The sequence below is a fragment of the Pyrus communis genome, chromosome 4 (genome assembly GCF_963583255.1).
Source record: "Pyrus communis chromosome 4, drPyrComm1.1, whole genome shotgun sequence".
Lineage (NCBI taxonomy): Eukaryota > Viridiplantae > Streptophyta > Magnoliopsida > Rosales > Rosaceae > Pyrus > Pyrus communis.
In genome coordinates, this window is record NC_084806.1 from 19692356 (window position 1) to 19764444 (window position 72089).

At 37.7% G+C, this 72089-nt stretch overlaps 2 protein-coding genes and 2 long non-coding RNA genes across 5 annotated transcripts in view; 1 reads left to right on the plus strand and 3 right to left on the minus strand.

Moving 5' to 3' along the window:
- The window catches only part of LOC137732983 (uncharacterized), a 4933-nt gene extending 1944 nt beyond the window's left edge, over positions 1-2989 (minus strand). Inside the window, exons 1-3 of the long non-coding RNA XR_011068358.1 lie at positions 2790-2989; positions 2429-2660; positions 2213-2328 (exon numbers count right to left, since the gene is read on the minus strand). This is a non-coding gene — a long non-coding RNA (uncharacterized lncRNA). The remainder of the gene's footprint in view (positions 1-2212; positions 2329-2428; positions 2661-2789) is intronic.
- A 32996-nt stretch (positions 2990-35985) lies between these two features.
- On the minus strand, positions 35986-38986 carry LOC137730922 (cadmium/zinc-transporting ATPase HMA2-like). The gene is made up of 5 exons (XM_068469931.1): positions 38880-38986; positions 38450-38777; positions 38012-38214; positions 37692-37891; positions 35986-37523 (listed from the first exon to the last, which is right to left on the minus strand). Exons 1-5 carry the CDS (start codon positions 38962-38964, stop codon positions 36090-36092), a joined length of 2250 nt encoding a protein of 749 aa, XP_068326032.1. The 5' UTR covers positions 38965-38986; the 3' UTR covers positions 35986-36089.
- Positions 38987-45480: 6494 nt separating this feature from the next.
- Positions 45481-53608, minus strand: LOC137730921 (putative inactive cadmium/zinc-transporting ATPase HMA3). Of its 2 annotated transcripts, XM_068469929.1 has the most exons (10): positions 53406-53608; positions 52881-53114; positions 51285-51548; positions 49094-49191; positions 48553-48808; positions 48325-48462; positions 47895-48222; positions 47457-47659; positions 47137-47336; positions 45481-46968 (listed from the first exon to the last, which is right to left on the minus strand). In XM_068469929.1, exons 2-10 carry the CDS (start codon positions 53089-53091, stop codon positions 45535-45537), a joined length of 3132 nt encoding a protein of 1043 aa, XP_068326030.1. In that variant the 5' UTR covers positions 53092-53114; positions 53406-53608; the 3' UTR covers positions 45481-45534. The 2 variants fall into 2 exon arrangements, with proteins under 2 accessions (XP_068326030.1, XP_068326031.1); XM_068469930.1 differs by lacking the exon at positions 53406-53608 and having other exon boundaries at positions 51285-51960; positions 52881-53021.
- Positions 53609-57860: 4252 nt separating this feature from the next.
- Positions 57861-59323, plus strand: LOC137730860 (uncharacterized). Its single transcript, XR_011068226.1, has 3 exons — positions 57861-57942; positions 58744-58815; positions 59116-59323. It is a non-coding gene; the product is annotated as an uncharacterized lncRNA (long non-coding RNA).
- Positions 59324-72089: the final 12766 nt, after the last annotated feature.

A 72089-nucleotide genomic window follows, 5' to 3' on the forward strand; every position in this document is an offset into this window, starting at 1 on the left:
TATATTTGATATGAATGCCACAGACGAATTGCATGTTTGATATACGTTCTAGCTTAAATGCCACAGGTAGAATATGCATTAAGAAAACCTAACCTTCCAAGTTGCATGGGTAATTCATAAGTAATCGGTAAATCTATATAGAATTGTTAAGGGGACGGCGAAACCCTAGATTTTTACAATTTGGCTTTCAAAAAGTTTTCTTTTGTTTTCTTTACTTTGCTAATTTCTTTAATCATTTTAATTAAATTCGTTTTTATTATTTTTAAATTCAAAATTAACCTTTTTCAATCTTTGTTTTCAAATAATGAATTAAGATTTGGTATTTACATAAATTATTCATTCAATCCCTATGGAAAACGACCTTGCTTGAGTCATTTATACTACAACTACCTTATTCTCTTGCAAGTATTTTTAAATGTTTTTATCCCTAGTTTTGCAGGCCAGTGCATCAAAATCCCATGTGGGTGGGTGTTCAACAACCTTTTGAGCAGCCTCATGCACCAGCAAAAGCTGATTGGGAGATTGCAGTTGACAAGTTGCTGCAGCCTTTTGAGCAACCTGCTGCACGAGCAAAGACCTCTCTGGAAATTTCCCTTGAAAATTTAGAAGACAATTTCCAAATAGGGTTTGATCAAATCAGTCAAGGAATTCAAAATATGCAAGATACCCCATCAGATGATACAAGATACCCAGGCTTCATTAAATAATTTGGTGCAGCAAGTTGAGCAGATTTTGGATCAATGGAAAGAACACGAAGAAGACGAGTTTCCTAGTCAACAAATTGTTGTCCCACAAGATTCAAAGGAATGCTGTGTAATTCAAACACTCCAAGGTGCAGCGAATTATGACTACATGCAGGAAGACACCAGAATTGAAGAGCCCCCAGGTGAGGACTATAGCCCTATGGAGGAACTTGCTAATCTTGAAATTCCACTAGAATCTGCTCCTAGCTATGTCTATACGCCACACATATTGTATATCCTGAGGCTGCAAGGCAACCAACAAAGCTGCATAAAGACATTGAAACTGACATGTTCGAAGTGGTTATTCATACAAATTCAAAATCTGATCCAACACATGACCAGCACTTGACAAGTCTACCAGATTTCGATACAAGGCAAATAGCTAAAGATAAAATAATTTTTGCTGCTGTAACAAACAGTGAACCTGCACAGCCAATCAAACTCAAAGAAATTCAAGATGAGTCCTACCAACAGGATAAGTTCTAAGTGGGAATGAAGAAAAAGTTTAATGGCAGCCCTATTCTTCTTCAAGAAATTCAGCCAGTGCAAAAATTGTGGGCGTTAAATACAAGGTTTAAGTCAGTTCAACGGAAACATAAGCCTCGCTTGAAGGGACTCTCTTTGATTACAAGAATTCATTCACATAGAAGAGCAGACATTAAGGACTCAACCACAACATTTAAATACTCAGTCAATAAACATCAGGTCACTCATTACTTAATATTGCCCGATGATGCTGTTAAAGATTGGTTGACTCTACAAGAACAAGTGACGTGATCACCAATTTCTTTCAAATCCGTCTAGCTATAGACGTTAACTAAAGCGCTAATTGGGAGGCAACCCAATTTTTCTAACTCTTTTCTTTTTATTTCATTTATTTTATTTTCCTGTTTTTATTCCTAATTACAAAAATCACAAAAATAAAAAAAATCTGAAATTTGAAAAGAAAAAAAAAAATTGCAATTTTTAATTCTTGTTATTTTTCTTTACTTATCTGATTAGGTTTTTTATTTGTGATTGCAGGCTGCATTTGGAACTGATCTGGTCTAATCTCAACTACTTCTGGATTCATACATTCATCCATTCATCTCAGATACAGAAGGAGCACAGGATGAGGTCCAGGGATACTCACAGTGGTGATGCTGAGAAGACCTCTATGCTAATGGACCCCTTTCACTCCTTCACTCTCTCACTCTCTCACACTTTATTCCAAATATAATTACATCTAAGTTTGGGGGTGGGGATCCAAGCAGCAGAGAGAAGAACAGTCATCAGGACCATCCATATGCATATATTTTTGCTCAACATACATCATCAGGAGACATGCAAGCACACACAAGTACAGATCCATGGATGCATGCACGGACAAAATTCACAGAGGCAAACTATAGACAATTATCAAAGTTTCATGTGAGCCATCATCCTAATGCTATGAAGAAATTCAAGCCAGATGGGAGCATGTTTTATACCTTTTTAGTTCCGAAATTGAGGATCTCGTGTAATCCACCGGTTTCTTGTCCGCCAGATTTCCAGTTTGTTGTGCCTCGTATTCTTCATCTGTGCTATCACCGTTACTTGCAAGATTCTGGCACAGAGAGCAAGCATGCATGAGAAATCTTGGCATACATTTTTACCTAATCTATGATCTCGGGACAAAATCGTAGGACGATGGAGTGGAGTTTTACCTTGTGGGTTTTGGCTCTGAGTACTGGATTTCTGATTTGGGAGCCAACCTGAGACTATGACGAATTTGCAGCAAGGATGGCTTGAATGTGGGCAGTGATTGATCGCAGCGAGCTATATCTTGTTTTGGCTGAAGACAGAGGGCTTAGATGCAGATCGATGGATATGGTTCGAGACTAAGTTTGGGGGTGGATCTATGAATTTTTGGGCTTCTGCATGACTTCTGGGTTGAACCTGCAAACACAGCATACACAAGTATCAAATCAGAGAATTTCGGCATATCAATAAGCCCATGCATCCAGTTCTAAATGGAGTTCATACAACTTTTGGTCATGAAATCCTTAAGAAATAGGAGATATTTACATTGGTGTGCACTGGGACATTGATTCGACGGATTGAAGCTTCAATTTCCAGAGACATGGAGATTTGGGAAGAAATGACAGAAATCCAGCTATGGAGGCACGGCTGGGTATTTGCTTTGGGTTGGACAAATCCAGAACCATTGGAAGAATTTGAATGACTAGAGAGCTAGGTAGAGGTTGTTTTGTTTTTAGAAAACTAATGAAAAATTCCTTGAAAATTTTGAGTTAACGATAGTGATAAAATAAAATGTAAAGTAAATAGTACCATAATTAATTTTTTTAATCTAAAATTGTAGTTTTTTGTTAAAATAAATATAACCGGAAGCTTTTCGTTAAACTTCTCTTTGTTTTTTTTGTTACAGAGAATGGAGAGACATGAGAGCTGCCGCTCTATATTCTCTGAGAGAAGCGGCCGAGAGTTTCCAAGCTTAAAATGAGAAATGGGAAATGAAAGAGGTGTGTTCTAGGTTTATTATGGTGCGCGTGTGCACTTGCATGCCGAAGCCCGTTGGGTTGATCTATCTTTTGCTTGATCTATCTTGCAAGGTCCCATGATTTCCAATCACCAGGGCACATTTCGAACCCAGGTGTGTCCATTCCCTTTTCTTTTCTCTTATTTTCTGTTTTATTTGTTTTATTTTATATTTTCTTTTATTGTTTTCTATTTCTATTTTCTTTTCTTTTTTTCTTAGGTTATTTTCTTTATCTTTGATTGTCGTTTTATGTTTTCTAGGACTTAGTAGTTTTGTTATATGTCTTTTATTTGTTTTCCACACCTTGAGGACAATGTGTGATTTAAGTGTGGGGGCGGGAAATAAGAATTTTTAAATTTTTAATTTTTGAATCCAATAAAAATTTTCATTCTTTTAAGTTAATATCTATAGGTTATTTTAAACATTAGAACAAATGGAATTGGTGAAGGTTAATCCCATAATAGAGTCTTTTCTATTTAGCTTTGCTTAGACACTAATTCATGAGTTATACTATGAAAATTTGCACATTCACACCAACGTGGTTTGTGGGGGAGTGAGATTGAAACACTTACTTTTAGTCTAAGTTCACTTTTAATTTTTGCTTAACATAAAGTAATGTTTAGTTCTTGTTACCAATAAAGTAATAATTGTTCCACCCAAGGCTTTGCCTAGTAACCGGGCCAATCCTACCTAATCAGCAGTGATTCTCGCGTCAAACGGTAGAGTTTTGGCATGGGGCAGGGTGGTTAGTTGGTTTCTTAGTCTTTTTCAGCTCGAGTTAATAAGTCCTTAGGGGTGTTCCACACCTAGTGCTCTAAAGCCTTGTGATTAGGGAGTCATTGACCTAAAGCTCGCTACATGGGTTGGATTGAAAGCTTAAGTGAACTGGCATTGCACGACCACTATTGTTACTAAAAAAAAAAAAAAAAAGAAATTATAAAATAGCTATCTTTAAAGTCAATGTGTGTGGAATAAAAAGGACGAGGGGTAAATGACACACCCTGACCGAAATCAGGGCATGCTGGCCGTCACGTGGAATTGACGTAACCATGTGCACAGTGCGGAAGCTAATAAAATAATAATAAAAGTACGAATAAATAAAAACCAGCTATACACAACGTAAGAACATACACGTGCAAGCGCAAGTGTGAAAAACAAAGTTCAGAGCTCGAAGACCTAATGCAGTCCGGGAGAAACGACACTACAAAAAACACACCCAAAGGTGGTCCTACACTGGTAATAATCTGTCAGATATGCCGGGAAAATCCTCTGGGGAGCCACCAAAAGAGCTAGCCAACTAGAACCTGGAGGGGCGCAAAACAAAAAGTGTGAGTGGGCAAAAACAAAGCTTTTCGAAAACCATTTCATAAACAAAGTTCTAACCCCTCGCCGTAAAACTTGTATACTTCCCAGAAAATAGAGTATACACATATACATATATAAGTCATGTTCAGAAATATGCCATGCCAAATGCCTCGAAGTAAAATGCAAGTGCTCAGGTAATGTCAAAATCAATGCCATGTAATTTGTTAGCCGGAGTCACCTAACGTGACCTGTACGGCTGAATCTAGAGCTCAAATCTCCACCTCACTAACTGTACCTGCACACGAGTCGGAACCACCTAAAGTGGTCTGTACGACAGGACTGGGTGTATAAATAGTACGCTCAAGTGCTACGATCACGTGAAGGCTGGGCGAATAATCGCGGGTCACCTACGAGTCGGAACCACCTAAAGTGGTCTTTCCGACAGGACTGTGCACCTAACTTGGATCCAAGATGAACGTGTGGTGAGGGAGGTGAACTTCACGTAAAGGACTGTGCCCAACTCTGGGTGGGAGCACTAACAAGGGGGGTGCAGGTTATGAGCTCTCTATGCATCTGATAGGAGCATATTTATGCGACTTAAATGGCTTGTTCTCGTACATTTACGTTATGTTTCTTTAGTTATTTTGGTACTTTAAGCTATTTTCGTGTGTTTGTAGGTCCAAAGGGCTAAAGGAGCAAAAAGATGCATTTTGGAGACTTTTGGAGCACTTTTGGGCTAAGGACGGATAGCTTATGCTTGAAGCCAAAGTGTTGGACGAAATTGAAGACCTAATTGGAGCCAAAGTGTTGGAACCTTGTTCTCTTTAGTTTTAGGACATTTAAACCTTTCCTAATCCCAATCATGCCATGCATAACACACATCCATTCTAACACATTGTCATTGCACATGCATTTCCTTCATTAGTTAACCCACATGCACTTATCACTTATCATCACCACATATCATATCACTTAACCACTTATCATATCATAACCACATATCATATCACTTATCACTTATCACTTAACATATCATCCACCTACTTCACCTACAACATCCACCTACTTCACCTACAACATCCACTTCACCTACAACATCCACTTCACCTACAACATCCACCTACTTCACCTACAACATCCACTTCACCTACAACATCCACCTACTTCACCTACAACATCCACCTACTTCACCTACAAATGACATAGCCATATGTTCCCTCCACTACTCCTATAAATACCCTTGCATTCATTCATTCATGAAGCATCTCATTCCATTTTCATACACAACAAACCATTTCTCCATTCCTTTCTCCTCCATTTCTTCCATTTCCATAATCCCCCAATCCATTCAACACACCAACAACATCCCTTAGTCCTTGTGCTACAACGAAGACGAAGAGAAGAAGGCCTAAACGTTCATACAATTCACGTTTGAGTTGTTGGAATGTTTACGCGTTTCTTTGATTTCAATGTTTAAATTCAATTCTCTTTGTTTTGTAATATGAGGAATGGAAGAGAAGAGTGCCTAAACGTTCATACAATTCAAGTTTGAGTTGTTGGAATGTTTAGGTGTTTCTTTGATTTCAAAGTTATGAGGAACTAAACCCTTTTTGGCTAGGGGTGATTTCAATACCATGATTATTTATGTGATATGAATTGATGAATTCCGGTTATGAACTCTTGATTCGTGAATGCAATTGGCTTAACTATTTGATGATTAACTTATTTGTGTTTGTTGATTGAGGGTCGATACTTAATTAGCATGCATGAATATGTGGCTAAAGTTTAAGAAGGTTTCACATAATCGTTACTAACTTATACTTGAAAGTAGTGAAGGTCGCTTGTCACGATCGCGTTAAGTTTAATTCTTAGCATGAGTAACATGATGTCATAGTTGCAAATGCTTTGTCAATGCTTATGGTTTTCATTATTCTTAATGATCTTCGATTGTATCTCTATTATGATGACATGTAGGGAACTTTTGAGAATGTTTTGGGTTGTCGAATGATGCCATCCAATCCAATAATATAAGGAAAATCTGAGGGTTAACTAGTGATGTCACGGTTAATTTGGGGCATTGTCGTTCATAATTCAATGAAGGAATAACTGGAAATTGATTCATATGCATAAATATCATGTGTAGAGAAAGAACCCTTAGCTAGCTTCCCATCCATTCATTTCCGTCAAATCCATATTTACAATTTGTTTTGTTTCCAAGTATTCATTTTAGTTTAAATTCGTCCAAATCCAATCCCCCCCTATTTCGTTGAAGTCTTAGTCTTAATCTTTCTTATTTTTAGTTTTGCTTTCTTCGAGCATTAAATAGTGTTTTATATTGTGTTTTTATGTTTTTAAGTCAATTTAGAAGGTTTTAGCAAGCCCTCCTAATCCCCGGTCTAGAACGATCCCTCACTTATCCATTCTACTACAATTGTCAAACGAGGGTTTAATTTGTGCGCGTATAAATCTCGCATCAAATTTTGGCGCCGTTGCCGGGGATTAGCAACTTTGCTAATCCCTTGGTTCTTTTCTTTTTTTTGGTTTAGTTGTTTTCGTTTTAGTTTCTAACTTAGTGTTGTTTTCTTTGTTTGTTGTTACTTTTGATATTTGATTTAGTTCTTTTTCTTTGATTTTAGGTACTAGAGAAGTAAGATATGGATTTTGCTAGCATTCAAGCTCAATTGGCAAATCTTACTTCTAAATTGTTGCCATATGCCGAAAGGACCACAATGCAGAGTGTCCCTACATTTGGTGCTTCATATAGGCAAGGATTTCAAGCCAATCAATGTCCACAAAGAGATGGGAGGGATCATTCAAACTCTATATGGTGGGAAGATCAACAAGTTCAACGTGAAGCATATTGGCAACCATATGAGGAGTTCTATTCAAGACCTATGCAGCCACCACAACTTCATATGCAATATGCTCAATTAAATTCAAATTCGCCAATAGATTATATTCAAATTCTTAATGAAATAAATTCTTTGGCGCAGGGGTCACAAAATCAAGCCAAGGAGGCTCAACAAGAAGCATATTGGCAACCATATGAGGAGTTCAATACAACACCTATGCAGCCACCACAACCTCCCCCACAACAATTCCAATCAAGTTCAAGTATGTCCATGGATAATGATAAAAATTTTCAATTACTAACCTCTTTGACGCAGGACGAACAAAATCAAGACAAGAAGTTGGGTAAATTGGACGAGCAATTTGGGCAGATTATGGAGTTCATGAAACAAATTCAAGAGCAAAGTGAACTTTCCAACTCAACTATTGAAAACTCGAAGGAAGATTTTGAAATCCATAATGCTATCACTTTGGGAAGTGCTATGGAGGTTGGAGCTGACCTAAAAATGTCCAAACATAGCCTAGAAGTGGATGAACAGCTGTTAATTGAGGAGGAGAAAGAAGACATGCACACGGCAAGGGTAGAACAACCCTTGCCGCAGCCCCCTAAGCCCTCTAAACCACCCACCACCAGTAAGGACGTCCCAATTCCATGTTATTCTGATGTTATTCCACCCAATGTCCCTTTTCCTAGCAGGTTTTTGATTCCCAACCAAGAAGAGAGTAAAAAGGACATCGTGGAAGCCTTCCCAAAGGAGCAAAATGCTATTCAAATTCTTGGTGCAACACAGCAAGTTTTAGATGGTGTTGAATTCTTCAAAGGACTTTGTACACCAAGAAGAATGATTCAAGAGAAGGTAGTGGCTGGAAAAGATGTAGAAGGCATCAAAGAGGACATATTTGAAACCACAATTCCCAAGGAAGTTGGATTTTATGACACAGGACAAGTCATAACTTTCGAAGGGGTGTTTATTCTGGAGTTCATTTTGGAGCACACAGGTAAGCCGCCTCCCCGAATTTCAATTTTCTTTTATACTAACATGTGGTTAATGATTCAGGCACCCAATCTGGAATTTAAACTATTATCGGATCATTTCAAGTATCACCGCCCATTCAAAGATAAATTCCATGCCGTTTGATTTTATTTATGTGTAAAAAAAAAAAAAAAAAAAAAAAAAAGATACTAAACATGGAGAAAGGTGGAGCTTCACAAAGGTTGTTTACGTGAAGCCCCACTACGAGGCGCAGAAGCGGAAGGCGCAGAAGCAGGAGGCATAGAAGCGGGAGGCATCGGAGCGGAAGCCATCGGAGCGGGAGGCATCGGAGCTAGAGCATTCCAGGCCTCAATACTTGGCCAAGCGCTGGATGACCCAGGAAAAAGGTGCCTCTGGAGATAAGACGCAAGCCTTTGACGGTCATTGTGAATTCGACCCTCAGATTCTTGCAGCTCATCAAGCTTCCTCTTCATGCCCGTCGAATAGTTGTTGGCAAGTACGTGCAAACTTCTATTCTCATGCTTAAGCAGTTTGATCTCCTGCTTGAGACTTTCCACCTCTGCCATCAATGATTCCACCTGACGGGAGCGGGCAAGCAGGCGTTGGCCCATGTTGGACACAGAACTCGCACACTGAACACTAAGTGCGAGGGACTCTTGAACGGCCAACTCATCGGACCGTCCTGACAGCAGCCTACTATCTTTTGGTGTGAGGAGGTTCCTAGCTACTATTGTAGCTGTTGTGGCGTCCTGCATCACAGAGTCTTCACCTGAAAGAGGACCGTTAGAAGATAAGAAAGAAGGGCGCCATACGTTACCTTGACGCGGCGCGCCCGTATCACTGCTAAGGCTCAATTCCAAGCTAAGGTTCGATGAGTTTGCCATTTTTCAAAAGTGTTCAAAGAGAAGGGATGGAGTTAAATTTCAAAGGGCCGGAGTCAATTTTCAAGAATGGGAAATCTTCAGAGTGTGTTTGTTGTGGTGATCGATAGCTCAATAAAAAAGCCAAGGCGACGCGTCCACCAATTCAAAAAGCCAGAATTTCCGGCGTAATTTAGGCGACGCTTTCTCGGCTTTTCAGAAGGCGCGTTCAACTTTGTCAAAAGATTTCTTCTTTTCAGACAACACGTGGAGGCCATCATCGCAACTACACATCTTTAGCCGACAAGCGCAAAGTTCGGCGACGCTTTCTCAGCTTTTCAGAAGACGCGTGCAACTTTGTCAAAAGGAGCCGCATCTGCACTACCACGTGTCGTTCAGAAAGCGAAGGGACGTCGTTCAGAAAGCGAAGGGGCGTCGTTCAGAAATCGAAGGGGCGCCTGCTCAGAAATCGAAGAGGCGTGTTCAGAGATCGAAGAGGCGCCATTATTTCAAAAAGCCGGATTTGCGGGATCAAAACGTTTGTCGACAAAGGTAAAAAGTACCACCACTTGATATTATCTCTATATATGTCGACCTTCGTCTTTTATGGCAGGGCAAACCTGAAGAAAATGCCCAACTCTCCCTCACCTCTGAGGGCGCACTCCCAGCAAAGCCTTTCGAAATACTCAATTCTTTCTTCTTCCCCAAAGATGATACCAGATGCCTGGAGTACATATGACCCAGGAGGAAGCAGCACAACAAATACATGTGCTGATTCATTCACCGCTTCTTCAAAAGCAAAGGTATCTCATATCATCAAGGTCAAAAGCAAAAGTATCTCATATCATGCTCTTTCCCTGTCTTTTTCTTTGTCCTTGTTCTTACTCGCATGGCAAAGTAAAAGAAGCAATCAGCCGGCACTTGGAGTCAGTCTTCCGATCTGGAGCCAACTGCCTGGAATCTATTCCTGATTGCTTACCTAGCGTTGCTCTCGAGTAGTCATCTTCAACGGTTGATACACTTCCGGAGAAGGGACCACTTCTGCAAAGGGGAGCGAGTAAGGCAAGTGAAAATGATACATTGAAGCATGTGGAGACAAACATAGGCTGAGTTATCCTCCAACCCTTTTCAATACGAATTGGAAAGATTGAACAAAGAAACAGACCAAAGGAGTAAGCTCAGACCTTCGAGGGAGACCAAAAGAATCCTGCTGCCCAGTTCAAGAGTAGCACAAAGGAAAATCAACGATGGGAGGAGCCCCTGTGGAATCAACAACATCAAGCCTCAATGAAATCAACAAGGAGAAGATGGAATTTACATTCCACAACCAGATTTGCGTCTCTAAACTCTTCTCTTTGTTATTTACATTCTGCCATGTTTAGTATGTTTAAATGCTTTTTGTGTGTTTACTTATGCTTTGTATGATTTTAAGCTTAAAACATTGAGGACAATGTTTGATTTAAGTGTGGGGGTAACTAATGTTGTTAATGCAAATTCGTGGGATTTTATCGCCCATAACTTTAAAGGTTGTTCCTTACTGTTTTAAGGTGTTTTTAAGATGTTTTAGAGTGTTTTAGTATGTTTTGTTTTTATAAATCCGAAAATCACATAAAAATTTGAAAAACATGTTTTGAAAAACCTAAAAAGAGTGTTTTGAGTCGTTTTTGTGTGTTTGTGTCTTAGGGTACCTTCCAACACAATGATGAGGATTTGGTTTGTAATTGCATGACTGTTAAAGAGAATTATAAACATGGATGAAAGTTTGATTTACTCTTGGTATATGTTTGGTTATGGTTATAATGTATGACTTCACATGCAATCATAAAAGAAAAATTCGTTTTTGTAACATGCTTGAAGGAAGGAACTCAACCAAACGCTACAACCCTGTGAGACTCGAGCCATTACTTTCTTTGGAGAGTTATTTTCTGTGATTCTTTGTTTTCTAAAGTTGTTGCATGATCTCATTATTCCTTGCTTGGTTGCTACTTAGAATGCAATTGTATCATGATAGAACTAAATGCTAGAACTTATATCCGTTTCATTCAAAGCATGTTATTGATTTGCATAACACATATTCAAGAAGAAGTTGTGTAGTGACCACCACCATAGCCAAATAGCCTTACTTCCCATACTTCGTATATGTTGTAAGTTTTAACCCCGTTGAGCCTCGTTTTGCCTTTATTCCTTGTTTACCCACATCAACCCTTACCTAGCTTAGAGTAGGACTTTCCTATACCCTTGTTCTTAAAGTTTAGTGAGCATGACTTAAATGAATTCCTTTTGAGTTACATTATGCAAGAAAATGAGTGTGGGGGAGTAAAAGTTTGTTCTTACGTTTATATGTATGTTTTGAGATTTAAAAGAAAAAGAAGAAAAGAAAAAAAAAAAAAAAAAAAAAAAAAAAAAAAAAAAAAAAAAAAAAAGGAGTGAAAATAAGTAAGAATGAACTCACGAGCGTTGATGGTTGAAGAAAGGGTCCAAAAAGTTGAATATGGCCCTAAGTTTTGTGTGATTTTCCCTTGGGTGTTCAAAGTTGACTTCTGCGTTCTTAAGGGAATTCTAAGTGCCTAATTCAATACTTTGCTCACTATTGCTTTAAGAATGTTTGTTTATCCTTCACCTTTCATTGTTAGCCAATACCCTAGCCCCGTTACTACCCTTTGACTTCTATATTGAGTGTTATGTATTTCAATTGTGGAGTTTGAACTTGGTATGAGCTTATGGTGTCACTGGTTCTCGCGTCTAAGTAGTAGCATTCCATTCATGAGATCATATCTAAACATGCTTATTAACTCCAGAAAATGCTTTCCTTATTATAACATATGTGAGTGTTCGTCTACATGTTTACATCAATCTTCTCACATATACCTAGTGTAGGGTGTGTAGTCAGAAAATCTGTGTGAAAAACGAGAGTACATCTAGTAAGAAATTGAGGGAATTCTCTAAAGGCATGTTACTACATTTGAAATGTGTTTTAATTGCTTAATTGTGAACTAGTATGTGGTGACTATGATTAAGAATGTACTTAAGTGTAAAGATGGCTCAAATCTGTGAGAATAATGATTTTTAACTTGTCATGTGCATTGGAAGTCCCTGATACGATTGTTGGAAGGTGTAGGTTGTGTTTTGTTCTTTTTGTTTTGTTTTTCTGTTTTGCTCGAGGACTAGCAAAAGCTAAGTGTGGGGGTATTTGATAGGAGCATATTTATGCGACTTAAATGGCTTGTTCTCGTACATTTACGTTATGTTTCTTTAGTTATTTTGGTACTTTAAGCTATTTTCGTGTGTTTGTAGGTCCAAAGGGCTAAAGGAGCAAAAAGATGCATTTTGGAGACTTTTGGAGCACTTTTGGGCTAAGGACGGATAGCTTATGCTTGAAGCCAAAGTGTTGGACGAAATTGAAGACCTAATTGGAGCCAAAGTGTTGGAACCTTGTTCTCTTTAGTTTTAGGACATTTAAACCTTTCCTAATCCCAATCATGCCATGCATAACACACATCCATTCTAACACATTGTCATTGCACATGCATTTCCTTCATTAGTTAACCCACATGCACTTATCACTTATCATCACCACATATCATATCACTTAACCACTTATCATATCATAACCACATATCATATCACTTATCACTTATCACTTAACATATCATCCACCTACTTCACCTACAACATCCACCTACTTCACCTACAACATCCACTTCACCTACAACATCCACTTCACCTACAACATCCACCTACTTCACCTACAACATCCACTTCACCTACAACATCCACCTACTTCACCTACAACATCCACCTACTTCACCTACAAATGACATAGCCATATGTTCCCTCCACTACTCCTATAAATACCCTTGCATTCATTCATTCATGAAGCATCTCATTCCATTTTCATACACAACAAACCATTTCTCCATTCCTTTCTCCTCCATTTCTTCCATTTCCATAATCCCCCAATCCATTCAACACACCAACAACATCCCTTAGTCCTTGTGCTACAACGAAGACGAAGAGAAGAAGGCCTAAACGTTCATACAATTCACGTTTGAGTTGTTGGAATGTTTACGCGTTTCTTTGATTTCAATGTTTAAATTCAATTCTCTTTGTTTTGTAATATGAGGAATGGAAGAGAAGAGTGCCTAAACGTTCATACAATTCAAGTTTGAGTTGTTGGAATGTTTAGGTGTTTCTTTGATTTCAAAGTTATGAGGAACTAAACCCTTTTTGGCTAGGGGTGATTTCAATACCATGATTATTTATGTGATATGAATTGATGAATTCCGGTTATGAACTCTTGATTCGTGAATGCAATTGGCTTAACTATTTGATGATTAACTTATTTGTGTTTGTTGATTGAGGGTCGATACTTAATTAGCATGCATGAATATGTGGCTAAAGTTTAAGAAGGTTTCACATAATCGTTACTAACTTATACTTGAAAGTAGTGAAGGTCGCTTGTCACGATCGCGTTAAGTTTAATTCTTAGCATGAGTAACATGATGTCATAGTTGCAAATGCTTTGTCAATGCTTATGGTTTTCATTATTCTTAATGATCTTCGATTGTATCTCTATTATGATGACATGTAGGGAACTTTTGAGAATGTTTTGGGTTGTCGAATGATGCCATCCAATCCAATAATATAAGGAAAATCTGAGGGTTAACTAGTGATGTCACGGTTAATTTGGGGCATTGTCGTTCATAATTCAATGAAGGAATAACTGGAAATTGATTCATATGCATAAATATCATGTGTAGAGAAAGAACCCTTAGCTAGCTTCCCATCCATTCATTTCCGTCAAATCCATATTTACAATTTGTTTTGTTTCCAAGTATTCATTTTAGTTTAAATTCGTCCAAATCCAATCCCCCCCTATTTCGTTGAAGTCTTAGTCTTAATCTTTCTTATTTTTAGTTTTGCTTTCTTCGAGCATTAAATAGTGTTTTATATTGTGTTTTTATGTTTTTAAGTCAATTTAGAAGGTTTTAGCAAGCCCTCCTAATCCCCGGTCTAGAACGATCCCTCACTTATCCATTCTACTACAATTGTCAAACGAGGGTTTAATTTGTGCGCGTATAAATCTCGCATCAGCATCTCAAACCATTACTGAACATAACCATAAACCATACTTACCTGGCACTTACCTGTACATCCACAGCACCAATACACATATATATAGGCTACTAACAATGCATAAACCAACGGCAAGCATAATGCATGACATAAAAACGTATAAACGTTTCAATTCATTTTTCTGGGAAAAAAATATAAGTATATAGGTATATACGGAAAACCAAAAGCCCACTCACTGGTATGTAGAAAGGTCGTAACCCCCTTGCCTCGAGTGACCGCACTCGTCCTCGGGATAGGTCTCACCTATATGCGAAACAACTATAAAAACGTTAATTTTAAAGCACATAACCAACATCACGAAATAACTTCTCATACAATGCTCAAATGGGGTGTATGAATACACCAACGTGATCTACTCAACCTCAGGAACATCCCCATATTTTTAGAAAAATTTTCCACCACCGCACGCGCCCCCACGCGTCGGCCACGCGCAGGCACGTGCCTGGCACACTGACGGCATCAGTTAACGCCGTCAGGAATATTCCGTTAACTTAACAGATTCCGTAAACGCCGTTAGGAATATTCCATCCAAACTAACGAAATATTCCGTCATCTTCTTCGGCGAAGCTCCGACGCCGTCGCCGGTGCCGAAAAACCGGGTAATTTTCAAAACCTTGTAACTTCTTCATTTTTCAACCAAATTTCACAAAATTGGTACCAAAATGAAGCTTACAACGAGAGGAACAAATCCATACCACTTTCAAGTGCTAAAACACACGGAATCTCACTGGGAAAACACCACCAACTCCGGCCAACCATGTAATTCACGATCCCGACGTCCAAAACCTTCAAACGAACCATCTCGAGCCTCCTAAGGACCTCACCAAGCTTTCTACAAGCTTGAAATTCCCAAAAACACAAGAATTAACGTGTGCATGAACAGTGACCAAATCGGGGTATCCCGAGTTCGACGTGAAAACGACGGTATCCTTACCTGAAATGGGTATGGTTGAACTCCTACGGATCTCACGAGCACGAATATGTAATTTATTTCCTCGATCTGTGAAGGTTTGGATGGTTTTTGGGTGTGTCCGTACAAGAAGAATAGGAATGGGAGAGAGAAAGGACTCGGGACAGGGCAAGAGAGAGAGGGTGAGTGAGTGTGGACCAAAACCAGCCAACAAAATCCAAAAACAACCACACAACGAAACAACCATGCTAGGGGCAAAAACGTCATTTCACCCCTACGGTTCGAAAATCCGGAACGGGCTGTCACAACCTACCCACCTTAGTAGAATTTCGTCCCGAAATTCAAAACAACCACACAAAGAAAACCCCTAGCGATCAAAGAACAACCGAGGATACAAATCCCTCATCCGATCCTCCATTTCCCACGTAGCTTCCTCCACGAAATGATTCCTCCACAAAACTTTCACCAAATTCACTGTCTTGTTCCTCAGAACCTTTTCTTTCCAATCTAGAATCGTCACTGGTTCCTTATCATAAGTCAAATCCGGATTGATTTCCAAGGGTCGAGGAGGTATCACATGAGACGGATCAGCAACATAATGTCGAAGCATGGACACGTGAAAAACGTTATGTACTTTAGCCAACTCCGGAGGCAACTCCAGCCTGTAAGCTACCTCGCCAACTCGCTCGGTGATCATGTACGGTTCAATATACCAAGGACTCAGCTTACCTTTCTTTCCAAACCGTACAACGCCTCTCCAAGGTGAAAGCTTCAGAAACACCCAATCGCCAACCTCATACACTCTGTCAGTAGCATGCCGATCTGCTAAACTCTTTTGCCTATCCTGGGCCGCCTTCAGGTTAGACTTGATTACCTGAACATTTTGAGTAGTCTCCTCAACAATCTTCGGGCCCACCAAAACTCTTTCTCCGACCTCTGACCAACACAAGGGTGTGCGACAAAATCTACCATACAACGCCTCAAATGGTGCCATGCCGATACTCGAATGAAAGCTGTTGTTGTAGGCAAATTCCATTAAATCTAACCGCTTGTGCCAAGCATCACCAAACTGTAACACCGAAGCTCGTAACACATCCTCCAACGTCTGAATGGTTCTCTCTGACTGTTCGTCCGTCTGAGGATGATACGCTGTACTATAAAGTAGTCTCGTACCCAAAGCTTCCTAAACGCTACCCAAAACTTAGATGTAAATCTTGGATCATGATCTGAGACAATACTCACAGGGACACCATGGTACTTCACGATCTTCGAGATGAACAACTCAGCTAATTGGCCTAAAGAATACTTCTCCCTCATTGGAATGAAATGTGCTGACTTAGTAAGCCGATCGACAATCACCCAAATGCCGTCAAATCCATTATGTGTACGCGGAATCTTGTACACAAAATCCATAGTAATATTTTCCCATTTCCACTCTGGAACGGGAAGCGGCTGCAACAACCCAAACGGCTTCTTCCTTTCCACCTTGACAAATAGCACACCTACTCACATACTCAGCTATCTCCCTCTTCATACCTGGCCAATAATAAAATGGTCGAATGGTATGATACATTTTAGTAGTACTCGAAGAGCATGGAAGGCAAGACAAAAATGTGGTTAGGCATGCTTGAAATAGTTGATTTTAACAAGGTTAACTTACCCGCCCTGGAGAGAGAGCTACTTTTCCAACCAGCAAGCCGTTGTTGAATCTTGAGAATTAACTCTTTTGGATTAATTTTGTCTTTCAAAATGAATCCCAAGTATTTCCAATGACAATTTTCATTATGTAGAAAATTGCTTATCCCAAACATATTAGTAAAGAAATATAGTGAAGACCCATCTTTAGAAAACTTCATTTCAATCCCTAAAGAATATCATGTTTTTAATAATACTGTATGTAAGATGAAAAACTAAGAATAGTGCTTTGACCCATCTCCACGTCAGCTTATTATTCCATGTTAGATTTAATTACTTTTCTATGAATTTAGTGTTTTTTAGTTTGCCTACCCTTTTTATGGATTCAAACACACACAAAAAAGAAAAAAATGAAAAGCATTTTGTAATCATAACTAATGTATGAGGCCTAACGAATCAATAATCCAAAAATTATCGGACCTAATGAACTAAAACATAAAAAAAAACACAACCTGTACCAAATTAATCGGACCTAATGAACTAAAACATAAAAAGTACAAAACATACCCAATTGACCGTACCGAATCTATCAGACCTAGTGAACTAAAACATAAAAAATACAAATTGTACCACATTGACCGTACCGAATCTATCGGACCTAAACTATATAACGTACCTAATTTATCGGACATAATTTATAAGACCTAATGAACTAAAACTAAAAATACAAACCGTACCAAATTAACCATACTGAAACTATCGGATCTAAACTATATAACGTATCTAATTGACCGTACCGAAACTATCAGACCTAAATTAGTGCATTCTCCACACAAATTATGAGAGCTTTCAGAAGTATGAAAATGGACCTGGTTATACAGCATTCAAACTTGAATAAATATAAAAAACAAAACAAAAAACAAAAAGTAGGTAGTTAAAGACAATAAAGATGACATATTTTTAGAAAATGAAGATGGAGGTTACGTTTATTGGTGATAATGAATCTACGGTTGCATTTTTCAAACTTTGATGGTGGAGGTTACATTGTAGATAATAAAGATGCATTCTTGTAAATAGTAGTAAAATTTGTGGTTTTATTATAAGTAACATGTCATGGTGCATTAAAATAAAAATCATTTATATATATAGAAAACCTTTCAAGTTATATTCTAAGAAGTTTTTGAACTCATTTAACTTCTTTCTACACCCAACTTATTCTCTACACCCATATTACTTTTAATTAAAGAACTAATATCTCTTTAAACCCAAATTTATGACCTAAACTACCCTCCCAAATCCAATTCAAAATATAAAGTCATCTTTACACCCGTTTAAAAAATAAATTCTCAAATTGAATAGTTTTGTTTTCAAAGAGACTCGAAAGTCAAAAAACATTATGGGTCCTTTGTCCTTTCTCCCACCGTGATCTCTTCAACTAACTAGCCCCAATTCCAATCCATGTCCAAATTCTTCAATTGTTTTCATGGCAAGTGTCAATATATCTAACAAAGCCTTGAGTTTTAAACAACGATACTCTTTGTATATATACTAGTGACTAGTAAGGTTGCTGTTATTAACATTGGAGAAAAAATAGTTGTTTAAAACTAACATTCATCTTCACAAGTTACAGTTTTTGTAATTTATACTCGTATTTTTCTAATCAAAACCTTGAGTTTTGAATATACCTGAATCTTCTGAGGGTTAAAGTTTTTGTGAGCATATTCAAGTACAGTAACTATTATTTTGGGCCATAAACCAAATTGTTTTGTCTGCAATCTAATTGATGTGGAGATCTCCTATAAACAAAGATTAAAAAACTTATATTCACAGAAAGGGTTTCATATATAGAAAAGAGATCATCTCCGGATTTTTCCCTCCAAAGCCTAAGAATCAAGTGATTCGGGCTTTTAAAATTTTATCAAACGGCTAAAAACATAGAAGTTAGTAAAAACTTTTTAAAAGCTATAATAATTTTTTACCGTTGGATCAAATTTTAAATGCCCAGATCATTTGATCCCTGGACTTTGGAGAAAAAGATCTAGAGAGGATCTCTTTCCTCATATATATCCCAGAAATTTGGTGTGTGCAACAGTTTTTTAATACTTTCACTTCGACGGTGTAAAAAGTTTAAACTATGAACAATCACAGATTGACGAAAAAAATTAAAAATCAAATACTCATCTTCAAACTCTAAAAAAAAAAAAAAAATTGAAACCAAACAAACAAAAAATTTCCATAAGTCGAGTCATAACTTAGTTGGAGGATTGATCAAAACTTTATTATGGAAACTTTAAAGGGAGCTTGAATGACATTATTTAATGAAAATCATGTAACGAAAAAAAACTTTATTAACAAAAAAAACCATGTAATGACATTATTTAATGAAAGGATAGTGTTAGGGAAACTAATTTTTTTAAACTAAATAATGTGGTTATTGATGATTAGATTATTACTTAAGTGCTGATTGATGTGCTTATTTTTATATTGGTAACACATCATTTAGTTTAAAATTTTGATCCTTAGCATAGTTGAAAGACAACATAGTTGAATATAAAAAAAATAAAAAAATAACAAAAACTGACGTGTAGTATCACGTCACACACTCTATCTCTTTCTCCCCCATTCCACATGTTTTATTTTTAACTCTCTTTATTGCTTTCTCCTCTTTCATATATTCTCATAACCTTTCTCTCTCCACTCACCTCTCTCCTCACCTATCCACATCAACTTTCTCTCTCTTATCTCCTTTCACTTCTCCCACTCTCTCATGTCACTCTACTCTCACTCCATAAACAATATATATATAATTTTTTTTTATTTGACCATTGTTACATAATTTTTTTAGAACAAATTAAGCAATCATATTATAAGATAAAAAATGAAGAAATTTTTTATTTTTTAGTTTTATAAAAAGTGTTTATTTTAATTGCAAAACAATGCTTTTAACTTTAGTTTGGACAAGTTTTTAAGTTTATATCATGTCATATGGACACTGACTATTTTTAGAACAGAACATTGATTATTTCTAAAATTAAACATTTTAGAACTGAATACTGACTATTTCTAGAACTAAACACATATCCCTATTTCTTAAAGTTAACTCTAACTATTACTAAAACATAACACTAACTATCTCTTAAATTGAACACTAGTACTATCAATAATTCTTAAACTGAACACTGATTATCTCTAGAACTGAATATGGGTACTATGACTATTTCTTATATTGGACACTGGTACTATCTATATTTCTTAAACTGAACACTGGCTATTTCTTAAACTGAAAACTGAATATTTTTATAACTAAACACTGACCATTTCTAGAACTGAATACCGATACTGTCACTATTTCTTATACTGAACACTAGTATTATCACTATTTGTTAAACTGAATGCTGACTATTTCCAAATCCCCATTAAAAGTCACCTTGTTTATGCTTGGTTGGTTACATCCCACGTTGAAGCAGTGAAATGTGCAGGGATGTTCTTGATTCGATTTTACCCAGAAATCATTACATTCCAAGTTGCAACATCTTTCTCATAATATCAAAAACCACACGTGTCATATCAATTAGGCCACAAACAGAATACATGTGCCCCAATAAATTTGAACACAAACATTGAAATCTTGACTATGAAATATTAACAGAAATTTGGTTATAAATTACAGAATTATAAAATGTAACATGGGTATTTTAAAAAGATAACGATTCTATTTCATCCATGACCTCACATTACTATGGGACCATAATTTTTTGGGGTCAGAGTAAGGCTGATCTGAATACTGTTACTTAAGAAGTCTGGTCATGGGCTCACCAGCTCTAGGCAGAGTTGGATCAGACAGAGCAGCAGTGCCACCACCATTATGTTCTAGGGTAAAAGGTGGAGTCCTAATGACTTCGCTGGATGACCATACTTGTTCCCCAAGATACGTGATCTGATCTGGATATTTGAATATCTATTTTATCCCGAAGCTACATTTTCTTGTTAAATTTTGGATTGAAATGAAAGGAATTACATGGTTTTGCGTTTATATAATTAAATTAATGAGTTGGAGAAAAATCATGTTATAATTCCTTGGTTTTAATTTAATAGGGTGAATTCTTCTAATTTAAGTCTTTATGCCTATAGCCTTTGGTTGAAGTATAATAGATTACTTGGCTATAGAAGATACATGTGGCTTAAATCATTTTCATTTAACTTGCCTGCAAGTAACTTATTGGAATTACTTGGTGAAATCACTAGCACATGACAATTTGTAGAATCACAAGCTTAGAGCAACTCCAGTGAGCAACCCATCCCTAACTTTACGAAATGCCCTTGAGGCAAAGGCATTGATTTTTGTTAACCGCCTTGTTGTCTCACGTAAGATTCATTTTCTTGGAGTATCCTCGTAGTATTCATTGCTACTAACGCACGGGCATAAACATAACGTAATTTGGAGCTATAACGAAATAGTTATTAACGTTTAAGGTCGGGGACATTTTAGTAAATTTAACCTTCACTCTAGAAGGTTCCATATTTTTTGGAGCAATAGTGGGGAAAAGAAAGGAGAGAGAGGGACGGATGAGAGGAGGAAGAAAGGAGAGATGGTGGGGAACGGTTCGCCCAAAAGAAAGGAGTGGAAAAAGGTGTCCAATGAAGAGAAGAGGAGAGAGGGAAGTGAGGGAACCAATCAGAAAAGAGAAAATAGGAGGGAAAGGAGAAACCCAGCCCCAATTGTATCCCCTTGACCCGTTTTTGACCTGGATTTTCTGGGCATTTTTCCGACAAAATTCCGTCAAATTTTCAAGCGATTCAAGGCCTCCATCACCTGCCATCATCATCGCGTCACTTCCCATTCCATTTTCCACCCAAACTCGATGGGGTTTCACCCCAATTTCGAGAAGAACCGATCGGGAGCCGTAAGCTTCATAGTGGCGGAATCTGCCATTCCTGGCCAAACTCTATCAACCACCACCCTAATAGACTTCCAACAACCCCAAGATCAAGGCCCAAGCATTGGATGAGATGTCAGAGTTTGTTTAGGCGTCGAATGAAGAACACCTATTTCAAGGGTTTCTGGCCAATCGAGGCATTTTCAGGCCACTTCCCAACCGAATTGGACTTTGGCCCAAGTATGAAACTTGTTCCTCTCCTTCAGATCTTCATTCATGTAAAATTTGGGAATTTTTAGAGTCGTTTGATTTTCCGACGAGTCAGGGTTGCCGACCACCACGTGCGGCGGCTCGTGGCCAGTGGGCCGACGCTGCCTTTTTAAGTTAAATTCGATGTTTTGATTTCAATTTGATAACTGTTATTTATAGTTCGATGTTCTGACGATGCGACCATTGGATCATCACCAAATCTTAATACCTTATAGTATGTAATATTTAAGGACCATATGAGGACTAGAAATCTGACGTACGGATCCTCCCAAATTGAATTTCTAAGTTTGTAAAACAAATGTTGACAGAAACCTAATTCTAGCAATTGGCAGAGATCCGATTGTTGGATTGTAAAGATATTTTAGTATGTTGATTTAGAAGCATAGTGTGGACTTTGGGAAGTTACGAATTGGAAATCCATGGGCAGATGTTCTAGATTGACTTGTATAGGGTTGTGGACCCTCCTTAGTTTATTTGGACGTCCCGATTCCAAATTCGCACTCTGTTTTCCCAAATTTAATTGTTTTAATGGAGTTTTACTAATGGGTCCTAATATTATGCTTAGGTGCGATGATTATCGGTGACTTCGGCTATTCTAGTTCGAATGGGTTCGACTCGACAACATGATCTGTGAGTGGGTCTTTTCTTTGATATATACATATATACATGTTTAGTTTCCATATATACATCTAATAATGAATTTTTTATATGAATGTCGTAGTTAAATTAATATTTATCAGAAATGATGTAATGAAGAGAATTAGGAAATCATTATGAATCTTAAGGGATGCCTTAGCTAAAATTACGGCTATGAATAATATTATGATGACTAGAATTATCGAATCATTATTGCAGGACTACATTTAGGTTATTTGCTTATCATTTGCTGCACCGGTGTTTGTACTTGCCCTGACCAGGGCCAGGCTTTCACGTGTATGTGCACATCGCACCGTATGCTCACTTTAGATCCATTGTAGGTGCCAATCTTGTCGTACAGGTTGCCATAGGCAACTCCAACTCATATGTACTACGCATAGCGCCAGTCTTCACGTGATTGTAGTACTAGAGCCTATATTATTATTACACCCAGTCTTGTTCATGTCAAAATACCTCTGCATGAACTCGTGTGTCAGCATGTGTCGATGAGCACTCAATATGATATGTTGTTTATGCGAGATTTTGTGATTATGGATGTCCTGCCCTTATTTACGAGATATTGTGCCGTAATGAATTCTTGAGATTTTGTAGCCTACGGTAAGTATTTTCTTACTATACGTAGTATGTATATTTTGGAAACTATACTTGTTTTACAACGATGGGTTATTATGTTTTCGAAAAGGTGTTTTTTTTTTTTTTTTTTTTTTTTTTACAAAGATTTATTTCTAGGCCCACTCACCCTTATTTTTCGCCCCTCCAGGTTTTATTCTTGGGCTTACATGTCGACGAGGATTCTTGGTAAGCTTAGTGTAGACGATTACCTTCGATGGTATAATTCTCACCCTATCTTACTGTACTGTACTTATGCTCTAACATCACGTGTGAAATGGGTTCATTCCTGCTCATAGCGCACTCTTATATTTAGGCACTTTTAGGTTTATTATTAACATTTTTTACTACACTTCATGGCTTCGTCACCCTTCGGGTGTTGGCCAGCACAGGTTGATTCAAAGTCTAGGTGGACATTCCGGCTCGGGGTGTCATTCAACAATAAAAAATGCGCTAGCACCCAGCCCATTTAATCCACTCAGTGAATAGTAATAGACCCAATGAACAGTAATTGGTCAAAAGCATCTCCACCCCTAAAAAATGCGCTGGCACAAAGTCTACAAAATGCTCTAGCACTCAGCCCATTTAAAATATTATTAATTTTTTTAAATAAAATAATAAAAAAATAGTTTTAATTTCGAATAAGATTTTTAACCAATCTTGTCACGCAAAGGAAGAAAAAGCTACATAATTCTCTCCCATTTTCCATCGTCAACCAGTCACACAAATCAAGAGAAAGAGAAGTTTTAGCAAAGTTAAATTGGAAATAAAGATAAAGATTAAGTGGAGGTGATAGGAGCATATTCATGCGACTTAAATGGCTTGTTCTCGTACATTTACGTTATGCTTCCTTAGTTATTTTAGTCCTTTATGCTTCTTTTGTGTGTTTTCAGGATAATAAGACGTGTTTGACGAAAGGGTGCATTATGGAGTGTTTTGGAGCATTATTGGGCTAAGGATGGATAGCTTATACTTGGAGCCCAAGTGTTGGATGAAATTGAAGGCCTTGTATGCACTTGAAGACACAAAACAATGGCCCTAACCCAATCACATAACACCTTGCCATGGGCTTAACACAAACACCATTCCTTGCCATGCAAGGATGAGCAATTTGGGTCCATTTCATGTACTTAAACTCTAGCCCAATCCACAATCACTTCAAAGCCATGCAAAACCTTTCAACACCCTTTAATCATCCCCCTTTAAGTTATGATTTTATTTCCTAACCCTACATGCATTATTTATTAGCATCTTCACATCTCATTTCATACACAACACACCACAAACACTTCCATTCCTTCTCTTTGCCTTGAGTTCCCTTGTAATCCAAAAACCATCTTTCCATTTCCATCACTCCTCACTCCATTCCACACTTCCATTCCCCCAAACCAATTATCCTTAGACCTTATGCTACAATAAAGAGGAAGAGAAGAGGGCCTAAACGTTCATACAATTCAAGTTTGAGTTGTTGGAATGTTTAGGTGTTTCTTTGATTTCAATGTTTAATTTTAATTCTCTTTGTTTTGTATGAGGAACTAAACCCCCCTTGGCTAGGGGGGGGATTCGAAATATATGTTTATGCTTGCATTTTGATTTGATTACTTCTAATTGCGTTTCATAAGTTGTGGATTCAATTTGTTTAACCGTTTGATTGATAACTTATTTATGTATGTTTATTGAGAATGCACGCTTAATTTTCATGCATGAATATGACGCTAGAATATAAGTGAGTTTCACCTAATAGTTACGAACTTATATTCACAAGTAGTGGAGGTTGCTTATAAACAATCGCGTTAAACGAATTCTTGGCATAAGTTTCATGCGTATTCCATAGTAACGAATGCCTCGTCAACACTTATAGTTTTCATGATGCTTAATGATCTTTGATTGTATCTTTATTGTGCTTTTCACGTAAAGGACTTTTGGAGAATGTTGTGAATTGCGTTGCGCTAACCCATCCAATTCATTAACTTAAGGAAAACTTGACGGTTAATTTAAGCGGACCTAATTGACCCGGGGCGTTGAGAATTAATGATTTATTGAAATGCAATTGGAAATCGTTTTATTATGCAAGTATAACATATGTGGAGATGAACCCCGTAGCTAACTTTCCATCCATTTGTTCTTTCTTTTCTTGTTTCTGTTTTCATGTTTAATTTAACTTGTTATTCAATTATGTTAAACATGTGAAACTAATTTCTTTTTAGTTAGAGGCGAATTTGAAGCCATGGACATATGTTGGTTATGATTTGATTTACTCCAGTTATGAATTCATGAACTTTAGATGTGGGTTACTTTTCTGTTTTGATTAAGAACTTGTTTATGTATGTGGGTTGAGGGTCGACACTTAATTTGCATGTCTAAACTTGATGCTAGGATATAAGGGAATTTCACCTAATCGTTATGAACTTATATTCATGAGTAGTAAAGATCCCTAGTCACGATTGTGTTTAGTAAACCCTAGGCTGGATTAACATGCGTATTCCATAGTTATGAATGCCTAGTCGATGTTTATGATTTCCGTTGAACTTAATGATCTTTGTTGAATGTCTCTATCATGCGTATTCCATGGTTAGGGACTTTGATTAGGAATAATTTGGTTGTAATGCGTATCCCATTCAATCCAATGAATCTAGGGAAATCTGAAAGTTAGTTTAAGCGAACCTAATTAACTTGGAGCATTGTCATTCATCGTTTGTTGAAGTCATAACTGGGAGTCAATTTATATGCTTATGTTCATGTGTGGATAAGGAACCCTCTAACTAGTTGTTCATCATTCTATTTCATTAATTTCGTTTTTAGAATCTGTTTTAATTCCAAGTTTCTGTTTTAGTTTAAATTCATCCAAAACCAATCCCCCATTTATTTTAAAGTGTTAGATTAGTTAGAAATACATTCATATTGTTATTTTACGTTTTTGAGTCAAATCCAAGTGATTAACAATCCCTCCTAATCCCCGGTCCAGAACGATCCCTACTTATACATATACTACAATTTGACGAAAAGAGGGTTTAATTTGTGTGCGTATAAATCTCGCATCAGGAGGACTAATTGACATAAAGGCTATGGCAGGTGAAATACTAAGAGTTTAGCAAGGAGTTAAAATTGTATTTCCATTTCCTTTCATTTATGACAGGAATCAATAGAGGAGGAAGGGAGAAATTATGGCATTCTATTCTTTCGGTTTTATCTTCTCAAACTCATGTCTTTCTTTTAGTTTTATTTAAAGATTATATGTAACTAATTTTTAGAAGTTAGGGGCTGTTTTGAAGCCCCTAATATGATTGCAAATATGTTATGACATTTTGTTTCAATTTCTTCTATGAAATGATGAAAATTGGTTCAGTACTTATGTTAGTGATGAATTCTTTATATGTTTTCTATGGATGCATACTTAGTAAGCATATCTAGGATTCTAATGCTATGAATATGTTTGTGCCTGCCCTTATCGAATGAGGACCTACATATGTTCTAGAGTAGTGGTTGTTAATTGAGATTAACATGTGAACCGATGTCTAGGATAAGTAAGACAACACCAGTACTTATGATGCCTTGTGATGACTCAAACTCTTTTCTTTCTTAATGATTTCTACTTGTTAAATCTATGAACACGCCATTTTAGATTGCATGCTAGGGACTAAGTTAAGTTGAAAACGCCATTCTCTTACCATACTACATAAGAAAGAGTAATATGTTGAGTTCTAATATTGAGCTAACTTGAGCATCTTCATCTAGAAATAAAAGGAATTTGAATGAAACATAACATGTCTGCATGATTATTTGGTGGTGGATAGCAATTCCCCTAACTCATTTTCTTAACTTGTGAACTACAATCTATGTTTATTATTTAAAATTCACTTATGTCCTGTTTTTGTTCGATTTAATTAAAATAGCAAATCAACTCCAAAAATCCCCAAAATTTGTGTGAGTGTACCTCTTGTGTCTAGTGTCTGTATATACTTTTTTGTTGAATTTAGATAAGTATAAGTTGGTCTAACAATTGTTTTTTGGTGACTGGTCAGTAGGGATAGCATCCCAGTTTTTGTGACATTTTAAGTAGTTAGAGAAAACAATCTTCTGCGGGAAAGACCATTATTTTCATATGCTACAATTGACAAATCTTAGTGTTAATAAGGAAAATCAATAGGACATTTGTGTGCTACTTTGTGGTGTGCTTTTAATCCTATCAGGCGTAGCAAGTAATCACAACTCATAAGAGGGTGCAATATCTACTTTTAGATGTTCTCTAGGATTTTGTTAGCTTAGAACGAGGATTCTATCCTAAAAGGTCTTTCTCCCCATGGTATAAATACAGCTATTTAGGGTTTATCTCTGGTATTCAATCTAAACACTTGAATTCTCTAGCCCACTACTTGAGTCTAAAACTGTTCACTAACTTAACTGTCAGAGAACCTTTAGCTGGCACACACACCCCCTCCCGATCTTAGGCTTGATCACAATCGTCTATTGTTTTGCAGGTATACGAGTTCAAAGCATTTTCTCCTCACACGGTGATGCAAAAATTTAGTCCCAACAATTGGTGCTTTCATTGAGAATGAACTCTTATTCCTCTCGACTCGATCACTTTACTCTATGGAAACTTTACTCAGATGGTGATCTTACAGTCAGGCCATAGACCCGAATAATGAAGATGCACATTTCATGGATTAAGTTTGGGATGGCGTGGTAAAGATACGTGCAACAGTGAAAGATCTCTAGAAAAATATGCAATCCATGGAATAGGCAAGACTCTCCAAGCTAGACAAGAAGATGAAAAACATCAAAGACACCGTCACCTGCTTCGAAAATCTAGTCGACGAAGCAACCTAAAAAATGATCAGTCAAGGTCCAAGCATGTTGACCCGAGAACTTGTCGCAAAAATATACCATGGAAAGCTGCAGATAAGCTAAGGTTTACCCCCGACTTGCTATTTTAGAAGGAGGTCGTTTCCCAGAGTCAACCGCATAGAGGAAAGCAGGAATGTTTCCAAAAAGCACATAAGGGAAGGAAGACGATGCATGAAAGACACCAAAGAAAGATTCCCTTGATGGCCCTCTCATCATTAAGTTGCAAATCTTTAACGCCATGGTAAGCTAAGTTTTGATAGATAATGGATCATAAGGTGACTTCCTCTTCAGGGGCACGACTAAGAGGATGGGCATCTTCGAGGGTCAACTTTAAAAGGCCCACTACCCAAACCTATGATAAGACTCCACTCAATATTATGGGGACAATACTGCTTTATTACAAGCAAAACCGTCTGAACATTTGATGACCTTCCATGTCATGGGTTACCCATCTCCTTACAACGCCATCTTCGATTGAGAATGGATGCATGGCATGAGTAAGATTCCCTCAGGTGATAATCTCTTGCACCGTTATCTAGCCATAAGGGCAAACAATAGAAGATAAAACACTACGGAAAATGAAGGACCAATATTGGGAGGAAGATCCATTCGAATACAGACTTCTCCAAGTGGTCTAGGTAAGGCACCATTAGAATGCAAGTCTAAAATTCAAAGTAGCACTGTCAGATGAGTCTCTTTTAGCCCATTCTATTTTGAACATTTAGCAGCTTATGAGACTCGAGCCCTAATAAGTGCGATAATGATAAGCAGGCTATGGTCACGGGCACATGGCACCCTAACCCGGAAGTTTAATGCACCCTCCAGCCTCTGGAAAGGTTATACAACTAACAAAGTTGTAGGTTATAACATTCAAATCAGGCTCTTCACCATTCAAAGGAATAGTCAAAAGGGCAAACCGAAAATCATTCGAAATTGACTTTGAACTTCGACCCCAAGTACAACTACTTCTATGTCGGACCAACATACAAAGACAAATATATTTTGGAACATCATCTGTTAGCAGTCCGAATGGGGCATCCAAACTAGGTAATCCCAAAGAGGAATTTTATTCCATCGGAGCTTCGATACATGCAAATGCTTTGACCAAGCCAGTGAAGGTAGTTTAGCTCAGGTCCAATACGTAAGGCCTGACAAAAAGATTCAAAAACTATTTCCGACCCATATGCCGATGACCAAGTCTCCAAAGAAATGTTGTTTAAGATTTATTGGAAACAGACACACAACTTAGGCTAGGGAATGACCCTTTCTTTGGCTCCACATTGCAAGTATTGAGCCTTTGGCCCAAAAATTAGGGCAAGGCATAGAAGAATTAGCCTCTATCTACAAGTTACTTTCTAGTACGATTCAAAACTCTGAATCCCATAAATGTGTTTCAATGAGTGCATAGAAAAAGTTTTCTCATGGGTTTAATGTTTAATTCCTGGTAACGTAGTAATATGGTACTTTGGATATTGCGATGCGAATACCTTATGAATGCTACGTCTGTGGCCCACAAGCTTACTTTTTTTCCGCTCTGTCACTTAATTCTCCTATAAAGTTTGTCTACTTTAGAGAGATTTATCGAATTGGAACATTTCAATACACGAATAAGAAACAAAAAATAGAAGTGTAGTACGATGAAGCAAAACTTGAATCACGGAAGAGACAAGCCCCCATCTTGACTAGGAAACTTCAAGGCCGGATTCCTTTTGTTACTTTTTTTCCCCTTAGCGGTGGTTGAAGACTATCAGAGTGTATCGGGTGCTGGGTGACTATCGAATCAGACTCTTACTCTTGTTCTGTTTCCAAGTCTGTAATTTCGTTCAACAGATGCTCTAGAACAGGAAAGTCTGTGTGTTTGATCTCATCCAAGATCTTGAAGATGTGCCAACCCTTGAGGTGATCTCACTGAGCATAACCAATAAAATACTCGAGGTTATAACCTTCCTTATATTCCTCTACAAGCATCTTCTAGAGGTCATCCCGGAGAATTGAAATTTCAGAGATGTGCACATTAGTGAGCAGTTGGAGGTCCGCGATGCTAGTTTTTTCTTTATGGTTAACCTATTGGCAAAGTTGTTTAACTTCTAACTGAATAGCAGCCCGCTTTGTTGCCCAATCACTTCGCTTCAAAGTCAATACACGTTCCAATTCCTCCCTCAAATTCGCCAAGGTCCTATCCACTTTGGCCCTAGATCGCCGCTCTAACCTCAATTTCTCCTTTGCCTTTGTAAGGTCTTTCAAGTAGTCCTGACCTTCATCTCCTCGAATGTAGCAGCATTAGTGTATTTCTGATTTCTGCCTCGTGGGTGTCCTCAAAGCTTGCTTCTCAGCCTGCATCTTCTTAAGTCTTTTGACAATCGTTGTTCTAACTCTATTCAAGCTCTCAGATTCGCCTCACTTGAAGGAATATGGACACCTCTGTCTATACATAGCCTAATAAACAAAAGCTATATAAAAAAAGGATAGTTATATTGAAACATACTTACAAGGGAAATAAGGGAATGAAAAATCATCTTGTAGTGACTTCAACATCGCATCAGGACGTCCTTAAGAGACGTGCAAACTTCTTTGTAGTTCGCATGGACAATTGTGGCTCCGAGGAAGGCTCGAGCGTAGTCCATATTTCGAATGCTGCTAGCAGAAAAAGGAATGCCAACATGATCGACTGAAGGCTTAATCACTAGAGGAGGTTGCGTCGTTCCTTCAGACTTTGTTGGGGCTAAAGGTAGAGGATTGTCGTTCTTGGGAAACACCTCCATGGGTATTTTTTTATGGAATGATGGGGGCAAAGGATGATGCATGAACAGAAGTGCCGACTTCGCTTAACTGTGGTGGAAAAGCTAGTAGAAATGTAGAAGATGGAAGTTTGGGCTTAGGCTTAAGTGACTGTAGTGGTTCTGGCTCTAAAAGTAAGGAATATGAAACTGGCGGTTCATTCACCAAAGGTAATAGGGTAGATGTTCTAAAAATCATGAAGGCCAAAGAAGCTATGCATATTTTCATTTGAAAGGTGATCTCTTCCTTGTCTTCGAGGCAATCGGGCATCATATCCCTAATCAGCAAGTGAAGTTGTGAAGGAACAAGCAATGGTTATGAGGATGAGCTGCTAGGTTGCTGCCGCTTTTTCAAGCCAGAAGATGGAGCAACCTTCGACTTGAAGGATTGAATCCATCTGTGGACACCCTTGGCTTCGATCCATTTCAGATCCGATATAAGGAATTTCAAGCAATGATTGATGGCATGATCATTTTCCTCGATTGGTGAAGCATTCAGGGGAGAACAACCACTTTTAGTTGCAATGCAGCAGGAATTTTCATTGCATAATGGATTAATTATGGATGACATACCTCAATGATTTCGAACTCATTGCTAAATTCTAAATTGTAAGAATGAAGAACTGTAACCCTAACCCTATTTATCTCTCATTTCCAAATCTCATTGACAACCAAGACGTCCCTGAACCATTCCTTGTCTTGATAAAGGGAATCCTGAATGTATGACTACCAAATAAGGCTAGGTCTGGCCAAGAAGTAGTAGTATTCGTCAAAACCCATCCTAAGGTTATGCAGCATTCTAACTTCTTGAATGCCCAGCTCGGCTCTACACCATTGATTTAGTAATTCGGAGTGAGTGATAAGTCTGAAGGCCGTTGGGGAAAGATTACAATTTGCCATATCATAGCACAATAAGATGCTTTTCAAGAAATCAGAAAGAAGGAAACCAATACTCAAGTCGCAAAACCAAGGATAAATCCTAATGCAGGGACGCTAAGGATCAGACGATGTTGAGAATGTAGCATGAATATCTTGACCTAGCTACCACTTGACTTTACATTGGCCCAAGAGATCTCGATGATTTTCAATGAAGGTTTGGCTTTCCTTCTGGTTACGAACCCTCGTTAATGGAAGGTTATAGGGCAAAATTTTGGGGGATTTGGTATTTTTTCTTGAAGACACCATAGGTAAGGCTTCAAAAAAATAAGGAGGGTTTTTGAATTTGTATAAGAAAAAAGTTAGAGCTTTTTTTTACAATGAATGATTTAAGGGTTCTGATAAACGAAAGGGAAAGATCTGAGATTATAAAAGCTTCATTTGACAACATCATTCGACTATTGAATACTAACTAACTTACCTTGGGATCAGTGAATCTGACGGCTGAAGACATCGGTAAAAAATATAGGAAGAGATTTCTTGTTTTTCGTGTACATACCACAAACGCAAAGTCTCATCATTACAAACTTTATGGCACGGTACTTGAGGGCGCACGTTTGGATATGAAACCTTCATTTTAGCACCAAAAGTCAGATCAGCACACAAAGATAGAATACTAAATAGTACGTTTTCCAGTTTACTCCAAAAGACATGGTATTTGGATAACAATCCATCCTCAAGGAGAATAAGTGGCCTCTCAAATGCATAGTTAGGGAAAATTGTAGGAGTACAATTTTCTGGTGCCTTAATAAGGCTAATCCGAATATTTTTACCTCAAAAGTCTGATCACGGACACACCAACTCCACGCATGTAGTTGGATCAGACGAAGTAGTAGTGTTACTATCACTTTGTTCCAGGGCAATAGGCAGAGTCCTAGTAACTCTGGTGGATAACCATGCTTATTCCGCATGATATGTGATCTGATCCGGATATGGACTCAATCAGATCCTTATAGTTTTTGGAGTTCCTACAATCTAGGAATTGGCATGCGGCACAATTAGTCACAACTCCTAAGAGAGTGCAATATCTACTTCTAGATATCCTATAGGATTCTACCGGCTTAGAACGAGGATTTTATCCAAAAAGGTCTCTCCCCACAGTATAAATAACCCCGTCTAGGGTTCATCTTTAGTAGAGTAATCAAAACATTTGAATATCTTTCTCATTGCTTGAGTCTAAAATTGTTCACAAACTTGACCATCGGAGAGCATTTGGCCGACACACTCCCTAGTCTTAAGCTTGCGCATGGTTGTTTACTATTTTGAAAGATAGTCGAGTTTGGGAACCTGGTCACATGGTTTGGGGCCTCCAAATTGAAAACTATGCTAAGTGGATTAGAAGAAAGTAACAACAAATTAAAACAAGTCTAAATGGATTAGAGCATCCAAGGGTTCCTTATGTTACAAAGTGGGTCCCTCCCCCTTTCCTTCTCTTTCTTTTTGTTTTTAATTTTTCTGCTCTCCGAAACAACGCCGCAAAGCGCAAACAATATTCCTTCTCTTTCCAAAGTTACAATTAATTTGTTTATATATTCACTTGGCTTTATGGATTTCCGTAGAGATGTTAGAGATAAGAGCTACCACACAGGTTGCAGCTTACCCACAGAGTTAGAAGCTACAGAGGTACGCTACGAGAAATTTTTCTAAATTTCGGGCTAATAAGCTGATCTGGAATTCCACCGATCATAATTTGCCAACTGTACACATTTAAAAACCACCCCACCATTAACAATAAAAAAATAAAACATGGTTTGGGCCCCAACAGTCTCTTTTTCCGCTCTCCTTCTTCGAAAACTGAAAAGTCTTTTTATTTGTTGACCAAAAAATGAAAGCATTATATGGCAAATTTTTCCTAGCAGTCTCCGACCAAAACTTCCCCACAATCTGCATCCAAACTTCCGCTATTGCCAGAGCCAAGATCACCCACTTGTCGTTAATGCCCTCCACTGAACAACCATATCACCATGAACCCACCCCGAAACTCCAGTATCGTCCAACTAAAACATGAATTTGAAAAAATTGGATAATTTTGAAATTAAATTGTTGAGTTATGATTTTAAATAATTTAAATGCCTTGATGTTTTGGTCTGAAATTGCTTGGTTGCTGGCATGCGAGACGACAAAGGGAAAGTAAGAAGGAACTTAGAGAAGGCCGATGGTTGTTTCATATAAAAGCCTTTCAGTTTCTCAAAGAAGGAAAGAGAGAAAAGAGAGCCTAGTGGAGCCCTAACCCCAATATGTTTAATTTATTTATTTTTCAAATGGTGGGTGGTGTTAAACATGTGTACTAGTGTCAAGGTATAGTTGGTGGACCTCCACGTCAGATTATAAGCTCGAAACTTAGATAAATTTCTCGTACGTTGCAGAATCTTTCTGTTAAGCTTTTTATGTTTTATTTTTTTTTCTTCTTTTCTTTATCTTGTCCTTATAAGTTATCAGATGACTAGCCTATTATAAGGCTTAGCCCACTCACCCACCTCCTTAGTATAAAAAATATCGTTTGTTAAAAAAAAAAAAAAAAAAAAAAGTTTTGAAAACCCTTTCATTAGTTTTTCTAACTTTAAAAGGCATTACTTAATATAGTCCTAATTCAAGATATTATAGGCTTTCTCCAAGTCTAGCTTGACCACTATAAGACCCGTTGGACCTTTCTTTTTATTGAAATTGCTAAAAATCTCATGGGCAACTAAAATATTATCCACAATAGATTTTTGTGGTGCAAAATCACATTGATTATCAGAAATGTACTACTGAGAAGTGCCTGATAAGTAACATTACAAAGATTGATATATAGGACGGAAACTCCAAATTATTCACTTTAAACCCCTAAAAACCTTTGGTACATCAGTGTTTCCTTGGCTAAGATCTTACAATGCCACTAAGCTACAGTCCAACATCACTATTATGTACATCTTAGGGTATTCCATGGGTTATAAGGGTGTTATTTGTTATGACTTGAAGACAAAGAAATGTATTATTTCTAGGAATGTTATTCATGATGAGACAGTATTTCCTTTTTAAAAAAATTCACAACACACAATTAGAGAGCAAATGGTACAATTTCAATCTGGTATTTCTCAAATATTAGGTCCAATACCAGTTACTCAACCTTCAATTGGTGTTATTTCTCCAGATCTTGTGATTGATTCTGTCTCCTTACCTTTTAATCACTATGGAATGTCAGTACCTTCTACTGCTGAAAGCAATGAGAATTCTCAAGTTCAAGACTGTGAAGTACCAGTTACATCAGACCATACACTTTCCACTTCAATAGATACAACTCCTTTGCTTCCTATCTTCAATCATGCACAGTAGAAGGCACTCTTTCCACTTCAATAGATACAACTCCTTTGTATCCCAGTGTTTCTAGATATTGACAAGGGCTGGTATGGAACATTATAATCCTACATCTACACCATCCAAACCTCGTACACATTTACTTGCTACTGAAGAAACACCTATGATTGATCCACGTCATTACAGAAGTTTGGCTGGTGCTCTGCAATACTTAACTTTTACAAGGGCATGATCTAGCTCATTTAGTTATCATGGTTTGTCCATTCATGACTAATCCTACACAATTGCATTTTTATTTGGTTAAAAGAATTCTAAAGTATCTGCAAGGTACAATTGATTTTGGTTTGAGGTATACTAAGAGTGAGGATATGTCTATAACTGCTTTCTCAGATTCTGACTAGGTTGCTAATATTAACACTAGAAGATCCATCACTGGTTATGTTGTGTGTTTGGGTTCCAATCCAATATCATGGCAGTTAATTGTTTCAAGTTCAACAAAAGCAGAGTAAAAAGCATTAGCCAGTGGTGTAGCTGACATTTTCTGGATTCGATCATTGCTCAGGGACATACATCAGTTTCTTCCCTTACCTTCTTGTTTGCATTGTGATGATATGTCTGCACTTGCCATATGTTCTAATCCTGTTTTTCATTCCTCAATTAGATGTCTAAAAGCTTCAAAAAATTAAAAATAAAAAAATAAAAAAATAAAATAAAATAAAATAAAATAAAAAGATATCTCAAATATTTTCGATTTGGCTAATATTTTGTAAGGATAATTCATGAGGTGCAACTTGAAAAATAGACAGTTCGGATCATTGAAGTTCGATTAGGTGTGGATATATATAACTTTTTTCAGTCAGTTACATCTATTCAATTGTGATTTCTGATAAACAACCCTTAAAGCTAGAACCAATATGCCCATGACTACCACAGCATTCCTTCATGTAGCTTTTGCAGCACCCACCGACTTCTCTTTTCTCTAACACACAAGCTTGAATTGCTACTGATTCCGAGCAGCACACTTCCTTTTCCATAGTCCCTGAGCCAATGCAAGATTTCGTTGGGGTTGATTCTGCTTGGTCACAACCCGTTACAATATCAATAGTCGTATAAGGAGGCAAGTTTTCATCTAGATTACAGTGACGCTGATGATCACAGCTTGTGGCAAACGTCTCTCCTAACGCTTCATTGTGAATATGATCTTTGCCACAGTGAGTTGAGCAGCAATGACCAGTACTTGTCAATTTTTGGCATTCCTCCATTGAAAAAGCAGAATGGTTGCAGTGTTTTGGCTCGTGTATTGCATCACCTTCCTTTCTACTACGCTCCTTTCCCCAGTTTCTTGAGTGGGAAATGTCACTATCTGTCAATCTTTTGCTTTCATCCAAAGAAAAGATAGAATGATTGCAGTGTTTTCCCTCATGGACTCCATCACTTTCCTTTGTGCTGTGCTCTTTGCTGCAGTGCGTTGAGTGGCAATGACCTTTACTTGTCAACTTTGGAATTTCCACCAAAGAAGAAGCAGAACCATCGCAGTGTTTTGCCTCGTGAATTTTATCACCTTCTGCACATGAGCTCAAATTATGATGACTCAAAAAACCATGATTGTGTTTATTCTGTGACTCAAGATCTTTATTGACTTTCATGCAGCTTGCTTCATCACAGTGTCTTGCCTTGCGTAAGTCATCACTGCACTTAAGCATACACGGCAAGCTTGAATTCAAGGGAGTAGGCTGGCACTGCGATGAACACTTTTGAGGTTCACAGGCTTTCACAGGTTTGCTATCTGAGCAACAATGTTGGTTTTTGTGAGAGAGGCTATGTCCATGGCTTCCATGTTTATGGGCATGTGGCGCAGAAGTACTCCCTCCATGCTTTTGGGTTCCTTGTAAGAGTAGCATGCTATTGAATATAACAAGCATGCATGTCCCAACATCAGCAAGAACCGCAGCCCAAACGAGCGGATGCCCTGCAAATCCCAGTGCAAGGATACCAACCTTAGTAGTGATTGACAAAACAACATTCTCAACCACTTTTCTATTAGCTCTTCTCGCCAGTCGGACTGCTTTTGGTAGTTTCCTAATGTCATTTGACAGTAAAATTATATTCCCAGTTTCTTGAGCAAGGGCTGATCCTGAAATGCCCATTGAGATACCAATATCCGCTGTGGCTAATGCAGGGGCATCATTGATACCATCTCCAACCATTGCTGTATTTCCTTCCGTTTTAAATTCTTTAACGATTCTTGCCTTATCTTCAGGTAGAAGTTCTGCATGTACTACCTCGAGAGCTTGCTTAAGCTGCAAGTCAGATAAATTGCTACTCTTATTAGTTCCCTTTTCCCCTGAATCTACAAAGGAAATATACATGCAGTTCTACAGCGATGTATACCAAGGCAAATCATAAATTGAATCAATAAAGTGAGCACCCGGCTTCAGGCATAGGCTAATATATTAGAAATAATGCACCTGTTCATTTGTATGCAATGAGGCAGCATTACTATCTCCAGTGAGCATAGCTGTTTTAATACCCAACTTCTTCAGCTCTCTGATAGCCTCTGCAGCCCCAGATCGACAAGCATCAGATATTGTAAAGACTCCGGCTGGGGTTCCTCCAGAGTATATGTATCCAATCGTTTTCCCACCATTAGAACCTTCAGTTGTAGGAACTGGACTTTCAAACAGAACCAATGATGAGACATCCAAAAGTCCATAAACAAAAGGAAAATGGATCATAACTTTGGAATCACTAGCTATCGTTTGGAAGATAAGGAGTTGATGGCATTTACCTATTTCACAAGCAGCTCGTAAAGCTATTTTTCTGTTTCCAATGTAGATATCTTGTCCATCAATTTTCCCATGGATACCTTCCCCGGGAAAATTTTGAAACTCCTCCACATTTTCAGGTTTTGGCTCAATCGAAAGCGATCTTCCATAGTCAACCAGCGCATCTGCCATTGGATGACTGGACTTCCTCTCAATGCTTGCAACCCTTCAAGAGGATAAATAAACTGTAAATTTAGTGGACAAAGGAAATTCTTCCAGTGAAGAATACAATCCAACCATTCCTTTTCCGATTTTTAAAATGCAGCCTTTAAAACTGCCTTAAATTACTCTTTAAATTAGAAGTCGCTTTCTGAATTTCATGAATTAAAATTTTTCTTTCCATCATAATTTTGGTGTGTGTTATTCAACATGTTGATGAATAGAGGAGTTCCAGTCTATACCAGTAAAGCAATGTGTTCAAGCTAATGTCATCACGAAGAGATTGAAAATCCATCACCACAAATTCACCCCTTGTTATTGTCCCAGTTTTGTCAAAAGCCATGATCTTGACTTTAGCAAGGATCTCAACGTAGTCACCTCCTTTGATTAGCAGTCCGGATGTTGCTGCCTTTGTGAGTGTGCAAAAAGTCACAACGGGTGTAGAGAGGATGAGGCCGCAAGGACATGCACTCACTAAAACAACCAAAGCTAAGTGAAACCACTTGCTCCAATTGTGAACATGTAATGCTGCCGGAATCACTGCGATAGATACGGATATGACTAGGACCGCTGCAAAACAGCAGCACAAAACATATAATCTAACCGTTTGCATTCTCCTTAGTAGTAAAAGAATAGGGAAACATATGAAATGTATGGGGAAAGTAGACTAACCTGGGGTATAGAACATTGCGCATTTGTCAATGAATCTTTGAGTTCTGGTTTTGCTGTTTTGAGCCTCTTCAACGAGTTTGGCCATTTTGGCGACCGCACAATCTTCAGCTAACTCTGTAGTTTTAACACTAATATAACCTTTACAAATACAAACCAAAATTTGTCAGAAATGAAAAGATAACTCTTTTATTCAAGTCTTCAAGATGTAAGAATGATGGGAGGGAGGTTTATTTTACCATTAAGATTGATAGTGCCCGCCCAAACAGTGGAGTCCTTTTCTTTGGCTACTGGATAGGATTCCCCGGTTAGTGTTTTCTCATCCACTTCGCATTTTCCTTCAACAACTATTCCATCAATCGGTATAACTTCACCGGCCTTAACAGCAAGAATTGTGTTCAACTTAACCTCATCAACATCTACAACTTCTCCATTCTCAGCTAAGACTGCTTTTTGGGGCGCCATGCTCATCAACGACGACATCGCTGCTTTCGCCTGAGTACATAAAAGCATGTCATTCTAGATTTTTGACTGTCTATGATACACATTAGCAAGTCATTCATTAATCCCAAAAATACCACTTTAATGTATTAGTACTTGGTTTATCACATAATTATGTACAAAACTGTCTTCAGCAAAACTTCTTGTTCCGAAATCTGTTCCGCATACTCAAACTTTCAAATCCACTGCTACGTTTTTCTGCCACTTATTGTTACTTGTATTTTGTTTAATTCGTTCTGAAATGTTTCATAAAAACAAGGATGAGGGTTTTATGCTAACCCTGTATCCTGCACAAGACTGAAGCCACTCTGCAATGATGAACAGAAAGACAATAGAGGCAGCTTCGGTATAGTCCTTCAAAGCAATTGTTCCAACCACTGTCAAAAGTTACACTATCTATCAGTTTATCGATACCAGTAACCAGTAAACTACATAAAAACTATAGTACCAAAAAAAAGAAAAAAGGATTTACTGATACTGCAATAAGCTAATGTTTTTCCTTCGATTTATATATATTTTTGTATTATTTTACTTAAAGATCTGAAAATACAGTCCCATTTTTTACAGCATTTTTCTCCAAAACTCCGACTGAAATCATAATTCAGTAGATTTAAAATTTTTAATTTGGTAGTGTTTTATTCTTTTACTCAATTGCTTCTTCATTTCCATGTATCTCGCATTTGAGTTGAAGAACCATTTGTTTGTTAAAGTTACATACCAACCGTCAGACGTGATGAGAGAGATGATGCCCTAATGAATCCGTTGAGACTATAAACTATAGAAGTAGGTGTAGAGTACTAAAATAGTTAGGTAGCTTAGCCAAGCAAGTCAAAACATACGGTTCACGAAATAGTTAGGTAACTTAGCTGTAGCACCCTTATTCACAAAAAATGGAAAGCCAATGACGAGCTAGGGCAGTGAAATTAGACTTTATGATGAACTAAAAAATTAGAAAACCTACCCTAAAAAGAAAAGATTTTAAATCTAAGAAGAAATGTTGAAGTACAAAAATGCCGAACATGCTATAAGAGGATTACTTCAAAAATGCTCGAAACCCCCGAGCGTTACTTAAGAAAGCCTCGAATAGTTAGATTTAGGAACCCTGCAAAACAGGGACCTTAAGTTTTTCAAATGTTAAAACAATGGCTAGGTTTGCATTTCTCCAAAAACTATATCATCTGAGGGAAACAGATCGGGAAGCGATTTTTAACAAAATCCAAATATCCATCCAAACTTTTAGTTTAAACACGCTTATCCATTCGAACTTGCAAGAAGCCAAAGACTAATCATTTGGATCTTTTGTGTGCATAAAAAAAAATATCTTTAGTTGCGTACCGGTGACGTTTGGATTGGAACTCTTAAACCGACATGTATCCATTTAAACTTTCTAAGAAAACGTGATGTGGTGCAATTTTTCTAAACAAAAAATATAAAATTAAATTAAAAAAACAAAAGGATCAATTGTTTTGGTTAGTTCGGTGTGACGAGAAACTTTTCAGTATGGAAATACGACTTGATATATCAAGTGTTATATTATAATTGGTTAATTTTTTTTTTTTTTTTTAATTTTCAACCAATTATATTAATACCTTTAGCGTACAAGACAATATACTCGACATACTGAAAAATCCCTCTGGTGTGAAGGTCGGCAAAGTCATTTAAAACATCCAAAGAGCTCGGTGCCCAAAATAATCAAGTGCGTATGTACAATATAACGAACAAGAATCTTATAATTTCAAAAGGAACTAAAATAAAATGTTATTCTTACTGTATTTTTATACCATATTTGTACTACATCTAATAAAAATGGATCCTATATGGGTTAGTGAATCCTACCTCTATTAAAAAGCTAGTACAAATATGATTCGGTAAATAAGATAAATATAGTATTACTCAAAACTAATCAAAGTTTCAAAGTTGTAATAAAAAACGGACGGCCGAGATTTATTACTACCATAATTTACTTGTCCAAATGATACCCAACCTTTTAGTCATTTTCTTTTAACCAATTATTATAAAATAGCTTACCAAAATTTTGTAGAGCACAAATATTATTAATTTGACCAATAACTTTTTATAATTTTTTTTATTACTATTAACGAATTACTGCATGCGTTTTTGTCACTGCTCATGTATTGTTCCCATGATAGATGATTGACAAAAGAGGATGTGTTTTGATTGTAAGTACATGTCATCATATAATTATTGTAACACCGTACGGCAGTGTAAGACCAATATTAGAGCTGGTTTGGTATTGCTATGCTTTGAAAAAAAAAACTGTTTTTGCTGTGCTGTGTGAATAAGTTCATTTTTGCTGCTTCACGTTTTCAACTTTTTTTCATCCAAAACTGTGAAAATAAGTTGTTTTTAAGTGTTTATCAAACATTCTTTTGAGCTCAGGTTTTTTTAATACCCACTTTTTATAAAAGTATAACGGTACCAAACTAGTACTTAGAGTGGTAGAAAATTAACATATTGTGTAGAATAGAATGAAAAAAAGTTGAATATTAAGACCAAGTATTGACTCACCGGCAATGATAACAAGAATGTTGAAGTCATGAAACCTGAAATTTCGAATCGATGCAAAACCTTTCATAGCAATGGGAAAAATGCCAAGGGCCACCGCTCCAAGGGCCAACCACCCTAATGGCCGATACGTATACTTGAGAAATGATAGAACAAGTAACACCTCAAGGAGAATAAGTGGCCTCTCAAATGCATAGTTAGGGAAAATTGTAGGACTATAATTTTCTGGTGTTAGTAAGGCTAACCCAAATATTTTTACCTCAAAAGTCTGGTCACGGACACACCAACTCCACACATGTAGTTGGATCAGACGGAGTAGTAGTGCCACTATCACTTTGTTCTAGGGCAATAGGCAGAGTCCTAGCGACTCTGGTGGATAACCATGCTTATTCCGCATGATATGTGATCTGATCCGGATATGGACTCAATCAGATCCTTATAGTTTTTGGAGTTCCTACAATCTAGGAATTGGCATGCGGCACAAGTAGTCACAACTCCTAAGAGAGTGCAATATCTACTTGTAGGTATCCTATAGGATTCTACCGGCTTAGAACGAGGATTTTATCCTAAAATGTCTCTCCCCACAGTATAAATAACCCCGTCTAGGGTTCATCTTTGATAGAGTAATCAAAACGTTTGAATATCTTTCCCATTGCTTGAGTCTAAACTTGTTCACAAACTTGACCATCGGAGAGCATTTGGCCGACACACTCCCTATTCTTAAGCTTGCGCATGGTTGTTTACTATTTTGAAAGGTAGTCGAGTTTGGGAACCTGGTCACATGGTTTGGGGCCTCCAAATTGAAAACTATGCTAAGTGGATTAGAAGAAAGTAACAACAAATTAAAACAAGTCTAAATGGATTAGAGCATCCAAGGGTTCCTTATGTTACAAAGTGGGTCCCTCCCCCTTTCCTTCTCTTTCTTTCTATTTTTAATTTTTCTGCTCTCCGAAACAACGCTGCAAAGCGCAAACAATATTCCTTCTCTTTCCAAAGTTACAATTAATTTGTTTATATATTCACTTGGCTTTATGGATTTCCGTAGAGATGTTAAAGATAAGAGCTACCACACAGGTTGCAGCTTACCCACAGAGTTAGAAGCTACAGAGGTACGCTACGAGAAATTTTTCTAAATTTCGGGCTAATAAGCTGATCTGGAATTCCACCGATCATAATTTTCCAACTGTACACATTTAAAAACCACCCCACCATTTAACAATAAAAAAATAAAACATGGTTTGGGCCCCAACGGTCTCTTTTTCCTCTCTCCTTCTTCGAAAATTGAAAAGTCTTTTTATTTGTTGACCAAAAAATGAAAGCGTTATATGGCAAATTTTTCCTAGCAGTCTCCGACCAAAACTTCCCCACAATCTGCATCCAAACTTCCGCTATTGCCATAGCCAAGATCACCCACTTGTCGTTAATGCCCTCCACTGAACAACCATATCACCATGAACCCACCCCGAAACTCCAGTATCGTCCAACTAAAACATGAATTTGAAAAAATTGGATAATTTTGAAATTAAATTGTTGAGTTATGATTTTAAATAATTTAAATGCCTTGATGTTTTGGTCTGAAATTGCTTGGTTGCTGGCATAAGAGACGACAAAGGGAAAGTAAGAGGGAACTTAGAGAAGGCCGATGGTTGTTTCACATAAAAGCCTTTCAGTTTCCCGAAGAAGGAAAGAGAGAAAAGAGAGCCTAGTGGAGCCCTAACCCCAATATGTTTAATTTATTTATTTTTCAAATAGTGGGTGGTGTTAAACATGTGTACTAGTGTCAAGGTATAGTTGGTGGACCTCCACGTCAGATTATAAGCTCGGAACTTAGAAAAATTTCTCGTACGTTGCAGACTCTTTTGGTTAAGCTTTTTATGTTTTATTTTTTTTCTTCTTTTCTTTATCTTGTCCTTATAAGTTATCAGATGACTAGCCTATTATGAGGCTTAGCCCACTCACCCACCTCCTTAGTATAAATAATATCGTTTGTTAAAAATAAAAAAAAAATAAAAAAATAAAAAAAGTTTTGAAAACCCTTTCATTAGTTTTTCTAACTTTAAAAGGCATTACTTAATATAGTCCTAATTCAAGATATTATAGGCTTTCTCCAAGTCTAGCTTGACCATCGTAAGACCCGTTGGACCTTTCTTTTTATTGAAATTGCTAAAAATCTCATGGGCAACTAAAATATTATCCACAATAGATTTTTGTGGTGCAAAATCACATTGATTATCATAAATGCACTACTGAGAAGCACCTGATAAGTAACATTATAAAGATTGATATATAGGACGGAAACTCCAAATTGTTCACTTTAAAACCCCTAAAAACTTTGGTACATCAGTGTTTCCTTGGCTAAGATCTTACAATGACACTAAGCTACAATCCAACATCACTATTATGTACATCTTATAAGGGTGTTATTTGTTATGACTTGAAGACAAAGGAATGTATTATTTCTAGGAATGTTATTCATGATGAGACAGTATTTCCTTTCTAAAAAAATTCACAACACACAATTAGAGAGCAAACGGTACAATTTCAATCCGGTATTTCTCAAATATTAGGTCCAATACCAGTTACTCAACCTTCAATTGGTGTTATTTCTCAAGATCTTGTGATTGATTCTGTCTCCTTATCTTTTAATCACTATGGAATGTCAGTACCTTCTACTGCTGAAAGCAATGAGAATTCTCAAGTTCAAGACTGTGAAGTACCAGTTACATCAGACCATACACTTTCCACTTCAATAGATACAACTCCTTTGCTTCCTATCTTCAATCATGCACAGTAGAAGGTACTCTTTCCACTTCAATAGATACAACTCCTTTGTATCCCAGTGTTTGTAGATATTGACAAGGGCTGGTATGGAACATTATAAGCCTACATCTACACCATCCAAACCTCGTACACATTTACTTGCTACTGAAGAAACACCTATGATTGATCCACGTCATTACAGAAGTTTGGCTGGTGCTCTGCAATACTTGACTTTTACAAGGGCATGATCTAGCTCATTTAGTTATCATGGTTTGTCCATTCATGACTAATCCTACATAATTGCATTTTTATTTGGTTAAAAGAATTCTAAAGTATCTGCAAGGTACAATTGATTTTGGTTTGAGGTATACTAAGAGTGAGGATATGTCTATAACTGCTTTCTCAGATTCTGACTAGGTTGCTAATATTAACACTAGAAGATCCATCACTGGTTATGTTGTGTGTTTGGGTTCCAATCCAATATCATGGCAGTTAATTGTTTCAAGTTCAACAAAAGCAGAGTAAAAAGCATTAGCCCGTGGTGTAGCTGACATTTTCTGGATTCGATCATTGCTCAGGGACATACATCAGTTTCTTCCCTTACCTTCTTGTTTGCATTGTGATGATATGTCTGCACTTGCCATATGTTCTAATCCTGTTTTTCATTCCTCAATTAGATGTCTAAAAGCTTCAAAAAATTAAAAATAAAAAAATAAAAAAATAAAAAAAATAAAAAGATATCTCAAATATTTTCGATTTGGCTAATATTTTGTAAGGATAATTCATGAGGTGCAACTTGAAAAATAGACAGTTCGGATCATTGAAGTTCGATTAGGTGTGGATATATATAACTTTTTTCAGTCAGTTACATCTATTCAATTGTGATTTCTGATAAACAACCCTTAAAGCTGGAACCAATATGCCCATGACTACCACAGCATTCCTTCATGTAGCTTTTGCAGCACCCACCGACTTCTCTTTTCTCTAACACACAAGCTTGAATTGCTACTGATTCCGAGGAGCACGCTTCCTTTTCCATTGTCCCTGAGCCAATGCAAGATTTCGTTGGGGCTGATTCGGCTTGGTCACAACCCGTTACAATATCAATAGTCGTATAAGGAGGCGAGTTTTCATCTAGATTACAGTGACGCTGATGATCACAGCTTGTGGCAAACGTCTCTCCTAACGCTTCATTGTGAATATGATCTTTGCCACGGTGAGTTGAGTGGCAATGACCAGTACTTGTCAATTTTTGGCATTCCTCCATTGAAAAAGCAGAATGGTTGCAGTGTTTTGGCTCGTGTATTGCATCACCTTCCTTTCTACTACGCTCCTTTCCACAGTTTCTTGAGTGGGAAATGTCACTATCTGTCAATCTTTTGCTTTCATCCAAAGAAAAGATAGAATGATTGCAGTGTTTTTCCTCATGGACTCCATCACTTTCCTTTGTGCTGTGCTCTTTGCTGCAGTGCGTTGAGTGGCAATGACCTTTACTTGTCAACTTTGGAATTTCCACCAAAGAAGAAGCAGAACCATCGCAGTGTTTTGCCTCGTGAATTTTATCACCTTCTGCACATGAGCTCAAATTATGATGACTCAAAAAACCATGATTGTGTTTATTCTGTGACTCAAGATCTTTATTGACTTTCATGCAGCTTGCTTCATCACAGTGTCTTGCCTTGCGTAAGTCATCACTGCACTTAAGCATACACGGCAAGCTTGAATTCAAGGGAGTAGGCTGGCACTGCGATGAACACTTTTGAGGTTTACAGGCTTTCACAGGTTTGCTATCTGAGCAACAATGTTGGTTTTTGTGAGAGAGGCTATGTCCATGGCTTCCATGTTTATGGGCATGTGGTGCAGAAGTACTCCCTCCATGCTTTTGGGTTCCTTGTAAGAGTAGCATGCTATTGAATATAACAAGCATGCATGTCCCAACATCAGCAAGAACCGCAGCCCAAACGAGCGGATGCCCTGCAAATCCCAGTGCAAGGATACCAACCTTAGTAGTGATTGACAAAACAACATTCTCAACCACTTTTCTATTAGCTTTTCTCGCCAGTCGGACTGCTTTTGGTAGTTTCCTAATGTCATTTGACAGTAAAATTATATTCCCAGTTTCTTGAGCAAGGGCTGATCCTGAAATGCCCATTGAGATACCAATATCCGCTGTGGCTAATGCAGGGGCATCATTGATACCGTCTCCAACCATTGCTGTATTCCCTTCCGTTTTAAATTCTTTAACGATTCTTGCCTTATCTTCAGGTAGAAGTTCTGCATGTACTACCTCGAGAGCTTGCTTAAGCTGCAAGTCAGATAAATTGCTACTCTTATTAGTTCCCTTTTCCCCTGAATCTACAAAGGAAATATACATGCAGTTCTACAGCGATGTATACCAAGGCAAATCATAAATTGAATCAATAAAGTGAGCACCCGGCTTCAGGCATAGGCTAATATATTAGAAATAATGCACCTGTTCATTTGTATGCAATGAGGCAGCATTACTATCTCCAGTGAGCATAGCTGTTTTAATACCCAACTTCTTCAACTCTCTGATAGCCTCTGCGGCCCCAGATCGACAAGCATCAGATATTGTAAAGACTCCGGCTGGGGTTCCTCCAGAGTATATGTATCCAATCGTTTTCCCACCATTAGAACCTTCAGTTGTAGGAACTGGAGTTTCAAACAGAACCAATGATGAGAGATCCAAAAGTCCATAAACAAAAGGAAAATGGATCATAACTTTGGAATCACTAGCTATCGTTTGGAAGATAAGGAGTTGATGGCATTTACCTATTTCACAAGCAGCTCGTAAAGCTATTTTTCTGTTTCCAATGTAGATATCTTGTCCATCAATTTTCCCATGGATACCTTCCCCGGGAAAATTTTGAAACTCCTCCACATTTTCAGGTTTTGGCTCAATCGAAAGCGATCTTCCATAGTCAACCAGCGCATCTGCCATTGGATGACTGGACTTCCTCTCAATGCTTGCAACCCTTCAAGAGGATAAATAAACTGTAAATTTAGTGGACAAAGGAAATTCTTCCAGTGCAGAATACAATCCAACCATTCCTTTTCCGATTTTTAAAATGCAGCCTTTAAAACTGCCTTAAATTACTCTTTAAATTAGAAGTCGCTTTCTGAATTTCATGAATTAAAATTTTTCTTTCCATCATAATTTTGGTGTGTGTTATTCAACATGTTGATGAATAGAGGAGTTCCAGTCTATACCAGTAAAGCAATGTGTTCAAGCTAATGTCATCACGAAGAGATTGAAAATCCATCACCACAAATTCACCCCTTGTTATTGTCCCAGTTTTGTCAAAAGCCATGATCTTGACTTTAGCAAGGATCTCAACGTAGTCACCTCCTTTGATTAGCAGTCCGGATGTTGCTGCCTTTGTGAGTGTGCAAAAAGTCACAACGGGTGTAGAGAGGATGAGGCCGCAAGGACATGCACTCACTAAAACAACCAAAGCTAAGTGAAACCACTTGCTCCAATTGTGAACATGTAATGCTGCCGGAATCACTGCGATAGATACGGATATGACTAGGACCGCTGCAAAACAGCAGCACAAAACATATAATCTAACCGTTTGCATTCTCCTTAGTAGTAAAAGAATAGGGAAACATATGAAATGTATGGGGAAAGTAGACTAACCTGGGGTATAGAACATTGCGCATTTGTCAATGAATCTTTGAGTTCTGGTTTTGCTGTTTTGAGCCTCTTCAACGAGTTTGGCCATTTTGGCGACCGCACAATCTTCAGCTAACGCTGTAGTTTTAACACTAATATAACCTTTACAAATACAAACCAAAATTTGTCAGAAATGAAAAGATAACTCTTTTATTCAAGATGTAAGAATGATGGGAGGGAGGTTTATTTTACCATTAAGATTGATAGTGCCCGCCCAAACAGTGGAGTCCTTTTCTTTGGCTACTGGATAGGATTCCCCGGTTAGTGTTTTCTCATCCACTTCGCTTTTTCCTTCAACAACTATTCCATCAATCGGTATAACTTCACCGGCCTTAACAGCAAGAATTGTGTTCAACTTAACCTCATCAACATCCACAACTTCTCCATTCTCAGCTAAGACTGCTTTTTGGGGCGCCATGCTCATCAACGACGACATCACTGCTTTCGCCTGAGTACATAAAAGCATGTCATTCTAGATTTTTGACTGTCTATGATACACATTAGCAAGTCATTCATTAATCCCTAAAATAACACTTTAATGTATTAGTACTTGGTTTATCACATAATTATGTACAAAACTGTCTTCAGCAAAACTTCTTGTTCCGAAATCTGTTCCGCATACTCAAACTTTCAAATCCACTGCTACGTTTTTCTGCCACTTATTGTTACTTGTATTTTGTTTAATTCGTTCTGAAATGTTTCATAAAAACAAGGATGAGGGTTTTATGCTAACCCTGTATCCTGCACAAGACTGAAGCCACTCTGCAATGATGAACAGAAAGACAATAGAGGCAGCTTCGGTATAGTCCTTCAAAGCAATTGTTCCAACCACTGTCAAAAGTTACACTATCTATCAGTTTATCGATACCAGTAACCAGTAAACTATATAAAAACTATAGCACCAAAAAAAAGAAAAAAGGATTTACTGATACTGCAATAAGCTAATGTTTTTCCTTCGATTTATATATATTTTTGTATTATTTTACTTAAAGATCTGAAAATACAGTCCCATTTTTAATTTTTAATTTGGTAGTGTTTTATTCTTTTACTCAATTGCTTCTTCATTTCCATGTATCTCGCATTTGAGTTGAAGAACCATTTGTTTGTTAAAGTTACATACCAACTGTCAGACGTGATGAGAGAGATGATGCCCCAATGGAATCCGTTGAGACTATAAACTATAGAAGTAGGTGTAGAGTACTAAAATAGTTAGGTAGCTTAGCCAAGCAAGTCAAAACGTACGGTTCACGAAATAGTTAGGTAACTTAGCTGTAGCACCCTTATTCACAAAAAATGGAAAGCCAATGACGAGCTAGGGCAATGAAATTAGACTTTATGATGAACTAAAAAATTAGAAAACCTACCCTAAAAAGAAAAGATTTTAAATCTAAGAAGAAATGTGGAAGTACAAAAATGCCGAACAAGCTATAAGAGGATTACTTCAAAAATGCTCGAAACCCCCGAGCGTTACTTAAGAAAGCCTCGAATAGTTAGATTTAGGAACCCTGCAAAACAGGGACCTTAAGTTTTTCAAATGTTAAAACAATGGCTAGGTTTGCATTTCTCCAAAAACTATATCATCTGAGGGAAACAGATCGGGAAGCGATTTTTAACAAAATCCAAATATCCATCCAAACTTTTAGTTTAAACACGCTTATCCATTCGAACATGCAAGAAGCCAAAGACTAAAAATCATTTGGATCTTTTGTGTGCATAAAAAAATAATATCTTTAGTTGCGTACCGGTGACGTTTGGATTGGAACTCTTAAACCGACATGTATCCATTTAAACTTTCTAAGAAAACGTGATGTGTTGCAATTTTTCTAAACAAAAAATATAAAATAAAATTAAAAAAACAAAAGGATCAATTGTTTTGGTTAGTTCAGTGTGACGAGAAACTTTTCAGTATGGAAATGCGATTTGATATATCAAGTGTTATATTATAATTGGTTAATTTTTTTTTTTTTTAATTTTCAACCAATTATATTAATACCTTTAGCGTACAAGACAGTATACTCAACATACTGAAAAATCTCTCTGGTGTGAAGGTCGGCAAAGTCATTTTAAAACATCCAAAGAGCTCGGTGCCCAAAATAATCAAGTGCATATGTACAATATAACGAACAAGAATCTTATAATTTCAAAAGGAACTAAAATAAAATGTTATTCTTACTGTATTTTTATACCATATTTGTACTACATCTAATAGAAATGGATCCCATATGTGTTAGTGAATCCTACCTCTATTAAAAAGCTAGTACAAATATGATTCGGTAAATAAGATAAATATAGTATTACTCAAAACTAATCAAAGTTGTAATAAAAAACGGACGGCCGAGATTTATTACTACCATAATTTACTTGTCCAAATGATACCCAACCTTTTAGTCATTTTCTTTTAACCAATTATTATAAAATAGCTTACCAAAATTTTGTAGAGCACAAATATTATTAATTTGACCAATAACTTTTTTTAATTTTTTTTTATTATTAACGAATTACTGCATGCGTTTTTGTCACTCCTCATGTATTGTTCCCATGATAGATGATTGACAAAAGAGGATGTGTTTTGATTGTAAGTATATGTCATCATATAATTATTGTAACACCATACGGCAGTATAAGACCAATATTAGAGCTGGTTTGGTATTGCTATGCTTTGAAAAAAAAACTGTTTTTGCTGTGCTGTGTGAATAAGTTTATTTTTTATGCTTCACGTTTTCAACTTTTTTTCATCCAAAACTGTGAAAATAAGTTGTTTTTAAGTGTTTATCAAACATTCTTTTGAGCTCAGCTTTTTTTAATACCCACTTTTTATAAAAGTATAACGGTACCAAACTAGTACTTAGAGTGGTAGAAAATTAACATATTGTGTAGAATAAAATGACAAAAAAGTTGAATATTAAGACCAAGTATTGACTCACCGGCAATGATAACAAGAATGTTGATGTCATGAAACCTGAAATTTCGAATCGATGCAAAACCTTTCATAGCAATGGGAAAAATGCCAAGGGCCACCGCTCCAAGGGCCAACCACCCTAATGGCCGATACGTATACTTGAGAAATGATAGAACAAGTAACACGCCACTACCAATTGCATATGGACTTGGCCACGTTTTCTTGTAACTGTCCCCTGCCCCATACACTCTCACATTTGCTTCTAACCTTGCTTGGTTTAATGCCTTAACTGTCCATAGGATAACAAATGTAAGACTGCGAATTTAAACGCACATTCAGGTAAATCAACTAATAGTACTAGAGCATAGCATTATTTAATTTCTTCTTACTCAAAGAACTTCTCTCTACTTTTGGTATATAAAAGAAACATATTATGTACTCATTTTAGTTTATCAAGATCGCAAGGGCATTTTCATCAAGAAAAATATATTTGCTTCTGAGCACTATCAATTTTGTGATGTCTATTCATGTGCGACCACGGTCGTATTAATTTCTTTCAACTTCCAACAAGTTTCTAAATGTCATTTGATGGGACAAAACAAAACCAATTGCATATGGACTTGGCCACGTTTTCTTGTAACTGTCCCCTGCCCCATACACTCTCACATTTGCTTCTAACCTTGCTTGGTTTAATGCCTTAACTGTCCATAGGATAACAAATGTAAGACTGCGAATTTAAACGCACATTCAGGTAAATCAACTAATAGTACTAGGACATAGCATTATTTAATTTCTTCTTACTAAAATAACTTCTCTCTACTTTTGGTATATAAAAGAAACATATTATGTACTCATTTTAGTTTATCAAGATCACAAGGGCATTTTCATCAAGAAAAATATATTTGCTTCTGAGCACAAGAAAAATATGATCACATCATATATAATACTATATAATATTTCACCCCTTTGGGATTCATAGTCAAAGAGTCCCAGGACTCACACCAAAGGGGTGAAATATTATATGGTATTATATATGATCACAAGAAAAATAAGGTAAAACGGACAAAGAATTAGCCGCCCAACAGAAAGCTAGTTTTAGGTATATTATAATAATAAACTGTGAAACCAAAGTAACGTTCAAAGAAGTTCAAAATAACAAAACAGTGAAAGGAGTTACGAAGAACAAGAGTCCGTAAGATGTTTTGGTACAATCCCATCATAAAAAATTGCAGAAAGCACCTAAAAGATACGAAATTATTTGAAATACTTTTATATTCTATAAATTAGTGGGTGATCAAAAGCAAAGTAAAACATCTTACGAACTCTTGTTGGATTGTACACGATATGCTGATTAATAATGCCCTTTGACAACAGAAAAAGTAATGTCCACCGACTGCTATTTTTTTTTTATCTTTTCCGCAAAACTATTTGCTTTCTGTTGTGCAAGGGACACGCCGAAAAAAAAAAACAAAAAAAAAAAAAAAAAAAAAAAAAAAAAAAAAAAAAGCGAACAAACAAACAAACAACAAATTTTTAACACAGATATTAGAGAATTAATGGAAAATATTAATAGTAACTGGTGTAATAATTTGAGAGAAAATAAAGATTGTTGGGTACTTACCAATTTGAAGCTGGGAAATGAGGAGGATATCATGGACAACAATTACAGTTCTGGAAGGCACAATCACTGAAACCTCTTTCACACCTTCAAGAGGCTTGAGGATATTCTCTATGAGTGGAACTTCTGAAGAGCAGCACAACCCCAAGACATCAAAGTAGGTCTTCTGAAACTTTTTGGCTGCTACCTTTTCTTTGACCCGGGCAGAAGCCATCCTGCTTAATTGTCTCCCAACTTCTGCAAATACAGAGGACATTATGACAAATCATTAATTTTCTTAATTTTCTGTTAGCTTTTTTACGTTTTGAAAACAATCATTGTGGCTGATTTGTGAAGAGTAGAGTTCTGGAAATTATTGGATCAGAAGTTCATGTGTTTGTGTGTGTGCGAGAGAGAGAGAGGGAGAGAGAGAGAGAGACAGAGAGAGTTGTGGAAGGAATAAGTGGTGAATGAAGAGGGTGGAAGAAGAAAACCAAAATCAATAGGATGAAAAATGAAGAGTAGAAAAGGAGGCTTAAAGAAAATCACCTTGTAGGTAAGGGTAGGTCTGGGGATTCTTCAAGCTTAATTCAGAGAGACTAATAGGCTCAGAAAAGTTTAAGTTGAAGAAGTTGTGGGAACTATATACATATATATATATAAGAAGAGGAAGGATTCTAACTTAAAGAGGGACATGTACAGAGAATATCTGAAATTAATGAAGAATTCTTTACCAAAACGACTTTCTTTTGTTGGAATAATTGGTTCAACTTTCTCTTGTTGATGAGACACAATTAGTGGAGAATCAGTAGGAGGGAAGAAGAATGGAATCCACATGTAAATCCACATAAATGCTTGTTTTTAACAGCATCTGTGCTCAAACTGATTGAGATTTTTAACTTTTCTTTAATTTACATTAGTTTCTATTTTCACCAATTTTTATTTTCCAACCCTCCTCCATCTTTGCTATCTTCCCCTTCCAACCTTTACTTCTTTGTCCAAGGGAATCATTTTTACACTCTTCTTGCCATCTCCACTTTCCTGCGTGTATTTGTCTCTTGATTTAACGTTAATTTTCAGTTCTCTAGCTGGAAATAAGAGGGGAAGTATAAAGAGATAAAGGGGGGTAATTTGGAAAATATCTTTCCCTTTTGTGTAATGTTAGATTACATTTTCTTATCACGTTAACTACCCATTATATGTCGGTTGATGTGCAAACACTAGTTTGCCATTGCAATTGATCTAGCAAGTACACATGTTGAACTTAAAAATTACAAAGCTTATATGGCGTGCAAGTCGAGTAATTAATGAGTTAACTAAATTTTTATGTGGTTGACTACTGATGCGGGCATGCCAACTCGCTACCAAGCTCAGCTGACTTCTACACCGAGCAACTTCAGCTGGGGTTCTATAACCTGAAGACGAGGTTATGCATTCACTACTAAGTTCAAGATCTCCTGTACCATGTTCGTTAGGTTCAACTATATTGATGAAAATATAAGTGCGCCGAATCAGTACCAAACTGTAAGGATAAAGGTACACAAAAGAAATGAGTATCTTTGTGGTAAAAATTGTTCGGTCGTCGATATGAGAAACTCTAAATGATACTTGTGAATAATCGATCATAGAATACTCCATTTCACTAGGAAAGTTGATGAAATGACCTTTTCGGCAAAAGAATTAGAGACTCTTCGCTGGCTGGGACTTGGGATAGATAGTCAATCGAAAGTGGAGAGTCTGTTGTTTAACCAAACTGCCAAGACTTCTGGACCAATCTAGTTATGCGACTCCAGTGTTGTTTAACCAAACTATCACCTTTGCTGATTATCAACCAGTGATGTTTAACCAAACTAAATTTGTGTGGATGTATAGTAGAGTAGTTAGTATTTTTTTAAGGGCGTGATTAGAGGGTTTCGCATAAGCGTTGATTGTGTGTGGAGTTGAGGGTCCTTTTTACGTTGCAAAACTATTTATATTTATGAGGGTTAATTTCTTCATGGCCAAGTCTGCCAAGTGATAGAATGCTACTAGGACTGTGACTCTTCGACGTGCACCTGAATATTTTTTTACATCCAGATCCCTCTCCTACCTAAACTTTATCTAGATCAATTCTTAGCGTCTTCGACTTGAACTAGGATTTTGAACCTTGTCCCTTTATGCGTCCATTTCACTTCTTATCAGATCAATCACAAGGTTTTGATCCTTAGACTAATTCTAGTCTTGTCAAAACCCATCCTATCCTTAATAATCCTAATTCATCCGAAACTTGACCCAACCATCATCTAAATGTGATCCTTTAGCAGTCGTAATTCTACTAAGACTTGGTCGCACCACTAACGTTCCTTTTTCTGGCTGAGACCTTACCTCCTGGGCTAAATATTCATCATTGGGCCGAGATCTAGCAATTTTCCTCTGGACTTCTCATTTCCTCGGCCTAAATCCTAGATTTTAGGCCCAGATAGATATTGTTGAGAAAACGTCTTCATTTTGCCGGCCGATTTTGAAATAAATCGGCGAAGAAAATTAATTTTGCCGAGCAATAATTTAAGTTGTTTCTTTGTGCTAGCCAAAATCAAAGACAAGATAATTCGTTTATTAAATGTCGTTTTTATTCAGACGGCTTGGTACGTGGACTGGTTGAAAAATATTGTGCTAGTCGAATATTGTGCCAAAATCAATGTTCTACGTTTTGAAGGGTTTCATTTTTCTTAGCACAATATTCGCCAACCACTCCACGTATCGAGCGGTCTGAATAAAATCGACATTTAAGAAATGAATTATCTCTTCTTTGATGCTGAGTTGTACTTTAGTAGAAAATTGTTGCAGTGGTTGACGAAAAGGCTTGGATGATTTCATTCTCGGCTTAGTTGTGTTTGTGTATGTTTTTATTGCTTGTGGTTTGTGTGGCCTCAAATTTTTACTGATGGCTTTATGTGTTCCTCAATTTCAAATCTGCCACTCTTAATCTATATATTGTTGGCAGATTTACACTGTTAGTTCTTGTGTGTTCTTTTTTTATTGTGGCTGCTATATAGGGGATGTATTATTTTTGCTTGTTGTGCATTTATTCTACCCATATCAAGAATTTGATCAATGAAGATGTGCTCGGTTGACACCCTTGTTATCGTGTTATAATTGTGTTTATATTTAATAGATAATCGCTATTGCTTCGATTAAACAAAATAGATACAAGAGGCCTAATTTTATGGCCCATGTGGAGCCATAAATATAGGCTTGTTTTTCCAGATAAACACTTTCACCCTTTAACTTTTGCTTTTGGAAAATATATAGTAATTCATCTAAACTATAAGAATGGAGATTGCGACTTTGTGTGGAAAGTGAGTACTGATAAGTGCATTATTTCATGTTGTTTTTCCCTAGATTGTTAAGGAATTGGTCTTAAAAGAACTTTATTACTTTCTTTTTCTCAATTTCAACCAATCTAGGCACTTAGGAATTTCTGTTTTTTTTTTTTTTTTTTTTTTTTTTTTTTTTTTTTTTTGTGATAATTCAACCTTCCATAGGAGTTTTGATGCAAGGCCAGTTGGAGAAGAAAGTTAAGAGGCTGAAGATTGTTATGTCCGAATTTCATAATTTTCCATGAAGCTAAACATTTTAGTTTTTCAAGTTAATCCCATGGAAATTGCAACCCCGTTAGAATTGCGCAATTGTGGGAGAATGACGATTTGAAAGCTTTCCCGATGTTTTTCACATGACATGCGATATATGCTTGGAAAGATAAGAGATAGAGTTACAAGTTTATTATTTTTACAAAATTTTACAGAAGATAAATCGACCCCAAATTTGGCTTGCTAGTCAGATGTTGTATTTCCCAAGCCAAGAAGGATTCTTTCCTAGTTTGGTTCATTAATTGTTTTAGGAATTTGTTTTCTTTTAGACCATATCCAACCCTTGGGTTAAAACCTAAGTTTTTTAACCCATAAATAATTTTTTTGCTCCAATCATTCTGTGTGACATCCCATCCCGGAAATATCGAAATGCATGTGTGAAATTACGACTTTGCCCCTAGTTCGTTTTTGTCACGTTGTGGGTTGTTTTGTGTGGGGTGGCATGTGTTGGACCACACACACACTTCCACACACAGATACTGTCTCTCTCTCTCTCCTTCTGTCTTCTCTCTGTCTCTCCCGTGCTCCCTTTCTCTCTTCTCCATTGAAATTGTACGGACAAACCCAAAACCCCTCAAACCTTAGCAGATCGAGGGAACTAAGTACACCATCAAGCTCGTGAGGCTGAGAGGAGTCCAGTGGTACCATTTTCAGGTAAGGAAACTACCATTTTCACGTCGATTCAACAATGGCCGATTTGGGTACTGTTCATGCAAAGTTTATACATTGAGTTTTTGGACTTTTGAAGCTTGTAGATGTGTTGGTGAGGTTCCCAGGAGCTTGGGAGTGGCTCGTTGGTTGAATTTGGACGTTAGAATCCTTGGTTGTGGAGTTGGCCGGTTTTGGAAAGCTTGCACAGGTATAATCTAGTGAGTTTTAGACCTTAAAATGTGTATGGTTGTGTTCTACTAGTTTAGGGCTTTAATTTGGTGCAAGAAACGTGGAAAAAGGTGGAAAAACGAGAGAGTTATAGCGATTTGCAGGTTTTCCGGCGACGGTGCCGGCGACGGCGACGGCGCCGGCGTCGGGGACTGGCCGGAGAAGAAGCAGGAATATTCCGTTAAGTTTAACGGAATATTCCTGATGGCAGGGGTTAAGTTTGACGAAATATTCCGTCAGTTTGACGGAATATTCCTGACGGCGTCTGTTGACACCATCAGTGTGCCTGGCACGTGGCCGCGCGTGGGGGCGCGTGGGTCCGTGCCTATCCTGGCGCGTGGGGGCGCGTGCGGGGTCCAAAAATTATTTTAAAATTATGGTTGTGATCCTGAGGTTGTGTAGAGCACGTGGGTATATTCATTTGTCCATTTTGAGCATTGTATGAGAAGTTTTTACGAGAAATGGGTTATGTGCTTTAAAGTTAACGTTTTTATAGTTGTTTCGCATTTAGGTGACACGTACCCCGAGGACGAGCGTGGTCACGCGAGGCAGGGGGGCTACGACCCTTCCACGTATCAGTGAGTGGGCTTTTGTTTTCCGTATATACCTATATACATTTATATTCCCAGAAATTGATTTAAAAAGGGTTATTTGCCTTATGCCATGCTTGTTATTATTATCGTTTATGCATCATTGCACGCATTAGTAGTGGCATACATATATATATGCATATTGGGTGCTGTGGACGCACAGGTAAGTGCCAGGTAAGTGGTATTCGCATTTACATTCAGCAGTAGTTTGAGATGTTTAGAGAGCTCATAACCTGCACCCCCGGTGTTAGTGCTCCCGCCCTGAGCAGGGCACAGGCCTTCACGTGATGTTCACCTCCCGCACCTTATGCTCAGCTTGGATCCAAGCTAGGTGCACAGTCCTGTCGTACAGACCACATTAGGTGGTTCCGACTCGTAGGTGACCCGCGATTATTCGCCCAGGCTTCACGTGATCGTAGCACTTATTTACACCCAGTCCTGTCGCACAGACCACTTTAGGTGGTTCCGACTCGTGGTCAGGTTCAGATATTGGGATTGAGATTAGAGCTCTATATGCAGCCGTACAGGTCACGTTAGGTGACTCCGGCTGCCAGATTACACGATGTTGATATGATTATACCTGAGCATTTGCATATCTTTATGAGATGTCGGCATGGCATATTATCGAGCATATGGCATATATTTGAGCATGCTTAGCACATGTACTATGCGTATATATATTTTCTGGGAAGTATACAGGTTTTACGGCGAGGGGTTAGAAAGTATTTTATAAATGGTTTTCGAAGCTTTGTTTTTGCCCACTCACGCTTTTGTTTTGCGCCCCTCCAGGTTCTAGTTGCTTAGCCGTTGCGGTGGTTTCCCCAGAGGGCTTTTCGGCGTTTCTGACAGACACTCACCATTGTAGGGTCACCTTCGAGCGTACCACTATTGTCGTTTCGTTTGGACTGCTATAGACCTGCTCTGAATTATTATTTCCCTTGTGCTAGCACCTGTTCTAGGACTTTGTATGCTAGTTTTAATTATTCGTACCTTTATATTACTACTTTATTAGCTTCCGCACGTGCACATGGCTACGTCACCTTCGTGTGACGGCCAGCACGCTCCGATCTCGGTCGGGGTGTGTCAGTTTGGTATCAGAGCCTAGGTTTGGCAGTCCTGTGTCCTTGTGAGTTTTCTAATGATTTTGGTGTCTTCTGTCAGAATTATGCCTCCTCGTTGGGAACCACGTCGTACTTCCGAGTCTAACTTCCCCGATGTCGCTCAGTTGGGGGAAGTCTTCGCTACAGCCCTTTAGTCAGTGATGCGCCCTCCCCAGAGGACTCATCTGGAGACTATGTATAATCTGAAGTTGGATAAGTTTAAGGGCAGTGAGGGGCATGAGAATGCAGAGCGCTGGCTAGAACACGTAGAAAAGACCTTCCGTGTATTGCATAACCAGGGAAATCTCCCTATGGAGAGGTGGGTCGAGACGACCACATGGTTCCTGGATACTGAGTCTGCAGCTTGGTGGGAGCAGGCGCTTCGCAGGTTGACTCCAGAGCAGAGGACGGATTGGAATGTTTTTACAGATTTGTTCAAAAGGAGGTATGTGCCCCCTGAGTACATCGATAGAAAGAAACAGGAGTTTACTGAACTGAAGCAGCGGAAGATGTCGGCGAATGAGTACTACCGCAAGTTTACAGATTTGTCTCGTTATCATCCTGATGTCGCTGGTAATCCGGCGGAGATGCTCCGTCTCTTCCACCAAGGTACTAAGAAGAAATGGCTTTCGATGGCGACTGCTGTCCACAGCGAGACTTACCAGGACTTCTATGAGATATTGGTGAGGATCGAAGACTCTGAGAATATGTCGAGCGATAGTGATGAAGGGAAAGATGGCAATTCGAAGAAAGACGACAAAGGTAAAGGTCAGGCATCGCTCGGGCCCCGTCAGACTCAGAACTTCAAGAGGGGTGGTGCTAGCTCGAGTTCTTCGAGTGGTGGCTTCAGTGCCACTGGACAGGGTCGTGGAGGTAGATTTTCTGGTGGCGCTAGAGGCCAGAGGCAGGGCGATGGTGGGCGAGGCAGAGCCCCAGTTTGTCGCAGGTGTAACAACCGGCATGTCGCAAGTTGGGGTAGATTTAGAACCTAATGTTTGAGTTTTACTCTAAGGGTTGAAGTAGGTCTTAGGAGAGTTTCTACTAGACTTTTTATGGTTTTCTAGCATAAATATAATGCCCTAATATCACTCAAGACAACACCTTACACACAAAATTCGGCCATCATTGTGAACTCGTTGCTAAATACTTGGATAAATCTAAGAGGATGACCAATATCAAGCAAGTCCTACTTGGTTGACATGATTATTTTGTGCCTAATGAGTTTTTACGTGTTTAACTGTATGTCTAACCAATAAGATATAGTTATCACATATATACATGAATTGATGTCAAGCCACATATTACTTTCTCTCTTAGAAAGCCTTAAATATCAAGTAGACACTTAAATTTCAGTGAAAATAAATGTTCACCATTACATTAAATTTTGACCTGTCAAGGCCCACTACAGGAAAAGTGAGTCTTAGGGGCGTTATATTAGATGCGAAAATAAAAATTTGCCTTCAATAGTTTTCATTAGGGGGTGAAAACATGCAATTATCTCAGTTAATTTAATAGAGACAAATGATAATTTATCTCTATTAATTTTATTACTTTTAGGGGCAGAAAAAAATGCTTTTACTTTATTTAGCTATTAGAGGCGAATAAATTAGCCCCTAGTTCAACTAATAATTATTTAAATTTAATATTTTTTTTCATTAGGGGCAGATGTTTGTACTTATTTATTTAAACTTCTTTTTTATATGTTTAGTTATAAATTAATGTCTACAAAGAATAAAAATAAAAGGATACTATTATTTACTAGGAAAAAAACCATATATTATCTAAACCCTAATCCAACACAAACCCACTTCCCCTCATTTTTCTCTTTTCCCTTCTTCAGGCACAACTATCAATCATTTTTCCATTTTTCCTTCATTTTTCTTCCCATCTCTTTCTCTTATGCAGATCCCAATTCATCCTCTCTTTCTTTCACTCTTAATAATCTTTTGTTGTCTATTACTCCTTTGCTACTCCGGGAGGAACCGAAAGAAAGGTTTGTCACAGAGAAGGTAAACCTCGTTTTATTTGGTTTGATCAAAGTTTTTCCCTTTTTTTTTTTTTTTTTTTTTTTTTTTCATCTTGAATTGTTTTGCAGGTACACTTCATGAGATTTTGAATAATTTGGAGTGGAAGAGAATCTCATGAATATATTGGATTAGAAATATCATTTGATTGACAGTGAGAAAGAGATTCTCAAGAACTTTTGATTTTAGAGGTAATTGCCATGTGTTAATCTTTGTTTATCGGTTTTCTTATACGTTTAATTGATTGACATTCAGGTTTGATTTTTCTTGTTTGTTACAAATTACTGTACTTTGTAATTTGGCTTTGTTGTTCATTACATTTTCTTTTTTGCTTTTATATAGACTCATATGCTGCTACAACATAAGAAGATGGACTTAAAGATTTGGTCTGCAAAGCTTGAGACTGAAAGAAAGGAGAAGATTGAAGGAAGAAAATGTTTTTTCATGTAATTTTTTTTTTTAAATTATTCTGTTTTTTTCTGAGAGTGGAAAGATGAAGATGATGACACACCCCGATCAAGATCAGGGGATGCTAGCCGTCACGTGGAAGTGACGTAACCATGTGCACAGTGCGGAAGCTAATAAAATAATAATAATAATAATATATAAATAGTACGAATACATAAAAAACCAAACAGCTTTACACAAAGTAAAAGCAACTATGAGCAAGCGAAAGTGTGAACACAAGGTTCAGAGCGCGAAGACCTAATGCAGTCCGGGAGAAAACGACACTACAAAAGCACACCCGAAGGTGGTCCTACATTGGTGATCGTCTATCAGATATGCGGGGGAAATCCTCGGGGAAGCCACCAAACGTGCTAGCCAACTAGAACCTGGAGGGGCGCAAAACAAAATTGTGAGTGGGCAAAAACAAAGCTTTTAAAAAAAAAAAAACATTTCATAAACAAGTTCTAAACCCTCGCCGTAAAACCTGTATACTTCCCAGAAAAATAGAATATACATATATATATATATATATATATATCATGCTCCGAAATATGCCAAGTCAAATGCCTCTAAATAGAATGCAAGTGCTCAGGAATATCAAGTCAATGCCATATAATCTGTCAGCCGGAGTCACCTAACGTGACCTGTACGGCTGAATCTAGAGCTCAAATCTCCATCTAACTAACTATACTTGCACACGAGTCGGAACCACCTAAAGTGGTCTGTACGACAAGCCTGGGTGTAATATAAGTACGCTCAAGGGCTACGATCACGTGAAGGCTGGGTGAATAATCGCGGGTCACCTACGAGTTGGAACCACCTAAAGTGGTCTGTACGACAGGACTGTGCACCTAACTTGGATCCAAGATGAGCGTGTGGTGCGGGAGGTGAACATCACGTGAAGGACTGTGCCCAACCTTGGGCGGGAACACTAACACCGGGGGTGCATGTTATGAGCTCTTTATACATCTTAAATCACTACTGAACGTAAACATAAATCATAACTCATCTGTCACTTACCTGTGCGTCCGCAGCACCAAACATATATAAACATATGCGATTCATAATGCGTAAATAAATGGCAAACAATAAGCATGGCATATAAACGAATAAACATTTCATTTCACTTTCTGGGAAAAGTATAGGTATATAGGTATATACGGAAAACCAAAAGCCCACTCACTGATATGTGGAAGGGTCATAACCCCCTTGCCTCGAGTGACCACGCTCGTCCTCGCGATAGGTCTCACCTATATGCGAAACAACTATAAAAACGTTAATTTTAAAACACATAACCAACCTTAGAAAATAACTTCTCATACAATGCTCAAATGGGGTGTATGAATACACCAACGTGATCTACTCAACCTCAAGAACATCCCCATATTTTTAGAAAAAATTTTCACCGTCGCACGCGCCCCCACGCGCCGGCCAAGGCACGTGCCTGGCACGCTGACGGCGTCAGTTAACGCCGTCAGGAATATTCCGTTAACTTTAACGGATTCCGTTAACGTCGTTAGGAATATTCCGTCCAAACCGACGGAATATTCCATCGTCTTCTCCGGCGAGGCTCCGGCGCCGTCGCCGGCGCCGGAAAACCGGGAAATTTTCAAATCGTGATATCTTCTTCGTTTTTCAACCAAATTTCACAAGATTGGTACCAAAATGAAGCTTACAACGAGAGGAACAAATCCAAACCACTTTCAAGTGCTAAAATCCACGGAATCTCGCCGGGAAAACACCACCAACTCAGGCCAACTTCGAAACTCACGATCCCGACGTCCAAAACCTTCAAACGAACCACCCCGAGCCTCCTAAGGACCTCACCAAGCTTCCTACAAGCTTGAAATTCCCAAAAACATAAGAATTTACGTGTGCATGAACAGTGACAAAAATCGGGTATCCCGAGTTCGACGTGAAAACGAAGGTATCCTTACCTGAAATGGGTATGGTTGAACTTTTACGGACCTCACGAGCATGAATGTGTACTTTGTTTCTTCGATCTGTGAAGATTTGGGTGGTTTCTATGTAGGTCTGTACAAATTGAAGGGAAAATTGGGAAGGGAAATGGCACGGGACAGGTGCAAGGACAGGGAAAGGGTGAAGGAAATGTGTGGGGGAAAGTGGGTGGTGCAAAACCAGCCACACCAAGCTCAAAACAACCATACAACGTAAAAAAAATCATGCTAGGGGCAAAATCGTCTTTTCACGCGTACATTTTAAAAATTTCCGGAACGGGCTGTCACAGATGAACTGTGCTGGTTTGAATATTTTGAATGATTCAAAACCAATAACTGATGTTGGGTGAATTAATGCATTTATCATCTTGTGGGGTTGATTGTTTTTTTTTTTTTTGAAGGGGCGGATGTTTTTGCTTGTAATTATGTGTATTCATAAAACCTGCCAACGTGGCAACAAAAACAGTAGGGGCGGATATTTGATGTTTTTTGCATTTAATAATAATAACAACGACCTTTTTAAGGGCGAATCTACTTTTTGCCATTCCTTGTTATTAGGGGCGATTTTTCTATATATTTGCCCTTATTGGTGGTTTTTAGAGGCAAATATTTTTGCCTGTAGTAATTCAATATCTTGTAGTGGCCTATGTGGCAAGCACCATATGTCTCAGAAATCATCTTTATGAATCTAACAAGTCTAAGACATGGTCGCCAACACTATCAAAGCACAATATGGAGGTTTTTCTCGAGATCCACTCATGTACTCCTAGCCATACACGAAGAGGCTTGATAATCTTCGAATGTCGATTGGGTTCCGTCCTTCTAAATTCTTGCAGTTCTATGAAAGAGGCAATCCAAACCAACACATCGCTCACTTCATCAAGACGTACAATATTGCTAGCATTGATGGCAATTACCTTGTGAAGTAGTTCGTCTGCTCACTTCACACTGCATTCGACTAATACATAGACTTGGAACACGAGTCAACCAACCGTTGGGAACATATGGAGAGGGAATTCCATAATTGTTCTTCAGCACACGTCGTATGGTAAGCATGATGGAACTCATCAACACAAAGTGACGAAGGGATGAACAAGTGCTCGACTACATCAGCCGTTAGGGTGCATTAAGCCTTGATTGCAAAGATCATCTCTAGGAGCTGTCTTTTGTGGAGATACGCATACAAGGAATGCATTAGAGTTTGTAATACAACCTTCAAGCGATCAAACCTGTACCTTTGAAGATTGACCACTTGAGCTCATGACATGGAGCTAAGCATCACGAGTCTCAATGAAGAAACCCATCATGGATTGCATGACGATAAGCACTGGTCCATTCAGGTTCTTAGTACGAAGAAGGGTGAGAAAAAGGCCGAGTCAAGTTAAGTCCTAGAAAGGCTACGACACACATTATAAGAAATAGAAGAGAACAAGTATTCTTTTCCCGACTTGGACGTCATTCCTATGTTGGAAGACTTGCTAAAAAAAAGGTGATCGAGTTGCCTGAGTGCAAGCGACTTGAATAACTAAATTGCACCAATAACCTAAGATACTGCAAGTACCACCGCATCATCAGTCATCCGATTGAAAAGTGCTTCATGATGAAAGATCTCATCATGAAGTTGGCCCAAGAAGGAATCATTGAGCTAGATCTTGATGATGTGGTGGAGTCAAACCATACCACTGTCACTTTTGGCTATTTAACCTCAACATCTTCACCCCGATCGTTGGGGTCATGCTCCAAAACCATGCAAGTCAAGCCCAGTGAAGTTGAAGGATGGACTCGTGTCACTTCGAAGAAACAGCGTAAAAAGCATATGCCTCGTCCAAAAGTTGACATGGAATGGTTGAGGATGATGAAATTTTGATACAAGATCTCCATCCTTATCACAATGCATGATTTTCTTCCCCGAAGACTTCTTCAATAATTAAATGATCATAACTCCTTGTTATGAAGTTTGCGAGAATCACCTCTCCAAGGATCGCTTGACAAATTCACATCAAAATCCTCCTTGTCCACACAAGCTTAAGAGGTGACGAAAAATGCTCCTCGTCCTCACGAGCCCAAAAGGCGACACAAAATGCTTCTTGTCCGCAAGCCTAAAAGGCGACACGAAATGCTTCTAGCCCACAAAAGCATAAACTGCGTACGACACAAAAAAAAAGAAGAAGCTAGGATACGAAAAAAAAAAAAGCAAACACAAAAAAAAAAAAAAAAAAAAAAAAAAAAAAAAAAAAAAATCTGTTTTGAACTATGATGAACTGATCCTTTAAATCGAAGGTATGTAGGCAACTTAAACTTTCAATTTTGAGTTCAGTAACATTAACATAAAAATAAGGATTTTGTTCAAAAGTGACACTACAAAAGAAAGCGAGAATAAAAGGAAGAAGTGCAATCAAGATGCTACTCCGAAACTAAGTGAGGTTGTTGGACTAAATCTTGAGCAACCCTTCCAATGTGGAGAATGTCGCAGCCATAGCCTTCTCAACCTCCAAGATAAAATGGAATTATTGAAAATGATGAATGTGGGACCTGTTGTAAACATTCCTAGTTTAAGTGTGATTGTGTAGATTTGATTCTAGTTATCCTTTCCTATTGTATCTTGTATTCCTTGGGGATGAAGGAATATCTTCTCTCCTTTACTACTATAAATAAAGTCGCAATGTAGGAGGGATAACAAAACACACATTCCTCTACAATTCTACAAACACATCTCTTTCTCTATCTCTTTTCCTTGTCGTCGGCCCTTTCTCTCCTTGTCAGATAAAATATACTACAACATGTTATCAGCACGCTCCTACCGCTGCACTTAGGAATCTGGCGTTAGAGAATTTTTCTGCATCAAACCAGTTTATCCATATCATCATGCAATCAGGTTCTTTCAAAACAACGATTTTTATCTCGATATTTTTGCAGCCTTGATAGCATGAACATTCACCATGACGCATGACCCAACTTTACGTTTTACGAATTTTAGATTCTACATAAATTGTGTATGCCTCATAATCATAATTGTTGAAATTATGTGAATTTGATGTTGGTTATGAATTGCACCAAATATCTGTACATGCATGAAATTATTTGGATTGCATATGCTTCAAATTGAATTACATATGAATTGAATTGAATTAAAAAAAAAAAAAAAAAGAAGAGCAAATTTTTTTTTTTGCAATCAGGAAACAAACTTGGTGCCTCTAGGGTTTTTTCTTTTGAACCCACAACCTCGCCCATGCCTGTAGCCTATGGGTTGAACCGCGTCAGGCAGCAAGCCGGAGGCATGGGCTCTTCAGATAGACACCCTAAGGCCCAAATTTTTGGGCTACCTCATCTCCGCAGGCATGAGAAAAAGAAAAAAAAAAAAAAAAAAAAAAAAAAAAAAAAACCAATTTATTGGGCTTGCATGAAGCAGCCTGGGTAAAAGAAAATTTTGTTTTTTGTTTTGTTTTTTGGGCTTGCCTGAAGCAGTCCGTGTTGAAAAAATAAAAAATAAAAAAATTTTAGCTTCTTAGTCTGCCTACAGGAGACCAACCCCCTTGCCCAGTCTTCCTTGTGGGCCTGCAGTCCTACCTGAGACCCACAACCCATTTTTTTCGGCCTAGATCTCACAGACCTTTTTTTTTTTTTTAAGCCACCCGTGGCCTTATTTTTTTTCTCTTGGGCCCCGAACTTTATTTGCCTAATTACTTTAGGCCTAATGGGTTTTATATTTTTTCACCCACACTTTAATTTGGCTTGAAGTCCAAATAATTAAAATTCAATTATAATTGTAAACCTAAATTTTATATTTTTGCATATTCTTGTTGCATATTTGTTTGCATATATATTTGTGTTTGCCTGCAGGAATATATGAACCTGAAGTTCATAATTATTTTGGAACCTGAAGTTTCATATAAACATGCCTTGTTTGAAAACCTGAAGTTTTCATTTAAAAACATCACCCGTGAAAACCTGAAGTTTTTCATGCAAAATCAAAACCAAATCATGTCTATTAAAACCTGTATGTTCTACTCCTATGTGAATGGATTGATTTTTCTCCATTACGCTCACCACATCTTGTCCATCTATTTTGTGATAGGAACATGTCGAATTTGAACAAACTCGACTTTACCGCTTTGGAGGTCTCTGGAAAGAACTACCTCAAGTGAGTCCAAGATGTGAAACTCTACCCCACTGCAAAGAACTTGTGTTCTGTTATTGAAGAAGCAACAGACGCGCCTGTTGGCAAAGCTGAAAAAGCCACCACTATGATCTTCATCAGAAGACATATTCATGACACTCTGCAAACTGAATATCTTGCTGAAAAGGATCCACGTGCACTATGGGTCGCTTTGGCTGATCGTTTTGATCACCAAAATGACATATTCTTGCCTGAAGCAAGACATGACTAGCAACATTTGCGCTTCCAAGACTTTAAGTCTGTGATTGAATATAATTCCGAAGTTTGTCGAATTTGATCACTTCTTAAGTTTTGCAATGAAACTTTGACTAAAGAGAATCTCCTGGAGAAGATCTATTCAACTTTCTCTACTTATAATATTGTCCTGCAACAACAATATAGAGCTCAGAAGTTCACTAAGTTCTCAAATTTGATCTCTGTTTTACTTCTCACTGAAAAACAGAACTAGCTGTTGATGAAGAATCATCAAGCTCAACCTACTGGGGCGACTGCTATGCCTGAAGCACATTATAGCACCAACCAACGCCCAAAACGCCAAAAAATATGTAGTAGGGGAGGCCAAAAGCCATCCCACCAAGGTCAATAGAGTCAAGGCCCATCTAAGGAAGGAAACAAAGCCCAAAAGTGCCCAAATCTCGCTCCCAAGGCCCCAAACTTCAAGAATAAGGGCAAACCACCTGAAACCATGGATGCAGACATGTGCTATTATTGTGGTTCAAAGGACCATTGGTCCTGTGTTTGCCGAGCTCCCAAGAAGGTTGTAGATGAATATCATTCTCGTCGTAAGAAGTTTGAATCAAACTTCATGTAAGTGGACGACCCAGAGACTACAAAGGTAGAGGTTTCTGATTTTCAGGAGGATACCACCCTTATGGAAGATTAGAATCTTAGACATAGACTTATTTTTAGTTGAAATAAGACATGTGGGGCCGAATTCCACCTAGTGGCCGAACCCCTCTTTTGTTTTTGGTTGATTTTTGAACAATTTTCCTTTATGTTTGGATTATTAGTTGGTGATTTGTTTTGGATATTAAGTTTTTAATTCTTGGATAAATGAAATTATTTTGAATTGATATTTGTTTTTATAAACTTTTATGCATGTGACCGATTCAAACTAGTTTTTCATTCTAGGTATGACTAGTGGGAAAGTTAGTTGTTTGGCAGATAGTGCAACCACGCACACCATTTTGCATGAACGCATGTATTTCACTAACTTCATACCTAAGAATGCACCTCTGACAACCCTCTCAGGCCCATGCAACCTGATAGAAGGATACGGTAAGGCACGTATAATGTTGTCTAATGGTACAATCTTGACCATTTCTAAGGCACTCTATTCTCCACGTTTCGGAAGAATGTTGTTAAGTTTCAAGGACATTAGAGATAACAATTACCATGCTGAAACCCACATAGAAAACAGAGTTGAATTTCTATGCATAACTTCCTACGAATATGGCCAGAAGCGTATTCTAGAGAAGGTGGAGCGTACCCCGAGTGATCTATATACTATGACCATACGCCCCATAGAATGCCACTATGTGGCCAGCCCTACTACTAGGACCACGTATGAAATTATACTTTGGCATGATCATTTGGGACATCCTGGACGAATAGCAATGTGCCGTATCCTCAAATCTTCACATGGTGATAGGAGCATATTTATGCGACTTAGTTAGCTTGTTTTCTTGCATTTACATAGCTAGTTTCCATTTATTATAGTGTTTGAAGCTATTTTCATGTGTTTGTAGGTTTATATGGCAAAAGAAGCAAGAAAATGCATTTTGGAGCTATTTGGAGCAGTTTTGGGCTTATTATGGATAGCTTGCATATGAAGCAAGGTGGATGGACAAATTTGAAGTCAAAAGATGCCAGGAACATGCTACAAATCTAGAGAAACAAGTTTAAGACAAAGAAGATAAGGAAAGAGCAAGAAACATGGAACATTATCCAAACAACCTTATCTTATCCAAAACTTATCCTATCTTATCCTAACCTAATCTTGTTCTACCTTATTTCCAGCTGCAAAGGGACCTAAATACATGATTTTAGAAGTCTTATCTGCTCCTAAAAGGGTGCCGCACCCTTCCCCTTTATCCCTTCTAGAAGGACCAAAATCTGCCACAAAACATATTGTTTTTAGAACCCTTAAAGAGTGCCGCACTTTGTGTCCCTTTCCCTCTTGGATTTTGAATTGGGTTGGTCCTTTTCCTTGTGGATTTGATTGTGCAAGTCCATATCAGAAATTAATTGGGTCATAACCCCTTTATTGAATAAGTGCTGCACCATCCAAGCCCTTTTCCATATGGTTTCTGCTAAGTCCAAGCCCTAATCTCTAGGGTTTGCCGTGCCACACATATAATATACTTATGATGCCGCAGAAATTAGGGCACCACACACCATATACTTAGAAATATATCTTGTACCGCAGCCTTTGGAGAAGAAGAATTTTGCCGTGGCTTCCACTGGAGAAGGAGAACTTGTGCCGCAAGCCACCTGCATCCAATTGGAGACTTTCAGAGTTCTTTCTTCCCTCGTTTCGTTTCCATGTTTATTTTAATTTTTTTTTATTTGTTATGAACATGTGTAACTAAGTTTTTCTTAGCTAGAGGTGAATTCAAAGCCATGGACATATGTTTTATATGAATTGATTTCCTCTAGTTATTGTTTCTTGAATTGTGAATGCAATTTACTTAACTGATTTATTGAGAACTTGTTCTTGTGTGTTGATTAAGGATGCATACTTAGTTTTCATGCATGAATTTGATGCTAGAGTATAAGGGAATTCACCTAATTGTTATGAACTTATATTCACAAGTAGTAAAAGTCACTAGTCATGATTGTGTTAAGTAAATTTTAGGCAAGAGTATCATGCAGTTCATAGTTACGAATGCCTTGTCAATGCTTATGATTTTCATAAAGCTTAATGATCTTTGATTGTATCTCTATTATGCTATTCATGTAAAGAACTTGATAAGAATAATTTGGCTGCTGATGCGTATTCCATCCAATTCAATGAAACTAGGAAAATCTGAAAGTTAATTTGTGCTTCTCACGATTAATTTGGGGCATTGTCATTCATGGTTTGAAGGAATAATAACTGGAAATCAATTTGTGTTTCATATGTGCATGTGTGGAGAAGGATCCTCTAGCTAGCCCTTACCCATTCAATTCAACCAATTTAGTGTCTAACCTGTTTAGTTTTGCAATCTGCCTAGTTTAGTTAATTTCGTCAAAATCAATTCCCCTTTAATATTTAGTGTTCTAACTTAGTTAGAATCTGTTTAAGTTTAGTTCTATTAGTGTTTTGAGTCAAGTTAAGGTCAAAATTTGTCCAAATACCCCATTAGTTCTTATTTGTGTTAGTTTTGTTTCAATTCGTCAGAATCTGCCCATATTGAGTCTTTTTAGTTCAATTTTTGTCCAAATCACTTTCTAGGACCTGTTTTGAGTCAATTCAACTTAGTTTGTGTGTTTTGGGTCTATTTAGCTTGTTTTGAGTTCTTAGAGTCCAGTTTAGTGTTTTTAAGTCTTATTTGTGTTGATTAGCATCCCTAGTTAATCCCCGGTCTAGAACGATCCCTACTTGCATATATACTACAATTGTCAACAATAGGGTTTAATTTGTGTGTCAAGTAAAATTTCACATCAAATTTTGGCGCCGTTGTCGGGGATTAGCAAAATTGCTATCCCTCTTTGTTTTTGGCCGTGTGTCTTCCTTTATTTCTGTCCGTGTGTTTTTAATTGTTTTCTGATTTTATCTTGTTTGTTTGCTTTGTTATAGGTACTAGTTTATGACTCGTAGTTCTCAACTTGTTCGTGAGAATATATTGGAGTTTGACGACGATTTTGAACGAACGTTGAGAAGAAAGATGAGGCATCTATAACCTAGTCCATCTGAAGAAGAATAAGTGGAAGAAGAAGAACAAGCCATGGCTGCGGATAATCGAACAATCAAGGAACTTTCAGCCTCAGGATTATACAATGATGTACCTTTATGCATTCACTATCCTAGGGCAACTTAAGGTAACACCGATGAGTTTGAATTGAAGTCTAGCTTGTTGCATCACATTCCCAAATACCATGGGCTGTCCATGGAAAACCCAAATAAGCATCTTAAGGAGTTTGAAGTGGTATGTTTGAGCATGACTGATGTGAAAATTAACTTGACACACAAATTAAACCTTATTGATGACAATTGTAGTGTATGTGCAAGTAGGGATCGTTCTAGACCCGGGATTAAGTAGGGATGCTAATCAACACAAATAAGATTCAAAAACACTAAACTAGACTCTATAGACTCAAAACTAACTTAAAACACTTAAAACAGCAACAAGCAATCAAAAAGACTCAATTTTAGACCTAACAAGTGATTTTGACGAAAATAAAACTTAAATTGACTCAAAAGACTAAAGGAAAACAGATTTTGACT

What these genes read in the sequence shown, in the direction of transcription:
- LOC137730922 (XM_068469931.1), bottom strand. Translation starts at nt 38,964, where the DNA reads ATGGCCAAACTCGTTGAAGAGGCTCAAAACAGCAAAACCAGAACTCAA. An exon ending in CGCAATGTTCTATACCCCAG is followed by an intron (nt 38,778 to 38,879) that starts GTTAGTCTACTT and finishes GCTGTTTTGCAG; the next exon opens with CGGTCCTAGTCATATCCGTA. An exon ending in ACGAGCTGCTTGTGAAATAG is followed by an intron (nt 37,892 to 38,011) that starts GTAAATGCCATC and finishes TTGAAAGTCCAG; the next exon opens with TTCCTACAACTGAAGGTTCT.
- LOC137730921 (XM_068469929.1), bottom strand. Translation starts at nt 53,091, where the DNA reads ATGGCTTCTGCCCGGGTCAAAGAAAAGGTAGCAGCCAAAAAGTTTCAG. An exon ending in CATTCTTGTTATCATTGCCG is followed by an intron (nt 49,192 to 51,284) that starts GTGAGTCAATAC and finishes AACTTTTGACAG; the next exon opens with TGGTTGGAACAATTGCTTTG. An exon ending in AGTCTTGTGCAGGATACAGG is followed by an intron (nt 48,809 to 49,093) that starts GTTAGCATAAAA and finishes TTATGTACTCAG; the next exon opens with GCGAAAGCAGTGATGTCGTC.